This window comes from Ylistrum balloti, unplaced genomic scaffold, assembly GCF_031769215.1.
Source record: "Ylistrum balloti isolate Yb309-2 unplaced genomic scaffold, AGI_CSIRO_Ybal_v1 Utg370884, whole genome shotgun sequence".
NCBI lineage: Eukaryota > Metazoa > Mollusca > Bivalvia > Pectinida > Pectinidae > Ylistrum > Ylistrum balloti.
The window spans coordinates 45,127-117,215 of record NW_026782503.1 but is presented as its reverse complement, the minus strand read 5'-3'; the positions used below and the strand labels follow the sequence as shown (position 1 = coordinate 117,215).

The following is a 72,089-nucleotide window of genomic DNA, read 5'->3' as shown; positions in this document are numbered from 1 at the left end:
ATCAGGAAGTTTATTATTATTGTGATGTGCTTCATTAAGTAACTAGAACACGGCTTTTTTTAAAAATGAAATAGACATATTTCATATCAGAAAGTATAGGGAAATCACACTATAGGAACGTCAAGCAAAGACATTTCACTGAACTAATAATCGCATTTATTTAATCTTCATAAAGACTTTTTTACAAGCAGGTGCTGTGTCTTTTTTATGAAAAAAGTTATATTGAAATTTAAATCAGGGAAATGCGATACAACTAGATGCTAGAAACTACGAGGAAGTTAATAAAAGGGAAATAAAATAATATTCCTGATCATATTACTATATATCAGTTTCCGATATGAAAAAACAGACTAACGATCATATCTTGCCACCATTTCGTCGACTTTGAGTTTCAATCTAGGTTTATAAATATCTTAGTTTTAACCTGAGAGTTGAGATCCCCCAGTCTTATCGACAATTAGGACGACACATTTATTCTTTTCAAGCTCACCTTCATAGGCATATGCTCTTCTTGTCCAAATGTGTGGATCATTGAGGTGATGCCATACTATAATAACTCGTTATCTCGAAATTAAAAGGACCGTGAAAATATTTCGACTGATCTGAACTTCGACTCAAACGAAGTGTAAGGTTGGCGATATCAATTTCCCTTAACGTTGATTACGGTTGAACAAACAATTTGTTGTTTGAAATGGCAGCAAATAAACAAATAAAAGTATTTCTACATCCTCCTTTTATTGTTATTTTTTTCATCCGAAACAAAACATCTAATAACAACTCCAATCAAATTATTTGTACCGACGTCCATCCGTCCCGCACACATGTACAATACACTTATTGACCAAGCACATATACATCATATATTTTATGGAATGACAATAAAACGAAATTTAAATTTGCTTTTGATACGCTACAAGAAGCGATGTATGAAGCTACAGATTATATGAATATGACTTTATTATGAAAAAAATAAACATATAAAAACATGGCATTTCAAATTTTTACCGGTTACAGAAAAAAAAGTGTCCAGATACTAGACACATATCACGGACAGACATGGACTCTATCAATGAAAATAGCTTTCAGCACTTCATAGTCCAAACACTAAATCTGACAAAAAGTCCGAACTACAGCCCTGAAGTTAAAAAGCTCAAAATAAGTTTCTCTCGGAATCGTGGGGATCAGAGTTCGTCAAAAAGTACGTACTGGTTTGACGGTGTCGTTTTTATCGTTCCTCGAGATGCACGCAACCAAGCTAAATGTTTTCATGTTTTGTGTAAACGCGCTACTTTTATAACGTACAGGTAAATAACTGCTATATGATTGTAACACTAATTTAGAAGCAAACTGGTAATTAATCGCCAGAGACCAAATGTTGTGTGAACGATGGACCGATACGCTGTAATTAGCCATATATTACGCACAGGTGACTTTCTACTCTGTGAATATATTGACAGATTTCGTCAGAAGATGTGACGATATTTTGACAAAAAATAATTTCGACACAACGGATGACTTTTCCATTGCTTTACCATTGAAGAGACTGAAAAATTGCTTCGATTTAATGAAATTTGAAATAAATTACTAAGGTATAGAAGGGAAAAAATCGAAACTTGAAAATGATTTCGACTCAAACGGAATTTCTACTCAATAGATTTCGATACTACAAGTTTCAACTATATATATATGAATTGGGAAACCTCCCCATCTCAGTCCTAGGTAAAGCAATAGAAACAATAAAAATTGCATTAATAGAATCCCTCGCCTTCTTGGAGATGAGGTAGGTGTATCTCAACTTGAATGGTAAGATAATTAAGCTGACAAACAATAGGCGTGCTGAGTGCTTACAACTAAAACATTTTTTTTCATTTGGGTTGAGATTACCTTATCTCACAAATAAAAGGGTAAATTATATTTTCTCTTACTCTGCTGACTTTATGAGGTATTCGTATGTGCTTTTGGTGGTTGTCTTATTGCGTCAGAACATTGCTTGCCATCTCATAACCGTCTTGCCGTCAGAATCTTATGAACATGGAAATTATTTCCTATCCTACAATTTGCACGTATATACGGAAATTCTTTATCATTTATCGTTTAATTTATTTTTAATTACAATCATATGTTCCATAAAAATGACACATTCCCAAATAGCTCTGTCCCGTTACTGAAAACAGTAGGGCAGCCAGCTAACACAGGGAAGACCTTTCTCAACTGACACAGCATGTCCTCGCTGTTCATATGGAGATAGGAAAAACATGTAATGGGCACATTCTTTCCAAGGGCCATTGTGTGTTAGTGTATATAAGGAGACACATGTCATATATCTGCAGAGTATTACTAACCTGAAGAATAAGTGCGATCGCATGACCCATGTAAATGGTTGTTTAGAACACAACTGGTATAGATAGACCAGTAAGTGTAATACGATCAGTGATATGATTACCCAATACAGAAGGAGCTGCTCGCTGACACAAAATATCATAAATTAGCTCTAGAATAATCTGAATTATATTGATTGTCAAACGAGTTGATAAATATAAACCAAAATATTTAAGCACCGCTTGACGTATCCGATAAACGCACACTGAGGTTCTGAGTACGGGTAACATCTAAAGCCAACCTGATTAAACAGTGCGGCACCCGATCACACCTACTATTCACATGCGAGTGTCGTTTGAACGATCAGTTGGGTAACAATAAAATATATCGTTATTATATCATCATACAGGTTTGATGAGGGAATTCTGCAGGACAGGACGATTGATTACTGCGTATAGTAAGTCATTTCTGTATTATGAGTCGATATAACATTCTCTTACTGGACTATTGGATTTTTTTTTTTTTTTTTTTTGTATTTCTATACATATCGACATAACCTGATATCTTGAACTAACTTCGCTAATTGACGTTTATGGTAATCTCAAGTATTGTCACGGAATGTTAAAACAAAAGCAGACGAGTTCACACCATATACTTTCACGCACACATATGTAAATTCACAAATAATACAATAGCTTCATATTAACTGCATTGAGTTATAGATTCCTTTAATTTTGAAAAGTTCACGGCATGAAGCCAAAGAAAATTATCAAACATGTTTAAAATGTTAACTTTACTCTCTGAATGAACAGGTGCCTACAACGGAGTGGCATTTATACCTGTGTCGCTAAATGTTACCAGCCGAACTTGTTCGTTTTACCTCGCCAAAAGTACCTATGCGACTGTTAGCAATATTAAAAATGGCCATAGGATTAAACAAAGTACACGTCATTGATTGTATTGTTTATTACCAGCATAAGCCGCTGAGTGTGGCGAGGAGAGTAAACAACATTAAATGAAATATTAATGTGTTCAGGAGCATATCCACGTCTGACGTTAAGATATCAAACTAGGTATTTATTTTGTTGAATAAATGAGAATGTGGTGTGACGTGTACTTGAACTTAAACAAATTTCGTAATACACTATCAAGTTTCCCCATTACAATTCTCTGCTTACGTTTTTCATATTATGTAACAATGCATTAGGTGCAGGCAGTGGTTTTTATAGACGTGAATACGATTTAAAGGTATTCAAGTAGACCACCTTTCTTGTTACGTGTAAATTTGAGTTTCTTTTTAAATGTAAACCCAATTTTCATGAGGTAATTCTTACCATAACTTTAGTATGCAAATATGATACCTACACCCAATTTTGTATTCCCAAAACAAAAGATTAAAACATTTTCGCCCTCCTGACGATCCATGAGCTATCATAGCAGGAACATAGAGTGACCCCCCTTCCTCTAACAACTTTTATGGAGCACCATAAGGGGGCATCCAGGCAGATAAGGAAGAGGGGAGGACAGAGTGGGACTCCATATAGTTATGGTTAGTATTACCTCATGAAAATTGGTTTTACATTAATAAAAACCTCAATTTCATTTCAGTAAAAATTACCATAACTTTAGTATTCGAATTCGTCTTACACTAGTGGTGACTAGAAGCCAGACAGTCCATCCAGCACAGCCGAAGTATTAGGGAGGGGGAACAGAGTGCCCATGAGTAGGAAGAGACCTCCCCGTGTAAGAGCAGGTGTACCCATGTGCCGAAGTACGGAAAGACATGCCTTGGGGCTAACGAGGAGGCACAACCACCAGAGGTCCCAACGAATACAGGCCTTCTTAGTGGGAAGGTAGGGATCGCAGATAAAAATCTGTGAAGGTATCCCTGACCCGCCAGAAAGCTGCAGACATGACCTCCTGAAATGCTCGTAAGCATACTTAATGACCTGGCAAACCCACCTGGAAAACGACTGGGAGGAGATATCTCGTTGTCCCTTTTTGACGGGCAGAAACAGACGGGATCGAGAGCCCCGCCCCTCTGTTTTTATCGACAAAACAACTTATCTAGCTCCTCCAAGTCAGTCAAAGCCGGGATCCTATCGGGATCGAACGAGAACCCCGGGACCCGATTCTTCGCTAAAAAAGGAAGGATAAGTTAGAAGAGTTACGGCAGCGTAGCCTCTGGACCAACATAGACAAGAAGGAAACGACGACAATGCATGGACTTTACTCTTCCCACATCCAGAGGCCAAAGACAAAAGAAAGTCTGCCTTGAAAGTTACGCACTTTAACGAGGCAGACTCCAAAGGCTCATAAGGAGCCCTAGTCAGGGAGTCTAACACCAAGGCCAGATTCTGCTGTGGGGCTAGCTGCCGAACACTGGGTCTATCCAGAGCGAAGCCTCTGATTAGGGCAGAAAGAGAGGAGGACGAACCTATCTCTTTCCTGCCAAAAAAGCAAGAACACTGGCAATAGTTGTACCATAGCCAGCAATAGTGCAAGGTGCCAGATTGCGGTCCCTAAGCAGAGAGAGTAGGAAATCCGCAATCAACAGCACAGAGGCTTCGAACGGACCAACCTCCCTGACGACACATCAATCACAGAAGATCTTCCAAGGCGACTGGTAGACGGCAGAAGAGGAAGCTCTGATTGATCGCGCGATGGATCTGACACCTTTCGAGAAAAGCCTGCCTTGGTGAGTGTTCAAGAGATAGCCTCCAACCGCGAAGGTGGAGGATCTCTGGTCGAGAGTATGTCATTCTGGAACGAGGCTGGCAAAGAAGATTCGGTCTGGTGGGGAGAACCAGGGGCAGGGTATGCCTGTAAGTTGACGACTATTTACATGAAAATCGTAATAATTGTTTAGCAGTTATTTCGACCCAGGAAAGCTCTCGGGTACTCTATCGTTTTGACCTACATGTATGTTCATGAACGTCATTGTGGCTCTATTATATGTTACAAGTACAGTACATGCAATCAGATATAATACAACTTCCATTTGCAGAAATAGGACAACATCGTAGTGAATTGCTTTGTTGTAGTTATTCTCTTCATTTCCTTGTGCTACTAGTTTTACGGTATTCGATTTTGTTTTTCTTACCAATGCACTGACCGCTGTTCATGTCACAAACATTGTCTTTGCAATTGCCACTACAGGAATGATTCCATATAATCCTACATCACATTCTGAAATCAATTTAAAAAATCACCTTTGAAGGCAATTTGTATAATCTTAGTTAAATGTTATAAAATATGCCCCGTTTGATAAAAGATGACTTATATGAGTGACTTATTTGGGAAATTCAATTTTGAAATGAAAAAATAAATAAAAACACCAACCATCTTTATGCCATTAATAAGTCATAAACGATGACTGTAGAGTCAGGATAAACGATCCTGATTTTCAATGTCTTCCATTGATTCAAAACTGGACTAAAGGGCCAAATGTTATGACTGGTCAAAGGTACTGTTCTATATAATAATCGAAACATCGCTGTAACATCGATTAACGCTAAAACGTTAACAACATAAGTCAATGTGGTAAAAGAGAAACCAATCCTCTCTACATGGCTTTAACTCAAAACAGGTTAATAAACGTATAGTACTGAATCATGAGAATTATAAGTTCTAAGAAATTTCAAAAGCAGATGAACGCGAACAGCGTACTTGAAATAATGCCTAGATTGCATAAACACCTTCTTATTCTATACTAAGATAACCAATTCTTCATTTGTTAATCAAATGGGTGTATTATATTTTCAGTTTCCTGGTGTTTTGTTTCAGATCTACTACATTCAACATAACGTTTCATTCCACTTTTATTTTTATAAAAAAAAACCCTCCATGACACCGTACGTCGATAATGTATCAAATATCTTCATGTGTCTTTCGTAATAAAAGTTACCCTACATGAACAAGTTCCCGACGTTTGATAACACAAGTCAGTGCCACAACCAACAGGAAATGGCGTACAGACATGTCCGTGATATCCCTCTTTGCATTCTGAAAGAATTAAAATCAAGCTCCTTTATATACTATAATACGTAAAAATATATGCTAAACATCACATAAAAGCAAATTTAATTTGGCTGCTGTGCAATATATTTCGGAAAACGTACAAAAATGGAGGGAATTCTGAAATGTCTACAACATGATTCGTATAAGATATGATTTTTAAGTATGCATGCTTTCCAAAAACAAAACCCCAAATATATATTAACAGTTTGAGAGTAAGATAGTTTATACGTGTAAATATTCAGTTCTCGTGGTAGCAATGTCTGAATAACCATAATGGACAATTACTTTCATTGATTAGTGATAAAAAGTAGAACAGTCTCCTACCAGAATAATGTATATTTTGTAGTTGATCGGACAGCCACATTGTATACCTGCATATTCAAACCTGCAGCAGTCTAAAATAGACAATATCCGATAATAAGGATGAAGATTCTTTTTAATTGTCATATATTGCTGTCGGCTCCATCTCCATATCAATGATCGGCGCAATTGACATTCCTTACGAAAACACAATGCGTATATAGTAAAGATTTAAATTATATTATAATATGCGGAATAGTATGCATAACTCTTTTGTTTTAAAGCATATTATGCTTTAAAACAAAAGACTACAATCTGGAGCATAACTGCAATAAGCATACATCATTTGTTTTCAAATCTTGTAGGGTTCAAAAGTTTTAAAATAGAAAAAAACGTATTATAACATTATAAAATACTAAAAACTTTCACCATCAAAATGGAACTGATAATTATAAGTAAACAAAAATAATTTTTTTTCTGACTTCTAATGTTTATCTTGGTCTTTTTATCATTCACACAATTTGATGGACATGGAATACAATTTCCATCGTTCTGATAAAATTCTGGTGTGCATTTCAAATTGAGTTTTGTTTATATTGTGACCAGTATTTACAGTTGACAGTGTTGTATAGCTATACGATAAGCATGCTTTCATCAAAAAAAAAAAAAAAAAAACGTGTAAGAATATGAAATTTGTTTCAATTGTTGCTGTTTCTCAGGAAATAAAGAGCATGCTTTTTTAATAATATCTGGGCTTCATTCTTCAAGCACTGTGTCGGGCTCTGAGACTAGAAACCAAACGATTCGCTTCTCGATCCTCTGATTATTCCATGTCAATAAATGACAACACATTAATGAGTATGTTATTCTTTTGTATCTCCATTCACTAATTTCGTTTCTTTCCACATTACACCAAAGATTAAACCAGTAGATGCATGATGTTCTCTTCTTAATCCCGTATAGCCGATAGGATAACAATGAAATCATTGTTAGTTATGTAAATATAGCATTATTTTACTGGTAACTCATATATATAATTTAAAAAAAGAAAAGACAAAATGTGTGTATTGTTGCCAATATTAAACGAGAATAGTTTGAGTCACCTTTTTAGCCCCTTTGGCTTTAATAAACGCGATACCATTAGAGTTGGAAATCAAAGACAAAGCATAGTCTTCTTCATCATTCGCTGATGTCGATATTTTCCTACAGCTAAATCAAAATTGACTGCTTCCCGCCAAGCTGTATGACAGGCGTAATGGTTTCTACTTCCCTAAAGTTTATTTTACGTGATAGTTTCAACTTCCCTGGAGGTAATTTTACGTGATGGTTTGAATTTCCTTAGAGGTAATTTTACACTTCTAGATACCAATGTCTTTGCTTCCCTCACTGATGGCATGATGTGTTTGGTAGTATGATTGTTGTTTATGATGTGATATATAATTTGTAAGTGTTTGATGCTCGATGGAATATTTGGCGGTTTTGTTTTGTGAAGGATTTTTTTTCTCACTTGAGAATAAGCCCTTATTCATTTGGATTTACCTAAATTTAAATCGTCGATGATACAGACATCCTAAAACGTCATCAGAATTGAACTTGCTGAATTTCATACTGGTTATCATAGATTAACTCTCAATTCTTACCTATACCGATATTTAAGAAACAAAATGTACAACAATTACGAAACATATCATATTCATTGGCCAAGCTGGAAGGTTGCGATTAATCTTACTTTGGTAAGAAATCGGAGCACCCCCGAAAAACTGTGTAGTCGGGTAGGTGATCCAACATATTTTCACTTTCGAATCGAATCCCAGTTGCCTTTGTGAAAAGCAAGAAAGCCACCTGATCAGACGAATGTATTTAACTCTAAAAGTCAATTAAATTTCCTTACTTTCTTTCATAATTCATAAACAAAAACGACATAAAATGTGAAATACATATCACATACACCAGAGTTTAGGTGACATACGTTTCCAAGGCAGTTTGAGCAAGTCTCATTACAATTTCCTTTCCCATACTTTCCTATTGGAAAAAAATCGTTATTACAACCTGTGTGTTAGAGTGACAATACTTGATACTCATGCGTCGATTATCAAAGAAAGAGGACTGAATTAGAGACAGAAATATGAGTAGATACACACTCTATTGTGTATTATTCATATTAATCTTTCTTTCGACCTAACAATAATTACTAGTTTTTTCATACAAGACGACGAACAATTCCTCTTTTATTACTCCTCGGAGTGTAACGTGCAATTGTTTTCGTTGCGATCACATTTACGCTCAACGTGTAAAACATGCCCAGATTTATGTAAAACATTTTGATGTTTTAAACACAATCTTACATACAACAACTTGGGATGGATTTTTGTTCGCAATAATGGGCCTTCGGTGTCCATCGGGCAGGTTGTCTCGAAATTGTGACATTTTGTTTGTCCGTACTATTGCTATTACTTAATTACTATTAATTGATATATAAATGGGGGAGGGGGGTGCACTCTATAATATCGGGTTTAGGTGAATTATAAACTTTATAATATATGATTTTGATCTGTTCGATTTACGTATCTTTATATACTGAAGTAAACTATTTCAATTACTCTCATAGTATGTATGTGTACAGTAGTGTTTCTGTATGATTGGTGAACGTTTATATAGATAGAAACATTCTCTGTTGTGTGATTTTATCGGATCTTTTATCATATTTCATTAAACTTTTTATCTGTTAACTTCTCTATCATATCAATGCCATTACACTATTTAACTTAATATTTGTTAGGACACACGTGTTATATGACTTAGCTTAACCGTAATTGCTGAATATTCCAATTGTTTGCATTGTGATATCAAAGCTTCATTATGTCATATCGATGTGACGTCACCCAATTTAGATTTTGTATTTGAGATATGTCATTTTTTCAATTTCACATTAAGCAACATTTTTTGAGATAAATAATCCCAAATGATAATGAAATAATGTAATAGAATATAGTATCAAGTCCTGACATAAAAGTAACTGAATCAATATCATTATTTGCATGGGAGTCACAAGAAACCTGTTTGTATTAATCACTTACCGTAAACATACACTTCACACAATTCCAACACAGCATCATTTGAGTACCAAGCCTAGGTTCTTTCACGACGGTTATCATAAATAGTCATGTATTGAGCAGCTCCTAAAAACGATGCTAATTGTAATGCAGACATAGATCCAAGGTTAGGTGTTGTGTCCTTGTAACAACGGTCTTCCGATACCCAGCCAGTCGTGTTAAACAGGTAAATTTCATACCCGGCAAGTATATTGAGGGTTCCCTCCTCTACATTAAATTCAAAACAGTGAACTTGTATATCTTTATTGCATTACTGATATAAATGGCACGTAAAAGCCAATCGTATTTTTTTTTTAAAAACAGGAATACAACGAGAACGGTAATAAGCTCAAAATGGATTAAAATTAAATATAATGAAAAATTAAATGAACATGAAACTTCATATAGATGAAAGTGAACTGGCACTTTCTCAAATTATTACAAAGAACGCTTTATTGTCAAACTAATAAATAAAGAAATGTTTTATTTCAAACAGTAATATTAAATCTCCCGCAAGTGTTCTTAATTGCGGAATAGTACTAGTGATCTTGAGTATATGGATCATACAGAATGGAATAAAAATCTTTGGTTGAAGTATAAGGTAGCAGAACTTAACACTTTTCAATGATATTTTACCTCTGTGAATAATTTTTACGGATTCCATGACTGGTTTATGCTGTAGATCTACCTTCCACCAGGTTTCAGTCTGCCCATCCGCCCTGTGTGTACAGCAGTCCGACACCACCGTTGTGGTGTTACATCCATCTACTGCCTTGACACTGTCAAAGATTTTTGGTTGCTGGTTTCGTAACTAACTTTCTCCAATATCAATATCATCGTCTGCCACACACGATATATTATGTATGCATTGCATTATACAGCAATAGTATCGAAATTTAACTATAACCTTTCTGTCCAGACTGTTCTTCTTGTCTTATACATATCCACCGAATGGTCTTTCCTGTTTGGAATTGTGTCATGAAACATCTTGTTTATATTTGTTTTTTCATTGTTAATAACGGTTATATTAAGGACATGTAAAAGTAATCACAGTGAGACCTTCAATATAAAGATAATGACAAAAATAAAATGTCTTTTTATATTTCGAATGCGAAACTTTTCTACAACGTACATACAAATAGCCGACATTTCATTATCTACGACCTCCGTTATTCAATTTACAGGGAGATTGTTTTGAGATTGTGTATATCAAGTTAATATGTAATTGTCATAGAAATAAAATTTACAAACTAAATTGACAGAGTTGGTTCCCTCTGTATAGGTTAATCACATGCGAATCATGTCATATGGGATGTTGGAATACATGAAGCTGCTGTTGTTCCCTTAAAATATTCTGACGAATATCACACATATGAGCAGAGTGTTAGCAGTAAATATTTAAACTGACCAGGTACGTAATAAATAATATTTCCATAGCTACATCTGATAAAGTATTGCAGACGTACTCCATATGTGTTATAGTACAGATCAATGACAAGCAATTAGTGTTGTAGAAGACGTTCACTCTCCATGTACATCTGGATTTATTCTGGTTTTGTGTTTCCTAACATGCTGTTCAGCATTATATGCTTCTTGCGATACACTCATGAGATACTCTGCTTGGTTTTGAAATATGATACAGTAACAAAGCAAAACATTTTGTTGAAAAAGAACATTTATTCTTTCAGATGTCAATTTTAAAAACTACGGATAACTACGAACAGACATATGATTGTTTCTTAACATGAAAAATGTGTTTTTGCCTCTGATGACATTTTTATTTGATACAAAATTGTAACATGATCATTAGAAGTTTCGATTAGGCCTCAATCAAATGGTAGGTCTCGATTAACACTATCGTTTAACACAGACTTACGTTTAACAAAGATTTACATTTACAAAGCAACGCTTTGGATTTTTTTTATTGAAGAGCTACCTTAAAATGATCAACCACTTCCCCTTAGAAATCATGTGTCTGCTCACTTTTTGCAAATTTTACTGAATGTAATTTGTTTTCCTCGAAGCAGTAGTCATAAGTATTTTATTTTGGCTGTGGATAACGTTCGAAATATCAAGATCAAGTTGAATGTTTCGTATCCATTCAGAATTGCTCTTATAATTATTGTAACTGTCTTAATGGCTTGTCATCACATAAAAGGTCGTTAGGGTCATCAACCGGTGAAACACATCGCAATCCAATAGGGAATAAATACGTCAAACAAACTAAAAGGTAAAAGGCAAATGCGAAAAGACACTAAAGATTAAAATGGTAAGTCATAGTTTGTAATATGGACCAACATCTTTCAGATAACCTGGAATTCTATCAATCTCAGCCGCTTTGAAAAGGATCTTAAGACTTGTTACATTAAGATAAAAAAAAAAATTGTGAGTAGATAGACGGTCATTCCAGTCCAATAAAAATATTTAACGGTGGATGGCTCATCACATCCTATGCACCGAGGATTATCTTTCAACATATATTAATGTGTAAGGTATGTATGGCCCATCCGAAGAAGAGCATGAACAACTTCGTCTCGGTGGTTGTCTCTATAGAATAAAAGCAATTTACCGATGATAGGTTTTCATGCGATTTATTATTGGTATATTGATTCCATGCTCCTGCCACTGAGCTGTTAAAATTGTTTGACACATGGTTTAAAATTAGTAAAATGGAGTTTAAAAACAACAGGTGGTAGCGATAAAGCTTCCTTTGCGGCACGATCTGCTTTTTCATTGCCTGGTATTCACACGTGCCCCGGAATTCAGCAAAAGCAATACGAAAGTTCATTATTAGTATTTATGTATAACGCATGAAAATAATTTCGATATTTCTGAACTTCTTTATTATCTTAACAAAAAATTAAAACTTTCCGATCAGAAGGTTTTCATTTTTTAGATAATAGAGCAGTACTAGCATGTTGATCAGCTAAATTTATAATTTGATCAGGCCAACTAAAACAATTGGAATCTTGGACTTTGTTGTCAGTAAATATCGGCGATATTGCTCTTGGTTGGTGCGATAAAATCATATACTGACACCATCAAAATTCTATAATTGTATAGTATGCAACAACTACATCTGAACGACAAGATGAACAAAATAGGACATGAGTCCTTCTCGGTATGAAAAAAAAATCAATTTAGTTTTGTAATCATACTACTTTATGTGACTGTTGTTTATGGCGACACAATAAACAATATGCCGCAGCTGTTTTTAGATAAGAACTTGCTGCAGTCAGTATTTGATTAAACCTTCCAGGTTTCCATAATTGTACATAATATCGAGTGATATGCTACTTATCTACAATTAAAATGACATCAAAATATTAAAACTAAATATTTATCATCAGTTTCAATGTTTCAGTTTGAGTTTATGTAATTATATTATTTATCATAATTATAACAGTGTCGTGGAAGATAGGCTATCACTCCTGGGACTCCTTTTCATGTCAGAATAATTGATATAACGTGATTATACTGTACATACGTAAATTACGTAGATAACATATTTGCTATCATGGTGATATCATTACTACTATAATTAGAATACGTTTGATACAGGGAGATATAATGTACAACAAGAAATGTTACCGAATTGTATATTAAAATAGAACTGATTATAAATACATACATACAAAAAATCATCTTGGTCCTGCTGGAAAATGCCTGTTCCCGTTTTAATGAGCTTTTGTAAAATACTCTTTAATCGACAGCTTTTAAATTATCAAAATAAAGTTATAACGTTAGAATGTACATCTAATAGATTAACAATGTATTTTCATCATCTTTAAATAATACATGATATGACGAGAAGGGCCCAGAATATTGCATTTTAATCAAGGCAAAGGTGTGATAACATTTTTCAATACCAATAAACATACAGTATATAGTTCTCTCTTCCTTTGTGGGCTCGTCGGTTATTCTAAAGACCTAAAAAGTTGAAACCTTGGAGGTAACGTGGAAATGTTAAAACCCAAATTAGGAGATCCATTTATCCCAAAATTCAATAAATTTCATAGTTTCATTAAAAACATAAAGCCCAAACAAAAAAGCCCAACAGCAGTGTCTACTATCAACAAAGCTCGAAGATTGTTCGTAAAAACACAAAAAGCAAATTCAACGTTTGTTTAATACAAATTTATAATGGGTATATTAAATGCAAAAGTGAATGAAACTGCAACAAACACATGCATATGTACAAATATCACGATGATAAATTCCTATTATATCAAGAAATACTATACCTTATGATTATGATATTTCAACCCTTACTGGTATATAGCACTATCGTGTTAATACAGTCCAGAATAGTCTCGAGTGAGGATAAAATCATACTTACTATGAATGTAAATTCACTAACAGTGTTTCATATATTACACATTTATTTAAAAGGTTTCACATCGATATACATCTAGCCTTTTATGTAGTTTCGTATAGATGTGGAACGTCTTTATCTCTAGGTCCCAGTTTTTCATAACTGTCATCCGGCGATATTTTCGTGGTGATTTCTTTGCTCGCCATTGCACCTATTACTTCGTATTGTCCGTCTGAAACCAAAAGCGGATGGAAGGTACATTTATTGGCTAGGAATTTCAAAACTTTCATATATATATGAGTATCAGAAGCTACTTACTCTTGCTGATCACCTGGTCTTATTCCCCTTGTACGTGTTTGGATGATGATTATGTTGACATGCTGGTATTATCGTGTTGGTTTGTTATGTATAACATGGATGAGGTTTGATAGAAATATTTTAGTTTTACCCATCTTTGTAAGTCAATTAATAGATTAAATACGCAACGGCCTGAGTACAAGTTTTTGGTAGATGAACCGATCGGAAGATATAGATGAAAGAAATGTGTCGTATCGACTTTCCCTCCATGCCACATAATGGTAATGTGCTTGTAAAAAGATTAGAAAGCAATGTTTTGTCACCTGAATTTCCTGGCAGCTCCTGTCCGATACTCGACATGGATATGTTAGCCGTAGTGGCAGATCTGGTGGTGTCCCTATTGGTCCTTGAATGAAGTCGTCTTGCCATTACGATGATCACAATGACCAGCACAATAACAACCACTCCCGATCCGACTCCTATTCCGAATGCCTCGACTTTGAAGTCATCCTCCACAACCGGTATATAAACGACTACAATGATAGACTATGCATCAACAAATGTCTAATAAATCTATTTGCACTTTTGTTGGATTTTAGAACAAATAACATTGCTTATGAATGTCATATCCTTTATACATAACATTTTTACATTATATTTGGAATCTCGAAGCAATGTTAATTCCTGTAGGTTTAGATTTTTATCGCCAAGGTACGTCTGACGTCACATTTATCATCAGTAAGTCCATTTGCAAATGGAGACAAACAAGACCCAGTGTCCTTGTCACAATTTTCATCCTGACAGTAGCCACACATGTCTAACCATGCGTGGCCAAAGAAGCCGAATTTGCATTCTTGAAAAAAATGAAAAAAGTAATAATCATAAATAAGTAGAGATTAAAACCGAAATCAGCTATTGGATATGACTTATCACTATTATGTGAACGCACTCGCCTTTCACCAATGCGTCTGGGGTTCGATTCCTGTAACGGACGTGAAGAGATTTGGGGTCACCTTCCCGACCACGTGGATATTCCCTGGGTACTCTGGATTCCCTCCCATAGTAAAATGTTCTGGACATGGTAAAAACGTTGGTTTATATATGGGAAATATGCGACATAGACATATCCATATAGAAAGATCTTACCACAAAAGCCAGCGAATATGTTGTCAGTCACTGAACTTTTTTCCACGGACATCCCTCCTAACTTCTAAGAAGGGAAATAAATCAGATGACATGTTATTACCTGTACATCGCCCATCCACCTGTTCACATATGTGATCTCTGCAGCTGTTTGGACAAATCTTGGTACAGTTTCTACCATGGAATCCGGCCTCACATTCTAGAAGAACCAATATTCCACTAGACTGATATAGCAATGTATGTTGCTACGATTTACAAGAGTTATTGAATAAGCGAAATCAAGAAAATGTTTCATAATATTGCAGTTTGAAAATAAAAGTAAATAGATAGTACAACCATTTTAATAGTCTCTCTCCGAAAACAGTACAAAATTCAGGTACAGAATTTCAACTCATATCACATATCTTCGTTCAACTATAAATTCCGTATGTTATATCAATTGAATATGCTTAGATTTGAATTAGTCTCCCTAGATAACTGGTAGTCGTACACGAAAATACATGTTATTCGTGTCTAAAAAGACCTGTGATGTGCGGTGTCATACAGACCATCAAAATCACCACACCCGTCACCAATACCATTAACTTGTAGGTAAACGTTACTACTTTTTTATGCATGTAATGTAACAATGTAATAATGTCTGCAGTCAAGGAAAACGTCATTCGATGCTTTATCTACAGGCACAAAAAAAAAAAAAAAAAAAAGAAATAAAAATCATGGACGGTGTGCAATGAAAATCAGTTTATCAGTAAAACCGTACCTGTACTTATGTGATATTTACGTTTAATTACATTGTATGGAATATGAATATTTTTGTGATGACATAACGTTGCATCGCCGTACATAATCTAATACTGACTTGATTGAAATTGGTCAATTAACCTCATTTAAGTTATGTCATAAAAATTTCCAATGACAATGAATTCTGTCATGTGCTTGAGAGGGCATCATACACATCAGCATGCAGAGATTAGAGAAAATTCAATATATGATGTCAGGATGTTAGAATAGTAATGTGATTGTTTGATATATAAGCATTTATTAATGAAACGTACGTTTTGTGACTAACTGAGACGTCGGTATTAAATCAAAATTAACGTAAGATGTGTTTTTGTTTTCTAGTAGAATCTGTCTGAATGCAAACTACCTTTATTGGATATTTGGTTTTGTTTGATTTCAAACATATTTGATTACAAGAAGTAAATTGTACGCTTGTTTCATACCTTCACAATGTCCGTTAGACTGGATGCAGGTGTTATCTTTGCATTGTAGAGGGCAGCGGGAGTTGCATGTGTTTCCAAAAAACCCTTGTTTACACCCTGAATGTACACAGAAATACACTTGTTTCAGATTGACTTGAAATTGCAAGGCTTTATATTTTTTCATACATATCAGATATCCAAGGTTTGGTAAATGTTTCGGCCGATATATTTTTATCAATGTGTGATCGATTTTCAGTTCATCGACAAGAACTTAAAAGGGAAGAACACATAAACTGGAATAATTTCTGAAATTTGGCCATGATGTTTGAAATAAACGCTTTCCATTGAAAAAAGTGAAACACCAGTACAAACGTAGCAATATTAACCTATACAAACGCCGTTTGCTTGGACACATAGGTTGTCATTACAGTTAGATGGACATGTTTGGTCACATGTACTGCCAAAGTAGCCCAAAACACATCCTGAAAATAGTACAAAAACCAGGTGCAGACAATCAACTCATATCTTCGTTCAACTGTAAGTTTCTTATTGGATATCAATTGAATATGCTTAAATTGGAATTGGTCTCCTTAGATAAATGTTAGTCTTACACGAAAAAGCATGCTATTCGTGTCAGAAGGAAATTTCTAAAATAGAAAAAAAAAGAAAACCCGTAATGTGCGCCCATTCAACATTAACTTGTAGGTTAGCGTCGCTATTATTTTTTTATGCATTTAATGTAATAATGTAATAATGTCTGTAGACAAGGGACACGTCATTGGATGCTTTATCTACATGTACATTAACAAGTCATTTGAATATAAAATGAGAAGTTCATTTCAGGATCAGCCTGATGATAGGATCACTTGTCAGAAATCAGATGTTTCCACTTGGAAGCACTAGTAGCGGGTAGGTGGTAGTGTCTATGACCGTATAAAGTTATTTATACCGTCTACGTATATCGCTGAAATGGAAGCTTTTGTTTCAATTGAGGAGGTTATTGCCTTTTGGTGATCCTCCTCTGTTAGAGTAGACAAAGAGGTGCCCTTGCCGATAACCACAAAATGTAGGGGGGATGGGGGGGGGGGGGGGGGCGGTGGGGTGAGCTGGTAATGACCTTTGCAAATTAAACAAAGAGGAATAGCCGCGGCACCGGTTTTTCGATTCACATAATTGTACAAGAGACTAATGGTCTCATAGGTCTCTGGCGACTTGCTTACTTCTCAATGTTGTAGTCCCAAAGCTAACACTGAGCTTGACTTTAAAATGTTTAAAAGTTGTTAGTGTCTCGATGACAAAAAATGTTTAACGAGGGCAGATTGATAAATGTTTGCCTCGATTAATAATAAAATCAAATAAATAGTGAACTAAAGGTATTTTGAGTACTCACGTTTAGTCTTAAGAAGTTGATTCAACAATCAAACAGGTTCGGCAACCATTCTGATTTCCAGGTATAAAAGCATTTAGAAATATATTGCGCGATTCAGGATTATTTTCATAACTATTGTTATATCTAAAGTCATATTTACATTAAAATGAGTTATCTTTTGTCAATTAAATGGAGTCCATTATATGCACGGTCAGAGTAGGATTATAATACTCTTCTATATACATGTACATATACGTAGCTTACGGATATTCCACAAATGGGAATTGTAATACACAATAAGCTGTCCATTCCCACGTGGCTGATCTACGAGGTAATCAACCACATCACTCAGTGTTCTCAACATGCATATTTCAAGGCTATACCGAGCTTGATAAGCGTGTTACGTTACAAGTGAAATCTTGACGATATTAGCAAGTAGTGATGATAAGATACATTATCATATATACCAAGAAACTATTAAAGCCCAATATACGTAAAATTCACCAAAACGTTAGTGTAGAATCACACATAATTATTGAGATATTCTCTAAGATGTAGCTAAAATTAAGTTATTCAAACAATAGTTACCATGACTTTGTGCATAAAGTATTGATATATGAGCAGTTGAAACTCGCTATTTGTAAACACACCCCCATTTTAAACACGCCGCCATCGAAATTACGATTGTTGCCGAACCACGTCGAAAGTTCATGACCTGATCTCGCGATAGTTGAGGTTTCTACTTATAGAGGAAGCACATCCAGATATGTCCACGGTAAGTTTTTGTTTACAAACATTGTTTGCGAAGACTTGAGGTATTCCTGTGATAAACATTCAGTTTTTGGGAAATTATTAGAAGGAATAATTAGTTTAGAAACGATACGACGCACAATTATAACGTAAGAATTTAGAATTGGCCCTGATGTATGATTGGAAAAAAAGGAAGCGACTGGTGAACGTCTGTACTGTGTCTGCCATGTTTACACACGCGGAATATGCGCATGCGCAATGTCATCGCTACGATCGGTAATGTATGAATTATTGTGGGTCCCACATTGTTTATTTTCCGATTTTTTCAATTTTTATTTAAATTGAAAACAGTCAGTTTTATTTTCTTTAATTAAAGGAAAGTATCTGTTTTTTTACATACATTACGGCGAAAATAAGATAAAGATTATTTTTTTTTATAGTGATTCTTACGTATATTGGGGCTTTAATTCCCTACTTTCATTCATGTAACATCGAGAGAAAGTTTAATAACAAATAGTAAAAAGTTGGAATCGGATTTAGTTGCATAACATTATATTCGATTTCAGAAGAAATCGACATATTGAGTTATGTAATGTTACATGTATTTTTTCTCTCTAATACCAATGCCGACGTTTCAATATGTAATCATCGTAAGCTGCACATACACTTTTAAATATTTGATAATCGAAGTTCGCCATTTGAATAATGGTACTGAGTTTAGAAATCGATTGGAACTATATGACGACAGTAGTTTCATAAAGAAAAAGAGGTCAATAGGTTTCACGTGCTGTACATGCGGCTCACCCAATAGTTTTAGCTTGTTGAGTGTGTTTCTCCTACAAATTACATTGTAACTTAATAACGTTTAAGATAGCTGATATGAAGATTATATTAGGTAGTAATTACAGTTTATATATTCCAATAAAGAAGGGCTTTACTATTTTTTAACAAATTAACAAAACGATTTATTTGTGTTCATGCAAAATTTAAAAACCATGCCCTTTATCAGTTATGGAGTAATTTTGTCATAGGTTTTTGATAATACATTGCTGTATTCATCTTAATATTTGACAAATGGAAAGGAACTATCTACAATCAGGGATATTCTCTACTATCTAAGCATAGACAAAACTCTCTTCTACCTTAAAGCTTGGAAAAGATCATTCCTACCTCATCTATCTGAAACTTTCAATTTCAATATTCTTATCGTCAGCTGGCAAAACATTAACACAACTTCTTGACAATACAGAGTAAACCATCTCCGTACCAATGCATAGTCCTACGTTCTGCAGACAGGTATTATTCACACAGTGCTCAGAGCAATTCATGTCTTAATGATTCTATACCTCTTACCACTGATACATTTCTTAAAGGATCTCATACACTTGATGGAAATATAAATAAATCTATCCTTGATTTGGTTCAGAGATTCATTACTGATACCGGTCGCCAGTTTTAGCCTTAGTATACTTATATATACATTTTTTTTCTATTTTTAATTTGAATCTGTTATCTTAAGTTTGGTCCGCCTGTCAATTTTTACGGACTCGGCTCAGGATTGTGGGTATATGGACTGTTTGAACCTGCAGCCTGTGTCGTGATCAGCTGACAAACTTTGACCCCATTTTGTTATATATAATTATATTACCTATCCAATCTTACTACTCTCTAATAATCTATCGTTTTCTCTAATTTCACATTTTCTTGTCTTAGTTCTATGTTATGATGTTGGAAGTAACCCGGGTCCAGACCAGAATGTAAATTTAGTTCATTTAAATGTAAGATCTCTCAGAAACAAAACAGCCCTGATAGAAACAGAACTTGAAGATAATGATATTATTTGTATAACTGAATCCCATTTAAACCCATTAATTTCCTGAACTTGATATCCAAATCCGCTCTTTTAATTCCAATCCTCATAGAAAAGATAGAACTATAGGTCGGGGTGGTGGAATTATAGTTTCCTAAAAAGGATACTGTTGTTATGAATAGGAGAAGGGATTTGGAAAGGGATGATATTGAACTGTTATGGTCTGAAGTATTAATTCATAATCACAAATTTCTACTAGGTTGTCTATACCGACCAGAAAGTAATACTGGTTACTGGACTAAATTAGATGATACACTGACCAGAGCTACAGATACTTCAATGGATGTTGTACTGACAGGTGATATAAACATTGACATGTTACATATACCTTTAAATGGCCATTTATCAAGGCTTCTTATTAAACATAACTTATCTAGTCTTATAAATGAACCCACGAGAATAGCATCTGACAGTGCAACTTCCATTGATATTATCTTCACTAATAACCAAAATAAAGTTAAAAATACTACATTTTGTAGTGACCATTCCTCAGTACATGCTTCCATTTCTTATTCCGTATTCAAAAAAGTGAACTATAAAAAAATTTCTAAGATTCTAAAATATTCTAAGATATGAAGAAGCAGACTTTGATAGCATGAATAATGCTCTTAATAATATAAATTGGTTGAACCTGCCATTAAACCAGGACTCTAACACATTCAGTAGTACTATAGTCAATGCCATTGCAGATCAGGTCAATAGTTTCATTCCTACAAAAATAATTACTGTGCGTCCTAATGATAAACCATGGATGGATAACACTATTAGATTAAAAATGAGGCAACGTAATAGAATTCACAGAAAAGCTAAATTAGGAAATACTCCTCATTATTGGGAAAGATTTCGAACTATACGGAATGAGACTATTGACCTCATTCGTGAGGCAAAGGCAAACTACGTAAACAAATTAGAACATTCACTTCATGATAATATTACTCCAGATAAATGATGGAAGATTGCTTAATCTATTACTAATTTCTATAATAAATCTTCCGCAATTCCCCCTCTTTACTCAAACAATCAGTTAATTCATCACCCCACAGACAAAGATGAACTTCTTAATAATCACTTTACTGATATTTCTACATCATCACCTAACCTTGAGTTACCTCAGGCAGCACATCCCAATACCCCCTACTCACTTACAAATATTCATGTCACTGAACTAGATGTTTCTGACCAAATAAATATTCTTAATACTAATAAACCTTCTGGCCCTGATAGTGTTATTCCTAAAGTTGTTTAAAACCTTCAAAATGTATCGAAATGTGATAATCAGAACTGTCAGAGATAGTTTTCTAAACGGTTGTGATTATAAGTATATCTATACGTTGAACACTTGCATGTTTAACAAAAATGCCCGTTTTACGCAACATAACAGACATTTGAAAATGAAATGAAATTCATAATCAGTTATATGTCATGCAGTTTTTAATTGGTCGTACTTGCTGTGCTAACAGCATACAGGCTTCCTTTGTTACCACTTTTTGTTTGAGTTTTATTATATCTTGTCATACCTTTATGACTGTCATATTTACTCTCGTTACATATATATTTATCAAAGGAGTGTCAACATCTCTAACTGGTAACTTAATACGAAATCATCAAAGAAAATAGCGATAACAAAACGATGTTGTATGACCGTTTCAGATAACCATCTCATCTATAAAAAGCCAAGAAATAATATACACTTTCGTTTCATATGCGTTTATCAAAGCAGTCGACCGTTTGATGGATCGTTAGTCTATGTAGCACGCATTCATAAAAAAAACTAAATATGATATAGCAAACATATTGATCGGATAGTTGCGTGCTTCATGATCGGATCACACTAGCTCGGGTCGGATGATTGTTTTAAGGAAGTCGTTTTTTCTTAAATGTTGTCATACTCGGAGAAATTTTTTCGATTTTTTTACCTACTTTCCATAAGACCGTATGTCTATACAACTATCTACAAACATAACATCTAGAAATCGTGTTTGATATATACTGGAGTAAGAGCATATAATATGCTTACGTGATGAAGCACATACATTTTCTTGAAATGATTTCGGACGTTTACATTTGTTTCAAGCAAACCTACAAAAGTGTATGACCTGTATTGACACATAACCAGATATGAAATATTGATACATTACCAGATATGAAATAGTGATACATAACCGGTTATGAAATTACCCTTTTTATGTCCTTTAAAAGATCAGCCATTCATGTAAACTATGAAAAGATTAACTATGTCGCATTACGAGTCATATTGAAGTGATGCATGAAGTTTTCGAAGAAAGGTGAAACGATATCTTTCAACATACCAACATAATGAAATAAATTCCTCTATTGTACATTTTCCGTTTCTGGATAACCCCACATTCTCAACCTGGTGTCTACATGTTACAGTTGATTCAATATTCTAGGGCTTGTTCTCAGTATTACGATTTTCGTGCAAGATGTCAGTAACTGACATAATCACAGCATAGTGATTTGTTTGTGATATGAAGCTGGGCGTGTTTGTTACTTGTTACTCTACTAGATGTATCATTTATATGTGTGATGTGATCCCATTCAAGAACATGGAACCACTTACTATTCCTGCACACATTGTCTTTTCTCTGTGACATTTTGGCAGGAGAACCTATGTAAATATTCCTTTTATTCATACCTTGCCCCTATTTCATCCAACTTATACTTGAATTGTGATTCCGCTAACAAGTCGTTATTTTTTTTTTTTTTTTTTTTGTTTTTATGATGCTTTTGTTACCGAGTCTATTCAATCAACTGTGACGCACTCATTTAAACCGAATAGTCCCTAACAAAACCCTGCAATGTTCTCCAAAATTTCCCCAAAGTTGGGGTTTCCGGTAATGCTAATTTCCCATAGAGGTCGGCCAAAAGATTGTGTTACTCTTCGAGACCACTCACTGATACATTGATTTGTGTCTACGAAGTTGGTTCCCTTGGTCTTACATTTAATCCAAATTAATCGATGACGCACGTGCCTAATTAACTGAATTACTAAATTAAGAACGCCGATTGTCACAAAACAGATAACACGTTTTTAATAATTGTAACGAAATATATAGTTCGAACCATAACCAAAATACAAAATACTAAAATAATAAGTATACCACCGATATTAGTAATTATTGTGCATTTTGTGAGAACATTTTTTGTGAACAAATGACGTTTTGAATGTCTTCCATAATCAGCCCTTTCAACATTATCTATCATATAGATAGCTTTATCTCTTACCCTATCCCAGCCCAAAGATCGAAACTTTTGTGCAAAATGTTGAATTTCGGTTTGATGTGTATCACCCCAATGACTTGTTAAATGATGATGGACATGGGAGATTACCCCGTTACACTCTGAACCTTCATGTTCACGTGCGACTTTTCTAATATATAACTATGACATCCCCTAGCGCGCATACAAGTAATGTCGACAAGTCCTTGATTGATAATATCTGTCAATTATAATTTGGACGTTAGATACAATATATAATATGACCGATAGTCAATATGAAATAAACATAAAGATAAAGAGTGTCTGACCTGTGCATTCACCACTGTCTATGTTACAAATGCGACTTTTGCAGTTAACTTGACATGACTGACTACAATGAATGTTGTAGTAGCCATTATTGCATTCTAAAACGAAACAAACCAAAACATGCCAAAAAATAAGTGTATTTACGTTATATCGCACAATAAGAATAAACGTGTTTTGTCATTAGGTTAACGACAAATGTTTCATTCCGCTTTACGAATTAATCGCAAAATATAGCACATTCATGAATTAATCAATTGTAGCGTGTCAAAATCTCTATTACGTGAAAGAGGAAATGAAAAGTGTTTATGTCAAAAGAAATGTTAGAGGAGTAGATTTGATAAATTCTAGTAATATCTCTGAACAAATCATTCGCTAGTTACGATATCATTAACACTACAGTCATAAGGCATTTCAAGGTAAATTACGGAAGTTTATTCGGAATATATTTGGTGAAAATGTGTAAGTTTGAAATGAATAAAGTTTTCTTTTTAAATTAATCTTTCATTTCATAGTAAAACACGAGTGTTATACCAATTCTGCAGATGCCGTCATATATATTTTTGAAACATAAGAACTATGATCAAAATGAATAGAATGACAATATTATGTCTGTGCGTCATCGTTCAAAAGAGGTGTCTTATACCTTATGTCCCAATCCTCTGAATTTATGATGTGCAAAAACATTAACCTGAAATGTTTTGAAAACTTGTTTTGTGTCTATTATATTCTTTGATTCATTACCATTCTCGTAACGAGCAAACGTTGATTGGGAATAATTTGATGAAAAAACAATGATTTCAACTGTCTGTCCCTATGTAAAATAATCACTGCGGTTTTCATTAAATTATTCAATTTTTACATTCCACTGGCGAGACCTTAATAAATTATGCTTTAGTAGTAAACTATATCAAAAATTCTTTGAGAAAACATATCTTTTGTTTCGTGTTTAAGGAATACAAAGCATTGAACCGACCCCTACATAAGATAATTACGTGTCCTGAAGAAAAAGCAATAATCATTGAGCATATTCCTTGACGTAAGATAAATTCTTATAATGTTTGAATAGGTAACGGCATTTCAACTTTGGACTAAACATTGTATACTTATTAGAAATAATTGATTTGATAATGTATCCAAACAATATACAATTAACACCTAAGTAATTGTCATATTTCTCCTGATTGGCTGCAATTATCCAATTATCAGAACACAACAAGCAGTTCTGAAAAGGCAATAGAAGATAAAAAAAGATTTAAATGAATGATTTTAGCAGTGTAACACGATAACATAGACATAATTGACGTTTTCTATTTTCAAAATAAGAATAAACTTAAATTTCTCTTTTCTCATTTCTCACATTTGTAATAATTTTCCAAATAGATCAGGATATTCGATTCCGTATGAAAGTCTGACTCATTTGCTTGTAGACGGCAAAATATTAACAGTATTTACCTAAACAATAACCGGAAGTCTTGTTGCATGCATTATTGAGAGTATGATATCACCGACATCTGTTCTGATTACTTATCAAACGATTATTTAGGCATAAGGCACTTGAGAGAAATTAAAATAAGCCACATTTCTATTCGGCTATCTGATCATCATTGATGACAAGTTCATGCCAGGTAACATGGATATAATATCATGTACTTTAGATTGAAAAAATAGTTATAAGAAAATTCTTCTCGCAAATAATTTCAAACAATAATTTCTTATATGTGGTTATGAATTTCAATCCCAATAGACTGATTGTCTGATTCACAGTGTTATTATTAATATATTGCAATGTACAGAAAGATATGATACAGAATTTACAAATAAAAACGTCGATTAGCAGATTTTTTTCAACTAGAACATCATCGGGGGTAATATGGAGATTAGCAGCTTTCGACGGAAAGTTAAGGATGGGCAGGAAAGTACAATATTTCGATGGGGATTGTGAATATTTTGCGCTATATCATCATTTTATAAACCTTGGTGTTTTGTGTTCATTTTAATGAGAATTGGGGCTGGAAAGCAGCAATTCGAATCGCTGTTAGCTGACAGCAACACACAAGGGTTCTATTTCTTTTACTTTTGTTTTCTATCTTTCAGTTATTATCAAATCAAAAATGGCCGCCTCTTATCATTTTTTTCGATTAGTTCCAAACCCGAAAAGACACAACTCTTCGTAGGGACCTAAGGGAATCTATATATAAGAAATTGAAGGGAAGATTCGTCCCTTACTTCTAAAGAAATAACGAAAGCAAAAATTATTAACCGATTGACAGACGCAGATAGAACACTAATTTACGTCTGACAAATTTTATATGCGAATAATTGTCACTCGAATGCAATTATATATACAAGTAATATCCGATTAACACCATATTAGATATTTTCCTTTAAAATGTATTCATTCTCTAAGATGTCTTACCTATGCATTCACCACTGGTTCTGTTACACCCCATGTTATCACAGTTATTAGGACAGACCAAATCACAGCGAATGCCATAGTAACCAATATCACACTCTGAAAAAAAATCAAATTAAATCATTAATGACCATATCACTGTTCTTATTCGAGCAGATCTATTCCTAACTAGCAGATCTATACATAACTGCAGTAAATCTGTAATCATCTTTCAACAACAAGCAACAATTCAAAGCCATCAGAACTATTGCGCAAATTCACACATCTATCGATTTGCTACAGTGAAACAAGACAACGTTAATACTATTTTTTAAACGACCGTTGTATCTGAATTTCTCATCTTAATAAATCAGAGGTTTTATGTGTTTTTTTTTTATATCTAGTCAATACTTTCTTATAAATTTTGGATAAAGATTTGCCTATGTTGTCTACTGAAGGCAAGGGATACAAATGTTACTTATCAAAGAAATAACCAGACATATGGTAGTCACTCTGGACATCGACATGGTCACTGTCTTTAAAAAGTTTTTTGGCAGTTTTTCACCACCAAAACCGGATAATCACCACCAAGAAGAGAAGCAAATTGGATAACTAAATCTTTGATAAGATTTTTGTTTTTTGGGTTTTTTTTTTTTTTTCATTTTAGCAACTTGTTTTTCAAGCAACAATGGATTACAAATAGAAGGGTACATTTAATTAGTAAATAGTTCAAGCATTTATATGAAATGTTAACTATGCCGAACCATAGTTTTCGTATTCATGACGCCGAAAAGGTGTTAGTTTTTTTCCTTTTTGTAACCAGTCTTACGTTAAGATTTTTATATTAAACTCAAAAAGAAGTTCCCTTATTAAATGGAAGCAAACTTGCTTTCCTGTAATGTAATTTTCATGCTTCAAGAAACAAATGATTGTTTTATATTATTAGTTTTTTTTCAAGTAGTATTGGATCCCTAATGTCATTGCAGTTGATTATTGAAAACAATTGCTTTCGTATCAGCTTTTATCAATATGATGAACCATATCTGTCATATTTATATGACCGAAATACTTGGGGATCAAGGCTTGTATTTAAATGTACGTTTTAGGTATTTTTCTGCTTTACCTGATTTTTAACATCAATATTTGTCGTCCTTACTCAATATTTGATATGCCGAACATCACTCCTTATTCCTATTGTTGTGCTTCGTTGTTGTATATAGTGCATTTTATTTCATTGTGTTAATTGCTGCTTAACACAGACGGGTCGTGAAGGCGGTTGAGATGTTATTCTCATTAACTTTTAATATAAACTATCAATGTCATACTCTTTTAAATGCTATACTTTTTGTTATAATCTTCCCTACATGTCGTTGCTTTAAAGACAGCTTTTAACTGAACATGTTCGAATTTAATGAGGTAATTTCCCTGAAATATCATGTCGCAGGAAAATGAAACCTGTCGTACTGACAAGAGAATGGGAATGATATGTTTCATTGTCTAGACCACTTAGACATTACAATATAAAGGCTATCGACCAAGATTTGTTTTAATTTTTCAATTTAATAATACATCTTATAACTACCATATCAATGCTGTTAGGAAAATGTTTCAAATTTACATTTACAGGTTTACAACTAAAACAACAATTTATTCATCGCGAGGTTAGTTGGAATTAAAAAAGACATATACATTGATTCTTTGCAAATATCACTTAGATACGTGTATATTAATTCGTTTATCATATAATATTCGGTATGCTGAAAGCATATTTAAATGCATGACTGTTACATAGGTGTGTAGTACGTAAATCATGTTTCGGGTTGCGGGTATTCAATGCAAATTATATGATATGTACATTAATTCAAGGACACTTTATCAAACCTCTGTTAAGACAGTTTAAGTGTCTTCAATAATGCCCAGACCAACAGTTGGGAAATCAATAAGAAACATTACGAGTATGGAATTGTTCTCGAGCAGCATGAACTCTAAATATTGATTTCGTAGGTTTAATTTACTTTGGTAACGTTGGAATGAAATGTAAGCCCAGTACATTTTCATATTCTCATTTAAGGTTATGTTGTAAGTTTGCAGTGGAAATATATATTTTATCACAAACAAATAAAAGTTATGTTACCGTTACAATAATCGCCAGGGCAGGTTTGATCTCTACAGTTGGCTGGACATCTACAGTGTGTGCCGAAGAATCCAGGTTTACACGCTGAAAATATGTACAACATACATTATGTTCTTCTGAATTGATGTTTATTGTACATTAAATATTATCAAGTACGTATACAAAATTTCATCATTGAGGAATAATGTTGTTAAAATAACATGTGCAAGGGTAACAGAGGTACGCATAACTAATGCTTGCCATTGTAGTGATGTTGCAGATATTGGTATACAAGGAAACATATATAAAAGTAAATACTATAAGGCTTTTATAGGACCACAATCTTGGCAATGATATCATGCTTTAAAATATCAGAATATCCGCAAATCCAAATGCATTCCTGTAATCTTATTTTTGACCGTAAGTCATCTTATCTCTTTGACAATTGTTTGTCTTTCATGCTGATTATTAATGTACCTTTCTTTCTATTTGTTTTGGCGATTGACTGTATAATTGAAATAAAATTGTCTCATTCAGTATAAAATACATGGACATGATATATATATGTGCATTTTGACGTAAGGAATAAAGATTAAACAAGAATAGGTGTCGCAACTGATTTAAGTTGAGAAAAAGACATGGTAATAGGTACTGTCCTATTGTCAAAGTAGTATGGTGAAGCATCCCGATACACGCAGTTGCTAATGCGCAAAAATCCTAGCAACACCTCAACAGAAAAACCGTGAGGGAAATGGGTCAGCGTTTCAATTTGTATAGTGAATTAAAAAAAACATAGTTTTTAAAAACAAACTCTACAATTCTATATTGTGTTCTATTAGTTGTCCAATTACTATAGTAATTATAGACGTACTATAAATTAACAATATTCAATGTAAATGCACGGTGTTCAATACTGAAGGAATAAATATTGTCTTACCTGTGCACTGACCATTGCTTCTGGCACACACATTAGTTAAACAGTTACTCGGACAAGTCAGATTACAACGATCTCCATAGAAACTATCAAAGCATTCTAAAAGGAGGAAATCAAAAACTGTTTTCAATTAAAAAAGATTGACATAATAGCTTTAATTCTAACAGGTTTATTCGTAAGCGGTCTGCTTTGTACATCTATAATGTTAGCAAACTTGTAACATTCTTCCAAAAGTAAACAACAGACCAAAGCCGACAAAGTTACTTGCTGATTCCAATCATTGTAGGACAACAATCAGTTACCAAGTAAGCATAGTTATAGAAGATCATTAAGCGTGACCTCTGCAGGTCATATATCGAATTGCATGGTCGCTGTTACCAACATGTAATACGCACACACTGACGCAGAGATCGCATTAAATACCTTATTTTATGGTGATAAACATAAAAGGCACTTATAAAGGTATGTCACATTCAGATGACAAGATACACCCAAACAACATCCCATTAAAAACTCTTTGATACACCTTTCCCCTTTGAAAGTCATATTCACTCTCATTTAATAAATCATTGCCTAACCTGTGCACTGACCATTGCTTCTGACACACACATTACTTATACAGTTTCTCGGACAAGTCAGATTACAACGATATCCATAGTAACTATCAACGCATTCTAACCAAAAAAATGTTGGGTTTGTTTTTTAAAATTCAAAACATTTAACATAATTGCTCTTATTACAACAGGTTCATTCCGAAGCTGGTCTCTCTACTTCGACATATATAACTTCAACTCACCTGTACTATTTTACATTCTATATACGAGCCTTATGTAATGTGGCACGCAGCGGAATCTATATCAGACATTGGCTTCGATGAGAACAATGCTTGTAGACCAGATAATAATATCACTTTTACCCATATATTGTTTGGTGAAATCTCAGCGTTCCAGGATAGCGCCTTATTGAAACTCCTTTTAATGAAGGCAGCGCGTTATGTTGTCAGCGCCGCGCGCTCTCTTTCAAATGTCCGGTTGTAGTACTGAAACCCAATGAATGTACAGAGACACTTCGCATGCGCGATATAAAACATTTGTTAGACCGTGATTTGCGCTGTCTGAACTTTGAGATTTCATGGTTTTTTTTTTTTTTTTATTTTTTAATATAACATCTACTTAGAGAAGAAATAAAAAAAACTTTGATGATGATGATGTAGTACGGACACACTGACAGACGCATACCAGCAGAGACAAGAAAAACGTTTCCTTTGGCTGCGAGACTTTTACTCTATTGATAACAAATTCCAAGATTTCTTGCAGACGATATCTTTAGATTAAGACTATTTGATGCTGACATGTTACAAAAAAAAAAAAAATGGCGTGTCGTAAGTAAATGGCGCCATCTCACTCCAGCATACTATAAGTAGAATGATTGAGATTCATACACTAAAGATCAATCAGGTATCGGTAACTTAAGACCATTTAGAATGTCATGCCTCTGGACAGAATCAATCAATTGGAAAGTAAAGGATTTAACCGTGTACAGGGATTTATTAAACAAACGACAGATGAAGGTAGTAAGAACGCCTGAATATTGTTCCGTGTATCTTCGTGCCAATGATAAAGCAGACACACGTCTTAAGTTATTAATTCTTAATTTATTTTTTTTCACTATTATAATTGATTAATACACTTAACGAAAATAAATAATTATGTTAAGAAAACAATTCAATTTGACACCTTCTGTGATATAACGAAAGTTGTAGCATCAACTTACACAGGGTCTTTATGGAAAAGACAATAGGCACACATTATCTGTACTGATTACGCTTTAACAGGCGTATCGTTAAAGAGACAATACAAAAACGAACAAATAAGTAGCAAATTTCAATGCATGTAATGCTATATACACAGCATTTCCATATATTTAGAGGAACTGAACCATACATATGTTAGACATTACCAGTACAATAGCCGGTGGGTAGAGGACAGCTAGCATCTTTACAGTTGAGTGGACATCTACAGTATGTGCCGGAAAATCCAGGTGAACATTCTTAAAAGAAAGTGCAACATACTTTTAGTTTGATGAATTTTTGAAACTATGGTATTAAGGAGAATATCTTCTGCTGGGCAACGAGCGGGATAAGACAGGTGTTATTAAGGACTGTTCCAGTTGATTAAAAATGAGAAATGGTCATAACCTTCATCCAGTTAATGTTATTTTTTAGTTGTTTTGGGCAGCATGAAAAATGCGGGTGGGAATTATGGGTACTGTATTTCCTAGATTAAACAGATAAACAGAAGTACGATATGAACCCAGTTACGTCATTATTTATAGAAAGGTTCAGGGAAGCTTAATCTTCATTAGATTATGCAGTTTACATATATCATACGTAAGCATATTCTAATCCCGGAGAAATTCAACATAGTGTTTAATTCGGACAGAGTGACAAACTTGATTTTATTTCAAAGACTCGATGTAAAGAAAAAAACTGTGATTAAGATTAAACAATTAAAATTATCACAAGTGATTTTGTTTTTCTTATCGGGACTGATGTGCAGATATGTCAACGCGTTGGCGAAAACAATATTGGTCAATACGTACTGTATGTGACCTTCTGCATATAACATAACCAAGGCCCATGGAGACATTATCTCACATATAGCATTGTTTACCTAAAATTAACTAAAGAAACTAGAGAAAAAGAATTCCAAAGGTGTACATCTACATCCTCATTTCGCTCTATCCTTCTGCCTCCAGGGAGGCAGCAAGAACATTCGGACAACAATCTCCTTCACACACGAATCGTAGGTCCTCGCCCCTCCTGCCATAGAGGGTCGAAACCTACTATTCTTGTCAAATCTATTTTCCATGAACCAATGAAGCTTTGAACCAAATTGTGACATTAGCCATGCATTCCGTCTTATCATGCAACATTAATTCCCAATCACCTTAGGACTCACAGGACCAAATTGGCAAAGATTTCTTACACGTTCTGGCGCAATCACTGAAGGTCATTGGAAGAATCTATCTCACAAATTGAAATTGGTATACATTATTACACCATGACAACAATGAATCAAAATTAACACATAAACTCATGAAATCTACGGTACATTTCGCTCCTTTATGTGCAGACTATTAGTATAATAGTTGTGGTGTTTGGCAAATTAAAAGAAACGTCGGATCTATAGTCATGAATAGCAACATTGTTTTCGAGGAATATATCTATATGTGTTATCAATTTAACCTTGTCATTGCTTTGTTCAGTCATCACATCGATTTATTTACAGGAAATTCTGTTGTCGTCGGAGGGCTCAATTGTTCCCGCTATAGTTGGGGTAATACGACGTTTAATGTTTTTTCGCAAAATTTAAAATGACTACACTAGACGATCGCTACTGGAAATTATTGATTAACTACGCATCTTCACAATACATGGAATATTTTCTTTTTGTTTTCTACTTGATTCTTTTAAACGACAAAACGACGTAGACTACGATTATACCGTCGACAATGGTGAGTTAAAGTACGATACGGAATGTGATTTAGAAACAGAATGAGATTCATATACACAATGTCATGTGGTTCTTAGAAACGTAGGGACTTCATTACATTAAGAAAGCCTATTCGAATATTTTCATTTCTACTTATCTTCTTATATCACTATATAAATTATTTGATTACACAATTATTACAAAATGTTATCTAGTACTAACGAGATAGATCAGGTTATAATAAGATAATCTATCACATTATAATGAGAAAAAAATATTTATTAATAATTAGATGAAGACAAATTCAAGATGACAAATATATGCCTCGTAAACAAAGGTTTACATATTATACTCTTCAAAACTGAAATGATTCTATGACGAATCTAACTTTTTAAACTCCCGTAAGCCTAAAAAAAGAGGTCAAAGTCATTTGTATGAAAACATCTCACACCAATCAACCCAAGAGTACCGTTGGTCTTACGTAATTCGAAAACGTGAGACACATTTGGCTCCTGTTACAGGTAACTTTATAACATACCATCCGATAAACTGTCTGATCAAACATGTTTTCTCCAACTTGAAAGGAAGATCTTTCATTTTTCAAACATATTTGATACATGTGACTTTGAAAATAGGTCAAGGCCATTTATTTCAGGAAACTTTACAGCGCTCCACCCTAGATACTTGCTGACATAATATCTTGACTGTGGCTCTGAAGGAACGTAAAAAAATTTCAATCATATTCGGCTAGGCTACTACCTTGAAAATATATCAGAACAAATGTTAGTATTCTGGGTTTTCCAAAACAAGACGTTTTAAAGACATTTAACTCCTGTAACTTAAAAAATATGTCAAGGAAAGTTATCGCACTCTATTCACATACCATACTCATCTCTAAATATAAGGCTTCTTTGTCCTGTTGAACTTGAAAATTTGAATAGGTAAGATGTGTTTGACCCCTGTGACCTTCAAAATAGGTCAAGGTCAGGCATATGAGAGAACAATGGAGTACTATATTATGATCTATCGAGATCTACCATGTTTATAGATCTTTACACTTTGAGTCTAAGTTTTTTGTTTGTCTAGAAGTGTGTCGTTGGTAGATTTATTTGAAATTATTATATTAAAGATTATTGGCCTTTGTTTATTTGCGCAAACCAATATGTTTACAGATGACAAGGTTGTGGAATTACACTGTGTTCTTTAAAACCTCTATACCAAGTTATTGCCTTTCATGACTTATACAGTCAAGGACTTTTTTGCTTTTTCACAAATTGAGAAGGTTGATTAAGCATCATTCCAGTAAGCTAGATATCCAGGGTTCGAATCCAAGTGGTGACATTAAAATTAATAATGATCTCTGTTACATGTACTTTATAAAGAACCTATCTTGTCGATTATTTGGTTTTCTTGTTCGAAGTATTTTGATCTCCGCAATCAATAAGTGTCTTTAGAATTACTGTCGTACTGATCTTTATATCTGTATAAGTACATATGTCTTATCCATAAAACTTACATCACTCATATCGTTATATAAGATAATATATTGATAAATTTGTTAGAAGTAAGATATGATAATGATGGAATGTCCATTCTCTCCCCAGCTCATTAATATCTATAGTGTATTAAAGTAATACACTGCTTTCAGTGGCGCTCTTCATTGAATTTACCCTTATACTGTTGGCAATCCTATGTCTATGAATGCCAGATAAAACCAGTTCAATGTGTCTATATATAAATTTGAATTTTGATATGATACGGTTACATGGTAGGAATGTCTACCCACGGTAAATATTTTGGAATGAATATAACGGAACTCATTAGGATAAATAAGTCAACAACATAAGATACATTATACAAATATTGGCAACAGTTAAGTTCAGCATTATGATATTATTATGTACTTACCGTAAACGTTCACTTCACACAGGTCCAAAACGGCATCATCCGAATACCACGACTTCGACTTCATCCGACGATCGTTGTAGATGGTTACATAGCGAGCGACTCCTGAACATGAAACGTTTTGTGTCGCTGACATGGACTGCAGATTATCAGTATAATCCTTATAACACCGGACTCCTTTTCTCCAGTCAGATGTGTAAGACAGGTATATCTCAAACCCAGCAAGTCTGTAAAGTGTGCCCTCATCTATAATAAACGGTTATTATTTCTATAATTCATGTGTCCTAATAAAATAATGCCCAGACAAGTTGATATTTATCATGACGTACATGTTCAACAGTATTTGAATGTGTTTTATTTTCGGATACCAGGATAAAATTATTTTATTCATTATCAAGATTGGGAAACAGCCAGTTTCAATTTGTGAGATAGATTCTTCCAATGACCTTCAGTGATGTGAGCATGGTGTCCGGATTACGAGGTTTATATACAAAATAATGTATATAATTCGCTGTGAAATGTCCATACCAATTCAAGGAGATGATCTCTCTCCTTTTTGAAAATATTTTCTTATAGAAATGCTTCTGATCATATCGGCATGTGAAATAAATGCTAAGTATCAAAAAGTATTCGCAGTGGATAATAACATATAATGGACATAAGTAATGACAACAAAATCAAATATTTTTCATCAAATACAATTTTTTTTTTTTTTTTTTTTTGAAAATGTGCGAGTTGCCGGAAAATGTGTTTAGTCTAACAAAGCAAAAAAAAAAAAAAAAAAAAGATGATGTGTCAAAAGATATTTTCTCTTTAGTAACCAACAACCACATCAATGCGAAATAAACGAACTGTGGATTAAGAAGGGTGTTTTGTTAACAAACATATCAAGTCATACTGATGTAATTCACAGTATCTAAAAAACAGAGTCACATATTTATGTGTAAAGAAAATGTAAACCGTCCCATGTTTAAAACCTGTTTAATGGACACAAAAAGTTGTAGTCATAGATAAGGATCTATTGCAAATTATTATATGAAATTTGTGCAATGATATTTTACATCGTCTTTTATCCAACGAAATATCAGTTGTAATATTTACAAAATCAGTTTTAAATATTTTGCCCAGAGAAAAATGGAAACTGTCTTCAGAATAAACGCAAGAGTGATGCCAGTTTTTAAGAAGTCATCTATCTAAATAAGCCGCTCACATGGCGTTGATAAAATTATGCAGGAGTGCTTGGTGAATGTCCTGCCATATATCTGATGTAATGCGTCGAACGTCGCATGAGCGTTTGGCTCCTGACGCCGACATCGCTTCATTTCATCCCACCCACACTCGATTATAGACAAATCTGATGACGGGAAAAGGTTACATGGTGACGTTCTGCTGTTGTAGATATGCCCCGAAAATGCGTACAGTATGCGTCCGTCATTGTCTGACTCAAATTAATGCTAAGCTAGCTGAGACGGAAAAATAAAATACCGTGTTAACATATAATGTTGCCAAGGTAGCGTACACTGGTCAGGTTGCCTTCCACTACAAAGTATAATAAAATGGATCCTTCTTTGCATTGTAATGCTTCCTAGGGCCATAATGTTCCCGGCCTCTCGCAATATGTTTCTTACGATTCTGAAACTGATCCGTCTATAGAAGAGAACGGGAACCAATTACACAAATACGACGTCCACATATCACACGTGGACGTCCTGTTCGTCAATGATCCTGTACCGTGTTTGTCTAATGAAAACTACTCCACAAAGCATTTCTAACATGCCAATAGCAAGTAAACTTTTCATTTCCGCTCATACTTGGCATTGTCCTGACCAAAATTCTTTTCGGCGAAACAATACTTTTCTGAACATTGCATAGAATAAACGTTAGAAATTTTCATTGTTCTCTTATAATCTCTTGCCTAAAATATTGGAAACCCGATAAAAAAAATAGCTGAGCATTGAAGCGTAACGAAAGCAAGGTTCCAACTGTTCAATTCAAACAATTTGAACAAGTTTTCAAAAATTTTAAATATATTTACAAAATGTTCTAAAAGAAAATTTATTCTGATTATTTTTTCTTAGATTTTCAAGTGCATGCCAGTTCTTTTTCTGTTTTCTTTTAATATATTTCCAATACTTTGTACAGCAAATATGATGACATTAATAGCAACCGATCTATAACACACGTGCGTACATAAAATTTAGATAAGTGGATTATCCTTCAGGCTTCAATTGATTCCGTCATAATCAACAAGACACATCACATAGGCACTTTCGAGTACTTTTCTTGAAAAGCTCTTAAAACAATTTTATTTCGAAATTAATACAGGCCAGAGTCGCTACCGTTTGACCAGAACGTCGCTGATTGGTAAATTCTTCTTTACAAAACCAACGAGCGTGTGCGAAATGACGTGTTGGAGAGAGTGCTCGCCATAGTTAATGTATTGAAAATAATTTTAAGACTGTTTCCACACACAAGCCCCAGTTTTCGTCGCGGACGTACTGTTGAAAATAAAGTACACGTCAAGCGTATGTTTAGATATATAATGCGGTTTACGTAATTGATACCTGTACCGTAGATAAATGAGTTTCCGAACGATTTTTTTTAATACACAGCTGCCGTAGCATGTTGCATTCTCTCAACTGAATTTAGGCTACAACTAGATAATTTCCGAAACCTCTTCTTTTCACTTATATCATTTCATCTCAATCCCTCTCATTTTATTTCTTCAATTTTCAGGATCATACACGCCCACATGCACTTATTTCTTCTTACTGTCTGATGCCGTATCGGATGTGCGACAGAAATGCAGACAACATTTTGCAGGTGTAAAAAATTGTTTCTGGGTTTTATTCAAATATGAACGTGCTCATATTGTATAATGTATACAGAGTACGTAAATCTGTTCAAATTAATAAAATTACATTTATATCAAAATTGTGTACACAAACAACCGAGTGTCATTATCTTTATGTAAATAAGTAAATGGTAAGTTATTTGCCTACGTGCGTGATATACTATGATAGACCATGTTATATATGTTACTTACCATCAAAACTGCATGATATAATGCAATGGCGAAAGTTCATTGGGAATACACTTTTCACAGAAGAAAATGGATCTCTAATGTATTTAATAAATATTACCAAAATAATGTTTGATCGGTTATTCTATTGTCAACAAGCAATCATAAGCATTTGGCCATATTGATACAAACTGAAACTTACTTCTGTATATTATATAGACGGATTCTATGACAGACTGTTGTTGTAGATCTACCTGCCACCAGACCTCGGTCACGCCGATCTCAGTGTGTGTACAGCAATCGGAAGCTATAGTTTGCGTGGAACATCCATCTACGGCTTTAGAGCTGTCCCACCTTGCGTTGAAATCAGAACTTTGACTTGTGGGTTTACCCAGTGCAAGGTTTACTGAAAAAAGTAGTTTAATTAAATAAAAAAAGAACGGTTTATTAGATTTAATGACAAATTTTTTGTCTAAAAGTTCCTTGTGTATAACATTTTGTATGTAAAAGTTATTATTGGTGTGTATGTTTTCTACAAAGGAATAAGTGCTGAACACTTCAAATTACATCGAATACAGTTACAAACCTACATGTACATAAAGAACATTACAGTTTATCAGCACAGTACACAAACAGTACAAAACCCGTGATTCCTTTTGAACCTGAAAGTATTAATTTGTATTCTTCAGCCTCGGGTGGCGAATTCCGCTTCACAATGAACTCATATTCGTATGTCGATATCACAATAAAACAAGATATGTTCATATTATATTTTATTGTATCCCACAGTCCCATAACCAGAAAAGTAATACTTTATAGAGTAAAGAATTCATAATATTTACAAAGTAATGATGTCCTGACAGACTAAACAAAATTGGCTACTCAATTGTCAAGATTATGATTGTGGCTATTTTGGAACAACATGTGTATTTCACTCAAGGTATTGGGTTTAATAGCTTAAGATCAGTTATGGAATTACAAAGATACAAACATGTTTATTTTCACTAGAACAATAGTACATTAATGATTAATGACACATTGCAGTACATCTGTATCGTCCGTACGGGATATATTCTTTGGTCCATCATTTAATGATATATTGGGTACATTATATGTACATGTAATGATCAGGGCATATACAAGTTCAACCTGTGACTTATGTTTCATCTGTCTTGCTATTGATATATGTTGGCAATGACATAACGTTTTATGACATCGATAAAGAATTGTTAAATCTTATTCAAATCATATCTTCCTCGTCCTAATTGTTCCTTCGTAGTTTAGTTTAAAACGAAAGAATATCATAACTGGGTAAAAAAAAACCTTGAAAACATTTATGCCTTTGGAATTTTTGCTTCATTTAAAATCGGGCTTATCTCATGCCTACACCTAGTATTTTGATTCAGTTGTTCTTTGGCATGTTAACATCATGTCCGGTTTTTAAACCAACAAGGACGTGAGATACACGCGTGATCTTTAAAGTATTTATGAATCATCGACTGACTGTGAAACTGTTCTTCCGTCATTATTCCTTTCTGTTCTGTCTTATTTTAACTTATATATATATACAATGTAACTAAAAGTAAAGCGGCGTTAAAAATAACTGATGAAATATATGCTGGAACACATAGATGTATATATGTGAATGATTTTATTGTTATAAACTATTAATGAAAACACCTTAACTATGTTGTATGGTGCTATGATGAAATGAAGGGTTTCAATGAAGTTACACACATTATAGGGATGGTGATATGATAATGGTGTGTGTATGGGTTTGTGTGAGGCTGTGTTGAGGTGGATGTGGACAGGAGTGGGGGTGAGGGTGTGGGGGATGTGGAAGAAAGAGGGGGTGAGGGTGTGGGGGATGTGGAAGGAAGAGGGGGTGATGGTGAGGGTGCGGGAGATGTGGAAGGAAATGGGGTGAGGGCGTAGGGGATGTGGAAGGAAGTGGGGGAGATGGTGTGGGGGATGTGGAAGGAAGTGGGGGTGAGGGTGTGGGGGATGTGGCATGAAGTGGGGTGAAGGTGTGGGGGATGAGGAAGGAAGTGGGGGTGAGGGTGTCGGGGATGTGGAAGGAAGTGGGGGTGAGGGTGTCGGGGATGTGGAAGGAAGTGGGGGTGAGGATGTGGGGGATGTGGAAGGAAGTGGGGTTGATGGTGTGGGGGATGTGGAAGGAAGTTGGGGTGAGGGTGTGGGGGATGTAGCATGAAGTGAGGTGAAGGTGTGGGGATAAGGCAGGAAGTTAGGGGTTAGGGTGTTAAGGATGTGGAAGGAAGTGGGGTAAGGTTGTGGGGGTTGTGGAAGGAAGAGGGGAAGAGGGTGTGGAGGATGTGGAAGTAAGTGGGAGTGAGGGTGTGGGGGATGTGGAAGGAAGAGGGGGTGAGAGTGTAGGGGATGTGGAAGGAAGTAGGAGAGAGGGTGTGGGGATGTTGAAGGAAGTGAGAGAGAGGGTGTGGGGGATGTGGTAGGAAGTGGGGGTGAGGGTGTCGGTGATGTGGAAGGAAGTGGGAATGAAGGTGGGGGTGTGGGGGGGATGTGGAAGGAAGTGGGGGTGCGGGGGATGTGGAAGGAAATGGGGTTGAGGGGAAGGGGGATGTGGAAGGAAGTGGAGTTGAGGGTGTGGGGGATGAGGAAAGAAGTGGGGGTGATGGTGTGGGGGATGTGGAAGGAAGTGGGGGTAATGGTGTGGGGGATGTGGAAGGAAGTAGGGGTGAGGGTGTGGGGGATGTGGCAGGAAGTGGGGTGAAAGTGTGGGGGATGTGGAAGGAAGTGGGGGTGAGGGGGATGTGGACGGAACTGGGGGCTGAGGGTGTGGGTGATGTGGAAGGAAATGGGGTGAGGGCGTAGGGGATGTGGAAGGAAGTGGGGGTGATGGTGTGGGGGATGTGGAAGGAAGTGGGGGTAATGGTGTGGGGGATGTGGAAGGAAGTGGGGGTGATGGTGCGGGGGATGTGGAATGAAGTGGGAATGTGGGTGAGGGTGTGGGGGGATGTGGAAGGAAGTGGGGTTGGGGGGATGTGGAAGGAAGTGGGGGTGAGGGTGTGGGGGATGTGGTAGAATGTGGGGGTGAGGGTGTGGGGGATGTGGAAGGAAGTGGGAATGAGGGTGAGGGTGTGTGGGATGTGGAAGGAAGTGGAGGTGCGGGGGATTGGAAGGAAGGGAGTGAGGGTGTGGGGGATGTGGAAGGAAGTGAGAGAGAGGGTGTGGGGGATGTGGAAGGAAGTGGGGGTGAGGGTGTGGGGGATGTGGAAGGAAGTGGGAATGAGGGTGAGGGTGTGGGGGATGTGGAAGGAAGTGGGGATGAGGGGAAGGGGGATGTGGAAGGAAGTGGAGTTGAGAGAGGGTGTGGGTGAGGGTGTGGGGGATGAGGAAGGAAGTGGGGGTGATGTTGTGGGGGATGTGGAAGGAAGTGGGGGTGCGGGGTATGTGGAAAGAAGTGGGGTTGAGGGTGTGGGGGATGTGGAAGGAAGTGGAAGGAAGTGAGAGAGAGGGTGTGGGGGATGTGGAAGGAAGTGGGGGTGAGTGTGTGGGGGATGTGGAAAGAAGTGGGAATGTGGGTGAGGGTGTGGGGGGATGTGGAAGGAAGTGGGGTTGCGGGGGATGTGGAAGGAAGTGGGGGTGAGAGTGTGGAGGATGTGGAAGGAAGTAGGAGTGAGGGTGTGGGGGATGTGGAAGGAAGTGAGAGTTGAGGATGTGGGTGATGTAGAAGGAGGTGGGGGTGAGGGTGTGGGGGATGTGGAAGGAAGTGGGAATGAGGGTGAGGGTGTGGGGGATGTGGAAGGAAGTGGGGTTGAGGGGAAGGGGGATGTGGAAGGAGGTGGAGTTGAGGATGTGGGGGATGAGGAAAGAAGTGGTGGAGATGGTGTGGGGGAGGTGGAAGGAAGTGGGGGTAATGGTGTGGGGGATGTGGAAGAAAGTAGGGGTGAGGTTGTGGGAGATGTGGAAGGAAGTGGGAATGAGGGTGAGGGTGTTGGGGATGTGGAAGGAAGTGGTGTTGAGGGGGGGGGGAGGGTGGGATGAGGAAGGAAGTGGGGGTAGGGGTGTGAGGGATGTGGAAGGAATGGGGTTGAGGGGGTATGGGATGAGGAAGGAAGTGGGAGTGAGGGTGTGGGGGATGTGGAAGGAAGTGGGAGTGAGTGTGAGGGTGTGGGGGATGTAGAGGGAAGTGAGGGTGCAGGGGATTAATGTGTGGAAGGAAGTGGGGTGAAGATGTGGGGGATGTGGCAGGAATTGGGGGTGATGGTGTGGGTGATATGGAAGGAAGTGGAGTTGAGGGGGTGTATGTGGGATGTTGGGAGGGTGTGTATGGCATGTTGGGTGTGGAGTGAGGGTATGTATGGGATGTTGGGAGGGGGTGAGTGTGTGTGTGGGATGTTGGGAGGGTGTGTTGATGTTGGGAGGGTGTGTTGGGGTGAGGGTGTGTGTGGGATGTTGGGAGGGTGTGTGGAGGTGAGGGTGTGTTTGCGTGAATATGATCAACACGTTTTCTGTAATTAACATTACGGCTGTTCCTGTCATGCTTAACTCAACTATTTCAGATTGTCACTGTACAACACAAAACAAATCATCGAAGCGTCACATCAAACAAGCAGACCGTGTGTAAAAACACACTGAATTCTGTAACAATGTTTACTCACATTATTGTATCCTAATATTCATGAAAATATTATTACATGTGTATCTGATAAAATTAAAAAAACCCAGTGACATAGAAAGTAAATCACAAGAATGGTTACGTCGCACACATAATGACTAGTTATTGTAGTATTTCTAATGTAAAAATGCTGATTGTTTTGTGGTCGTATACACATATATAGTCTATGTTCACTAACCTGATGTCTCCACCACGAGCGGGGTGGATATTGACCAGATCAACACCAACAACTGGCTAAACTTCATGTCGTTTTTAGCATAAAACGCCCCGTCCGTGATACATTTTACCAACCAGGAAGTTCATATAGGGTTATTGCCATGCTCATACCGGAATTCACTGCTGTTTACACACATATATGTAGGATAGACGCTGTCTCCATTAAAAAAATTCTGTATACACAATCTGCTGTGACAGTCTTAACCCAGCTTTAGGTTAACAATTCATCCACCTTACTGAACACCTACCAAAACAGTGAAGTTAACAATACTTCTACAATACTGAACACCTACCAAAATAGTGAAGTTATCAATACTTCTACAATACTGAACACCTACCACAACAGTGAAGTTAACAATACTTCTACAATGCTTAACACCTACCACGACACTGAAGTTAACAATACTTCTACAATGCTGAACACCTACTTCAACAGTGAAGTTAACAATACTTCTACATTACTGGAGACCTACCACAACAGTGAAGTTAACAATACTTCTACAATACTGAACATATACCACTACAGTGAATTTAACAATACTTCTACAATACTGAACACCTACCACAACAGTAAAGTTAACAATACTTCTACAATACTGAACACCTACCACAACAGTGAAGTTAACAAAACTTCTACGATACTGAACACCTACCACAACAGTAAAGTTAACAATACTTCTACAGTACTAAACACCTACCTCAACAGTAAAGTTAACAATACTTCTACAATACTAAACACCTACCACAACAGTGAAGTTAACAATACTTCTACAATACTGAACACCTACCACAACAGTAAAGTTAGCAATACTTCTACAATACTGAACTTCTATCACTACAGTAAGTTAACAATACTTCTACAATACTGAACTTCTACCACTACAGTGAAGTTAACAATTCGTTCTTTTTGTTGAATTCGTAGGTTGAAATATATTAAACTTAAAATGTGCACGCGTCAATGAACTCCTCATTTCATCAGAAACGATATAAATTCTGTAAATGAATATGTAACTCACTTCATTTTAATACGCACTATATGCATTACTAGAGATATATCGTAAAGTGTTGACCGTACTCAAGTTTGACCTAAATTCCCTTGCTACATTAAAACATCTTATATCCAAAACTGACAAATTGATTCTGACATGATTTCGATATAAAATCGACGAATATTTGCTAATACCTTTCTTTGCCATACTTGTACAACTGAGTACGTACATTGTACCTCTCCATTTAAATGATGTGTTTTTCATAAGTGTAGGTCCTGTCTACAATGTAAATATACACATGTTCAGAGCGCCCAACATACATGTAAAACACATGATCCAATGTCGACAGGCAAACAAATGCATTGATCTCTATAAAAAAAATATCAAATGTATATGATTCATTTAAGTACAAATAGCTGTGACGCTTTCCGCATACATATTTCACGTGAAATGTCATTCTCACCTAAGAGTATAACAAAGTCGAAGATGCTGTTTTCAAGCCTTAACAACCTCGACACGTAAACAACTCCAGTTACTCTGCCGAGGTTTAACTTCAGTCTTTCTATTATTCATGCCTTAATGACATACTAGGTGTAACTAACCTCTTCGTCAGTGTCGATACAAGTGAGCGAACGGACACCATCTGGATGTAATCCAATACTACGCTCAATGGTCTCCTTACTTTTGAACATGATTCCACAATAACCATGTATGGTGTAGACGTCTGGTAAAATATATACCTGTAAACTTATTGAAATTAGTCGATGGAATATCATTTTTTCCAAGTTTATAGAGTAGTAAAAATGACTAGCATTGGTCGACACTGGCTGTTCGAAAAGTTTATCAACGAGAAGTTTGAGTGTTTGTATTTAAATTTCCCATTACTAGAGTTGGAATAGACAATATCGGGTTCGTTTTGTAGCCGAATCGTCAGCTGACAAGACAAAAAGCATCCTCAATATTCCAGGAGTTGCAATCTCTTTCGCTCTCTGTACCTCTGGAACATGTCAAGGCAAAATTAAAGGTTCCATGTGCGGCAACTTGTGGACAAGACTGGTTTGATCCTTAGATGTACATCAAACGAATCACGAAGCATAACGTATATTGTAATGGCTTTGAAGTTGAGTGTCGCTCATTTGTAATCTTTACAAGGAGCGTATCAGCCATCAACATAATCACTGTTGAATGTTTTTGTGTAAAAAAAAGTGACAAAGTTAAAGATCTTCGTTCAATAAAGTAAACAATTGATTCCTTCACAGTCATTTGCAGTATATTGTTTTATTCGAATGCGACATATAGATATGATATACGTGTATATACTCAACAAAAAAAGGAAGGTTAACATGTTTCCTTGGCGAATACCTGTAAATGAGTGAAAACAAAATGACGTTTGTGCAATATTACAAAATGGTAATGTTTTACATTACAAAATCCAAGGGGGTTACCAAAATCATTCAAGCGTGAAAGTCTGTATTAGCGAAAGAGCTGCACGAGGTTTTCTGCGACTAACTTGTATCTTCGTTTGAATTTCATAAACATTCAAACTGACAACTGTTCCTTAGATCCTTGCTATCTATCAACTTTATCATTATGCCCCGGCTGTCACAAGTACAGAGAGAAAGGGCTGCAGGCATGATCCAGGCTGGGGAGTCTCGCCGTCGAGTTGCACAGCATTTTGGTTGCAGTGTTAAGACAATTTGCCAGTTGGTAAGTCGTTTAAACCAAACTGGGTCAACATCCGATCGTCCCCGAAGAGGCCGACCCTGTAAAACGACAGTCAGGGATGACCGTCATATACGATTGATACACTTGCGCAATCGATTCGTTACCGCAGTAGAGACTACAAGGACATTGTTTGGGCGTCGTGTGTCTACCCAAACAGTCCGCAACAGGTTGAGGACCTACCAATTGAAAGCGCGGCGTCCCTACACTGGACCCACTTTGTTGCGACGTCTCCGTAATAACCGGCGTAACTGGACCAGTGTTCACCGTCGTTGGGCCTTACGACAATGGAACAATGTTCTATTTTCAGATGAGTCCAGGTTTTGTCTGCAACACGGTGACGGAAGGCGCAGAGTGTGGAGGCGACGAGGGGAGCGTTTTGCGAACTGCTGCGTCGCAGAACGGGACTGCTTTGGCGGCGGAAGTGTAATGGTTTGGGGTGGTAATTGTGAGGGGACTCGTACCAGGCTTGTTGTGTTAAATGCCAATTTAACCGGCATTCGATATCGGGACGAAATTTTAAAGACCAGTGGTTCTGCCATTCTTAAGACGCCATGGTGTTGGCGCCATTTTTCAACAGGATAACGCACCAGCGCATACCAGTCGCGTCAGCAGAACTTTCTTGGAGCAGAATAACGTACAGGTGTTAGATTGGCCATCTGAATCACCTGATTTGTCACCGATTGAGCATGTCTGGGACGTTCTTGGGCGACGCGTGAGAGAACGTCAAAATCAGCCGTCAAACTTGCAGGAGCTGGCCCAAGCCTTGATCGCTGAATGGCACAACATCTCTCCTCAAATTATCAGCCGGTTTACGATTTCCATGCGACGACGCTGCAATGCTGTTTACTTCGCAAACGGTGGCCATACCCGTTACTAATGGTGTTACCTTTGAAATTGACCCAACGTCCTTTCAGTCGAATAAAATCAACTGAACGCAAAGTTTTATAATGAACCATGACTGCAGTTTTATCAGAATTGGTCAATTACGTTATTCGTACATAATTGGTAAGGATTTATGAAGGGGTTAATTAATAAATAATAAATAAAGTAGTGTTACCTTTCTTTTTTTTTGTTTAGTATGTTTCCATCATTGCACTAGACAAAACCGAATAAAGATACACTCATCAAGTCATATCTAACCAGTCACAATGTATACTTACAAGATAATGTCTTAAAACTGGGGTAAATATTTATCAATAAAGGTAAAGGTTAGTTTCAACAGTAAGACATCAGCGCAGACTTCTCGACTCTGCTTTCGAAAATAGGCTTTCTTTCATGCATCATATAAAAGTTATCTCCCTTGGTACGTGTAAAAATTTTGTATGATTCCCTCGTCGTGTTTTTTTTTTTTTTTTTTTCACAAAAAGATAAGAAATAATGAAATTGGTACATTACACAAGGCAGCATTTCAGCAACTTTTTGTCAGAAAAGATATCATTTATGATTTAATTGTGAAAATTATACGTCATCCGAGTTTCCCCTTTATTAAGATATGTAACTAGGTTACGTAATGTATAAGGGATTTAAACAATTATAAAATGTAAATATTTGAAATCTTCATACCCATAATATTACCTAAAAGACCAAGATTTACCGAAATAGAAGGTATTTTTCCATTACACTGTTGATCACATTTATAATTAACATATAGATCGAATCAGATCGTGACACATCATATCACTTTACACGGAGACTCATAAAAAAGTCCCCAGTAAAATACTAGAGAAATAGAAAGTTCACAATAAGAAAACTCAAATCATCACGCCTATTATGCAGCTCGACAGAAAGTTTTGTTGTAGGAAAAGACCTGTCGTGTCTTTTATTACCAGTTTTGCTGAGTATATTCGATGGGCAAGGTCAACAATAAATTTCTTGCTGTTCATAGACAGAACATGTTCAATACATCTGAAAGTGAGTTTATTGACTTGGCGGGTCTTTTTTATTTGTTTGGATAAGCTCTTTTAACGATAAACGTTTTATTGAAAAAGACAAAGACACAGCAATACAAACTCCACACACATCTTTCACACCACAACCTTAATCGGCAAATATACATATCCTACTTACATGAGCTAAAAGAATAATTAGCTCTAAAACGTCATCCATTTTAGATAAAGATTACAAGCATTTACCGAAAATGACTTGGTTGCGCAGAAACAATATATATGTTGTAAGGAAGACCACTCATTTTTCCCAAAAAATCAAAAATCAATTAGATACTTACAATAATTACAAGTTATCCATAGTTATCTTTACCAAACCTCTGTTTTTATGAGCTTTTGTTGTCAATGAAGCAGAAGATGCTTACCGTTTCGGTACACCCAGTACTATCTTCCGTGTATTTTTTTCTCCAGAGTTAATATGTAATTTTTTTGCGTTTGTAATTATTTGTCTTAGTTTCATTTAAGGATTGAATCTTGCTTATGTCGATTTCATGGGATGATGAATTGAGTTGGTCTTGAAACAAATTTAATGAACTGTGAAGCAGTTCATCTTGAATTTGTCTCAAGACCGTTATTGTTTTTTAAAAAAATATTGTAAACAGAAGTGCACGTTTTTCAGCAATTCTGTTTTTGCGCCAATGGATTTATGACCTCATAAACTAAACTATATGAATCCTTCAATTGATCAATTAATTTTTAATAAATGTTCAAAGTTTCAATAATATTTCAATGTTGATAGTTATCATTTCCTCAATTGTTTTAGGTTGTAACCAAAAATATTTTCTACGTCATCCCCAGTATTTTTAAACCCAGAAGACTGTATGTTATAATTTTTTAACTAATGTTAACTGTGACAAGTGTTTATAGAGTTATTCTCTTATGAGTAACTACTTAAATGTCGTAGAAATAATTATAATAACTTCCACAATTGATTATCATTGTTTTTTACTGAGCATTGAAATTCAATTAAACAAGGAATTAAGATTGTGATATAATAGAAAGCCTTTGGTTTCGTGATAGAGATGTGTCTCATATCTGTCAGGAGATATGGGGAAATGGGGTAGAAATACATTATACAAGAAAGAAATTATTAGGAATGTCTGGTAATCGGAGTTACCTCCCATCAGATGAAACACTTTAGACAAATATGTCAGACGTTTGCATACACAAAGGAACATATAAAGTCAATCTACAGAGAAAGAACATTATGTGCCAATAAGTCACTAACATTCCCCAAAACGAAATGTCACAAGCTGGCCGGAAAAATCGACGGTCTGTCGGACATGGACAACATGGCAGATTTCAGAGAGACAAAACATGTCGTTATTGAGATTACATATCACATAAATGGACGGAGACCTGTTCCGCCAAGAAAATGGTGTTCTCTCTGTAAGGAATGGAATCAGTTCATAAAGGCGGGTCGTACGGAGAAAGCCCGGATCTACAACGTCAGCGAAGTAAAAACCTGAGAAGGACAACAAGGATTAGGATCTCAACTTCGACGAATTTTATGCGAACAACATAAAGTATGGTGTGCATGGAGTCAAGCTTTCACTACCCTCGAAATAGGTCTTATCCAAGCTAAAATCAAGTTAAAACTCGATAGTATGTCACAGGTAAAATATAATACCCTCAAATACATACCGAAGGCCACAACATACCCTCAGCTAGGAACACAAAGAATTTGTCTGTATTTAGCGGTGACACATCAAAAAATCTTACTAGAATCTTTATTATCAAAACTGCTTCTCTGCCTTTATTTTTTAAGATTTTTAGGTATGAGGTAATAGCTTGAACTCCAACTATTTAAGCTGGAATATTCCAGTAGCGCGGACACCTCTGCGGAAATCCGTGACCTGTCTGTTAGACGTGCCGTAAAGGAAAGTTTTCACGCTCTTTATCAGAGCTCGGTATAATATAGAACACAAATCAAGACAAAAATAAACAAAATGTATCGAAATGTGATAATCAGAACTGTCAGAGATAGTTTTCTAAACGGTTGTGATTATAAGTATATCTGTACGTTGAACACTTGCATGTTTAACAAAAATGCCTGTTTTAAGTAACATAACAGACATTTGAAAATGAGATGAAATTCATAATCAGTTATATGTCATGCAGTTTTTAATTGGTCGTACTTGCTGTGCTAACAGCATACAGGCTTCCTTTGTTACCACTTTTTGTTCGAGTTTTATTATATCTGGTCATACCTTTATGACTGTCATATTTACTCTCGTTACATATATATTTATCAAAGGAGTGTTAACATCTCGAACTGGTAAGTTAATGCGAAATCATCAAAGAAAATAGCGATAACAAAACGATGTTGTATGACCGTTTCCGATAAGCATCTCATTTATAAAAAGCCAAGAAATCATATACACTTTCGTTTCATATGCTTTTATCAAAGCAGTCGACCGTTTGATGGATCGTTAGTCTATGTAGCACGCATTCATAAAAAACAACTAAATATGATATAGCAAACATATTGATCGGATAGTTGCGCGCTTCATGATCGGATCACACTAGCTCGCGTCGGATGGTTGTTTTAAGGAAGTCGTTTTTTCCTTATATGTTGTCATGCCCGGAGAAATTTTGTCGATTTATTTACCTACTTTCTATCAGACCGTATGTCTATACAACTATCTACAAACATAACATCTAGAAATCGTGTTTGATATATACTGACGTATGAGCATATGATATGCTTACATGATGAAGCACAAACATTTTCTTGAAATGATTTCTGACGTTTGCATTTGTTTCAAGCAAAACTACAAAATTTTATGACCTGTATTGATACATAACCAGACATGAAATACATAACCAGATATGAAATTTTGATACATAACCAGATATGAAATATTGATACATAACCAGATATTAAATATTGATACATAACCAGATATGAAATTTTGATACATAACCAGATATGAAATTTTGATACATAGCCAGATATGAAATTACCGTTTTTATGTCCTTTAAACGCTCGGCCATTAATGTAAACTATGAAAAGATTAACTATGTCGCATTTCGAGTCATTGCAGTGATGCATGAAGTTTTCGAAGAAAGGTGAAATGATATCTTTCAACATACTATTAGAATACTTAGGAGAACAAACTGTATCCCTCTCTTGGTTGTCTTGTTTCTGTTTTCATCGAAGAACTTTTCTATACAGGTCAAAAAGACTTTGCGAAGTATTTAAATTTCACTTACTGATACATTGATGACAACTTGTTTTTCAGATGTTAGGGTACTTATTAACCAAGTATATACACAACCGAATCTCTATATCAGATTCTTACTTTGATATTTTCCTACAAAAAAAACAACAGGGACACATTTCCATCTAGCTGCACGATAAACATAATGAAATCAATTCCCCTTTTGTACATTTTTCATTTCTGGATAACCCCACATTCTCAACCTGGTGTCTACATGGTACAGTTGATTCAATATTCTAGGGGCTTGTTCTCAATATCACGATGTTCGTGCAAGATGTCAGCAACTGACAGAATCACAACATAGTGATTTGTTTGTGATATGAAGCTGGGCGTGTTTGTTACTCGTTACTCTACTAGATGTATCATTTATATGTGTGATGTGATCCCATTTAAGAACATGGAACCACTTACTGTTCCTGCATACATTGTCTTTTCTCTGTGTTGTTTTGGCAGGAGGACCTATGTAAATATTCCTTTATTCATACTTTGCCCCTATTTCATCCAACTTGTGTTTGAATTGTGATTCCGCTTACATGTTGTTGTTTTTTTTAGTTTGTTGGTTTTGTTTTGTTATTGTGATGCTTTTGTTACCGAGTCTATTCAATCAACTGTGACGCACTTATTTAAACCGAATAGACCCTAACAAAGCATTGCAGTGTTCTCAAAAATATCCGCAAAGGTGGGGTTTCCGGCAATGCTCATTTCCCATAGAGGTCGGCCTAAAGATGTGTTACTTTTCGAGACCACTCACCGATACACTGCTTTGTGCCATCACAATTGGTTCCCTTGGTCTTATATTTAATCCAAATTAATCGATGACGCACGTGCCTAATTAACTGAATCACTAAATTAAGAACGCCGATTGTCACAAAACAGATAACACGTTTTTAATCATTGTAACGAAATATGAAATTCAAACCATAAACTAAATACAAAATACTAAAATAGTAAGCTTTATCTCTTACCCTATCCCAGCCCAAAGATCGAAACTTCACCATTTGTGCAAAATGTTGAATGTTGGCTTTGATGTGTATCGTCCCAATGACTTGTTAAACTATAGAGGACATAGGAGATCACCCTGTTACACTCTGAAGCTTCATGTTCACGTGCGCCTTTTCTAATATATAACTATGACATCCCCTAGCGCGCATACAAGTAATGTCGGCATGTCCTTGATTGATAATATCTGTCAATTAAGATTTGGACGTTAGATACAAAGTATGATATGACCGATAGTTAATATAAGAAAATCTTCCAACAATATATTTTAGACACTATATTCCTCTATATCACCAATTGTTCTTTTGACATTAATTCCTAAATTTTCTACCTTTCTCACAATGAGAGGTATATGTGTTGTAAATTTGTCTTTAGGAGAGACATCAGAACTATAATCTCATAGCGAAAGACCTTAACTGTAACGATGAAATTCTCTCTGATGAAAGAAAAATGTTGATTTTTCAGTTAACTTTCAGATCAAAGGAAATCATCAATGATTTTTTGGAGATATCACATATGCTATCAAAGCAGGAGTCTTCTTTTACTCTGCCTTTTTCCCGTCTGGATGATGTAGATTGTAAAGACTGGTTGGACAAGAACCCAGTTTCTAAAATTCTTTTTTTATTGTTCATCCTCTACTGGCACTGGCAATTACACTCTTGACCATGAGGATGCACCACTGTCGTTCTGGGTAAAAATGAAGACGAGCACATCTTCAAAACAGTTCAACTCCTTTTTAGCATGTCAGTTTCCAGTATATCGAAAACAATTCATTCAATACTAAAAGACATTAGAACTAGTCATTGTTCCTTTGTTCCTTGGACGTGAACGTCTTATAATAGAAAATATTCTGGAGCAAAACACTGTGTTCTTGGAAGCAATTCTTCGGCCACTGTCGTATTGACGGTATATGCATCTTGATTCCTAAGAGTTCTTATCACAAGTTTCAGAAAATCTACTGTGCCAACAGAAGCGGAACTATTTACAGTTCACGGGCAAAGCCCTGTCTGATGGTTACATTCTGGACACAGCAGGACATTTTCATGGAAGCGATTATGGAGCTAAGATTACAAAAGCTTGCGTGGATAGTTTCTCCTGGCTCGAGAATGATGAGAACGTCGTTGTTAATCGAGGGTTTGGGATGTTTTCCCAGATTCGAAATCACGTGGTTTGACAAAAAATATCCGTCTTACCTAAAAGCTGGAAGACTCAAAATGACGGCCTACAAGCTAATCTTGATAGATCCGTAACGAAGTTAAGATGGGTAGTGGATTCACATCACGGACGATTCAAGCAATGGCTGTTTTATTTTCAAAATACAACTTTCCTCGAAATATTTCATTGACGTCATCGAAGCATTCCTTAGAAAAGAAAAACTTGTCTCAATGATATCGATGGACCCATATTGTTAGAACACAAGAGCGAGACGCATAGGACAGGGCGCTAACCGACAAAATGAAAGCGCGCCTTAGTGTTCACAACAACATAGCTCAGCGTGTGAAAAATAAGCCAGATCTTATCAGACGGGCAAAGTGACTATTTGTCAAACTAGTAGCTACTGCGAATAATTGCGACTTTCAAAAGTTAAATATGAAAAACTTGTTGAAAAATCGTGTGACACATACAAAATATAATTTACAGCTGGCTATATATGTGAGCAGTTCAGTGATGATGGTGACTACGAGATCTGGATCTATCGGCACTCACGATACTTTAAGATACTACTTGTGGAAACCAGTATGTTTTTGCATTCAAAAGTCACAAGGTTTAAACTAATAAATATAGTAATATATATTTCGCTACCAATCGTCATCTTCAAGGCATTAGGTATTGGTCGACCTGAAAAATAATAACTATATTACTGCACGATGTAGACCAACACTTACATGGTTAATCAGATTCTAGGACGAAGATGCCTGATTGGATTCCTGATTAGATGGTTTAATGTGTAAATCAACTTAAATTATCATTCAGTATTCATGTTACACTATTGATTCAGTAGTTGTAAGAACATTTACTTTTTTGTGGTTATCAGGGAATATGACAGCCATTTTGAAAGCTGAAATTTCACTTTACTAGTTTATTAGTGTAGGTGACATTCCCTTTGTACTAATTTAACAAGTGTAACATTTTGTTTCAGTACTCTTTACAATACTTCAATCCAAAACTCGTGCTCGTTTTTCCTTAAACATTACACAGCAATATTGTCAATCATTTTTAATTACTTCGCACAAAACCCCTCATTACTATTTTTGGACAATTTTGATACTGTTTGAAGATTTTTAGCACATAATTAAGAACAGACTCCAATTGGAAGTTGTATTTTTGACCTTTAGAAAATTTCGCTTAATGTAAAAAGAGCATGTTCTTTCTCAAAATTCGTCGCCAGTTTCCGATGTATTAAAAATTGTAACTTCCTGCTTTTCATATATGTTTAGTTTGCGTTTGTATATGTTTGGACTTTGTAAACTTGCGACTACCGAGGCTAAAATTGCACATACAAGCTGTTGTATTTGCTTTTTAGTTCATTTTGAAACCCCATCTTTTGTTTTTTTAGTGCCGTTTCAACTTTGCGGTTGACTGGTGTCAAACGGATACGCTTTGATAAAACAATATTGCAGTGACTGGATTACCTTGTATACTAATATCTACCACTTCCATCTGTGGTTTGCTCAAAGAGTAAATTAAACTTAATACCAAAGACTGCTGGAATTATTATAATAAAGTTCTTATGAATAACATACAGTTTTACATTGTCGATGGAGTTTTCTCCCTCTTTGTGTCAAGATGGTTGTTATGCTTATGTAAAGAACTCCCACGTAAAAAAAGTCAAATATGTTTAATTTTTAGAATAGTATTTCCCTCTGTGATAATTGAGGTAAGTAGGACATATCAGGCCATGGAGTCGATTTCTAAAATATAACATCAGGTCTCGAGGTCTCTCATCACCCATGCTATAATTGAAACATAGGATCTGACAACATCTGATATGGTGACATATTCCGGTAACCTTTGGACTCTCTGTACTTCACACAAGCCAAATGGTCTTATAGACTATTTCATCTACAAAAAGTGATTTCGTTATATTATTTTGATCAATAAGACTGAAATTCATATCCTTATTTTCGCTGTTACTGTCCGCTTGGGAGTTAGAAAAGAGATCAATACTTTTATCAGATTGACCAATCTGCTCTAGCTTTTTTTACATATTGTGACTAAATGGCATTATACACAAAAAGGCTTATGCAAGCTATTTTGCCCACCTTCATTCACTTTAAATACTAAATAAGCATTAATTTTATTGGCTAATGCAAAAAAATCACCAGAACATGACCCCTTACAGGATGTTGTCAGATCTTATGTGGAGAGTCACGGAGCGAGAATTGGGATCTGCAAATTGTATTTTATCTCACATTATCTACTTCCACTCATTGCTTAAACACTTCTTCTAATTATCCTATCTTCTCTCGGCTGCTGAAAGGCCGTTATAGTGGATGTAAATCTCAATAAAGAAGTGATGAAAAGATTTGATATTGTGGGATGTCGGGGGGCTGAAATGACAGTGAATTACAGTGGAAATATAAGAAATTATTTAACAGAAATAATGGAATATAACACCATATGAATATTGAAAAAAAAATACAAATAATTCCCAACGTTAAGAACACTACAGTGTACACGGCGGACTTATATTGCAGTGGTGGACTTACAAGGCGAGTACTTTCGTTACTTATATTCTTTTGGACCTCATGGACGTACTGAGTCAATAAGGAAATCTGGTTATACTTTTCTAACAAATTTGAAAATCGAAACTCAAAGAAACATCCAGTGCATTTTGAATGCATGAATAAAACATAATCTTCACAACACTATCAATATGATCCTTTCAACCGATCACTTAGGTAGCTTGCCCTATTCTGTAAGCGTGGGCGGTTAATCATTACTAATGAATGTTCTCAAGTGTGTAGCTCCGATAGCATAACTCATGAAAATATGACACGAAAAATATTATGCTTGATGAATTTTGCTTAAACATCAAAGCTAGTTTAATTATCAGCCAGCGTGATGGTCAATTAAATCGCCGTTATCATTATATTAATGATGCTGGTTCAAACCTGGTAATACAAAAGGCAATAAACACAACCTGAAGCCTAGGTCGCCGATAAAAGGTCTCAGTGCACTAGTGGTTGTTGCATTTGGTGCGGTTCATGTCTTTGGATATTTTACAAAGTTGTTTAAGGTTAAAAAACACACCCACCCTCACACATACTACACAAAGGCACGTTAAATGAATAAATACCTCGTGGTGTATTATATTAACATTTATTTCTGGTATGTATGTGGTAGGATTAGAGGGGGACTGGTTTCATCCTATGTAAGACGGATATTAATTAAGTGTATATTGTATTCATTTTATTTTGTTTTAATAAATCAACGTTCCTCCACCATCAATAACAATTCCGTTACCGACCAAACGTATTGTAAATTCTTACTGACCAGCATGACTCGGATAACATTTTATTCAAGTGAACCTGTGACCTTGGTCAGAACTAGGCTACAATAGAGGTCACAACTTCAAACTCTATTTATTTCACTGCAGATCGATTCCCGCTGGATTCTATAGTTCCAGTAGTTATTTCTGTACCTATGTAGACTGCCATCAAATACGTAAAGTACGTGACCGCATGACAGACGTACTGTTCATGATGTAAGGAAAATTCAGTTAGTGTCATCATAGTACACATCCTTTGTGTGAATACTCCTATGTAACTCAATTTCACCCTTTGTAACGTATTGGTAAATGTTAAATCTAATGGACCATTATGTACAGTAACGATGTAAGAGATGACTCTAGCCAAGTTGGCAAGAAACGTGTTCAAAGAAATGCGTTCTATAGTACCGTAGTTATACATACAAATATTAAGATGGAGTTACCGAAACATCAATGTCCATTACTAAAGCTAGAGTGAATGTAATGGTCAGGTATTGTCTTCTGTAAAATCCCTCTCAACATCCTTTATCACGCGATACTTTTCATAACTCTTACGTTCGAAAATGTTTCAAAATTTCAAAATTATGAGTTTCTATTTATGAATTTTGATTTCAATGGCTGTTATCGATCTTCCCGTTTCTGACAGTCCGGTGTTGTGTACGATCTGAACACACGCTAACTAGCAATACTATGAACATCATCAAAATGAACATATACACACATATATATATATATATATTTATAGATATATATATGTAAACTATATAATGAAGGAGGGAACTATACCAATGACAGCATTGTGTAGAATATACCAGGCTACTTTGTTACTACAGCTTCATCAGCATTTATTTCTATTTTTTATCATTTGTCGAACAGGCAGAAGACAACATATTGAGAGCTGTGTATATAAGACGAATACTTTTTACATTGGGACCGTTTACGTTGTCGCTGTTCTACCAATGCACATATAATTAAGTCGCCCATATTCTGTTATGATAACTGTGTATGACTAACAAGCAGCTACATGACCCGACTTCTACCACGATGCTTTGAACACCGCCTTCAATATACTACCACGACATAATACATAACAACATTCTAATTTAAGGTTAAATTATAAAATACTATAACTATAGCAAAAAGAAAAGAAAGATTTGCACGGAGACCTAAGAAAAAGTGCAAGTATAATGAGACCGGGTATTCAAGAAAAGCATGCGTAACTGCTTCCTGGACGACACCCGCCATGTGGATCTTGTTCAAAAGTTTGCTAATATGACATACAATCGTAAAGTATGTAAAAGAAAACCTCACGAATTGTCGAGATGCATTGGTCTTCTTTATTTCTTTTTACTGTTTGGCACACCCTTGCGATGCTTACAGTCACAATTCTTAAGTTAACAGTAAGTGGTCGATTCCACATTGTTAGATGTCACGATTGTTTTAAATAATAGACAAACCGTGTTTATGCGTTGGATATTTCGATATGAAAATCGCAAATTGAGGTCAAAGCTTGTCTCCTAAATTGTACTGAACGATATACAAAATATTACCTTATTATCATTGATATTTTATATGTATTTCTAAAGCAGAAGAACGTTGCGTCTGCAGTCGAAGAAGTCAATATATTCTTCAGCAACAAGATGCATGTTCATTCCAGTAGTCACCAGACACGAACATAATAGCTTTCAATGGAGTTCGCCAAGACGTCCAGGCATTGTGCTCAGGGGTCACCGAACGCCATCTTCTCATAAATCACTTAGCGGAATGTGACACTTAGCGTGCATTCCGGAAACGAGAGATCAGAGGGCGTCCCATTTGTACAACAAACGCTAAGACATCCCCAAATCAGCGGTGTCCCTCAAATGACAAGTGCGTGCGTTATAACCTATTGGATAGACTTTTTTTACTTTGTGTATGCCTCAATAGTTGAACATCATTACAAGTTCGTGAAGTAGAATATCTTTGAAATGATTCTGTTGTTTCCGGAAACTTCCGCCATTGCCATTTATTACTGACCGTCTTGCGTATGATGTGATCTCTGTTTCGAGCGCTTTCCTGTACCTTACTCATTTCGTGACATTTGCATGACCTCAGCGTATTCAGATATAACTATCCCGCTGGAATGTTTGTCACATTTCACTCTGATGGAGAATTCCAATACCCATTCTGTAAAAATTAGTGGTTCTTGATATGATGATATGGTCTATCACTTTGCTGTAAAAATAGCTGACCCCGAATATCACTTTGTGGTCGATTTCGTCGCTATTACGTCCGTGTAACCGTCTCGCCGCCTCCTCAAATGTTCTATTCGTTTTGATTGCTTACATTTTTGAGGATTCACAAGGGGGCAATATTACAGAAGCAGACCCATATTTGGCTGTCCAGCAAAAGGTTATTGATTTTTCATATCTTTTACAATTATTACAAGATGAATAGCTATGATGCGGACATACATACTATTCTCGGAACACATGGACGCATTTATCGTAATGACATACTCAAGCCTTTGTAGTTGAACCATCCTCAACCCTAAACGGATTTTCAGTCTCCTTGAGAATTTCTGTCTCGAAATATTACAAAGAAAAGATGTATTAAGAATAGATCTGCCATCTTAGGATTATGTGCCATTTTGGAATTATGTATTCCTACAGACAACAGCATGTATTCATGAGGATGGTTCTGCTATTACCAAATCAATTCCCTCCTTGACGACCATATACAGACCAGACATATGATTGACATGAAACAGATATGCTTCTCTATATTGCACCTTAAGATACTAATTAAGAATTGAATGTAGTTGCGCAAAATAATAAACTAAACTTCATTATTCAGCTGTCGCATGTGTCGAGGGCCCTTCTGTGATGCCATGGGTTTACAAAGTTGAAACCTGGGGTGCGACCGATGAAATTGAAATTTGCCAAAGGAATTTCAAAAATGAAGATAGGGAGAGGTTGGGATTGGGGCAACACTAACCTTGTGATTTAACAAACTTAAGACTTTCTGAATTTATTTCATGGGCAACTTGTGCTTTATCACGTTTTTGTGAAAGATGTCGGCAACTGACAGGCAAACTCAAAACACAGGGTTTCGAGAGAGGCAGATGGAAGATGATAGGGATGATTTATGGTCGTCATAGCGACCTCATTGAGAAATGTTTTATTTCTTTGTGTGATATTACGCTGGACGTGTTTGCTGCTAGTTAGTTTTGTCTGTCGGTACCGTTGTTGTATACCTTGCTCTCATTATTGAATGTGATGTTACTTATTTGGACTGACCAATACATACTATTCCGGAACACCTGGTCTTATTATCATTGTATTTTTTTCATTTTTTCATTAGTCGACGTATACATATTTCTTTTCTTCATGTTTTGCCCTACTTTTACTGAATTTGAATATCGAATATCCCATTGTTGACATGTTTGTATTTACTTGTTGTATAAGTACACTGTAATCCCTCACACTTTTCTCTAAAAATGCTTTGTTATAAAATTTGTTCAAATCAAATACGGTTGTCAATTTATGTCAGTGTAGTATAGATTGCATAGCCTATACAATGGTATTAGTGCATGTATTGGAGGATGGTATGAATACTTATGGCGAGGCAGTGCTAATTCCACACCCTCCACAGAGGAATGTTAAATTCTTGCAACAACATAGAATTATAAAACAATGTTGTTATGTTGTACATTTATCTACTGGACACAAAGAAAACAATGTCTCGTGGTAGATCATTGATTCAAAGTCATGCCTATTGCTCTGAACTTACGGAAGCCGTGAGGGGACATATTGACTTTCAACTTTTGACTTTTGACTTTTGACTTTCGACTTTTAACTTTTGACATTTGAGGAAACAACGCGGGAAAGGAAGCCATTTTCGGTGGGACGCCTACACTGAAGAATAAGGTAATTATTTATAATTACTTTTAGAAGTCTGATAATTTTGGACGAGTTTCATAAATCATTTATTAAGTGGAAGCAAATTAAGAATCGTTTTATCTCATCATCAATAACTCCAGCAAATATTGCCGAAAACGGACATTTCAACGTTAATATGGAGGTATTTCGGTTTTGATATATTATGCATATCCGTGTAATATTTTGGTATATTGCACATGTGTAATAGAGTTTATTGTAATGTAATTTTAGATAAAGAATCGATGTTACTCTAACATTAATTGCATTGTGGTGTAACCAAGAAGACTAAAGATATTTAACCAGTATGACTTTACGTTTACTCGAAATGCCCGTTTTTTACAATATTTGCATGAGTAATTGATCATGTGATAAAAAGTATCTGAATTTGTTTTCCATGTGATGTGTGGATTTATCGGAAACTCGACAAGATTTCTTCAGAGCTCGTCAAAAGCTCGCTGAAATGAAAAAAAATCATTGACTCGTTTTACAAATTTCATAGATCAAATGGAAACTCATGTAAGTTAAACATGATAAGATCCTATACGTTTGTATGTCTTGTACTGTTTGTTATGTAGGTATGTAGGCACGTATGCTTTGCATATATATATATATGTCACTTTTTCTAGTTTCAAAGACAAATTTTGGACAGCTATCTATGTACTAAACAAATTACTATGATCGAAATACATGTTGCCTTTTCAGGTATGCAAGATGATCAAATGGCCAGTCTATTTCCAATGTGTCGTTTTGGCACTGTGGCTACTACTTATTTGTCTGAGTGAGGCTGTTGTTCCAAACTATTTTCCTTCAAGTAGAGCGTTATCCCGACTCGAGATCATTAAGCATTACTTCAAACAAGGATTTTTGTATCGAGATATTGTATGCCTGCTTCTTATACGACATGGTTTTATAATAAGCTTGAGGCAATTGAAACGAATTCTAAAGCGTAACAATCTACGTCGACGTCATGAAACATGTACGCAAATGGAGGAAATTACACAAGCAATTCGTGGAGAACTTGAAAACAGTGGCGAGTGCATAGGGTACCGATCAATGTGGCGTCGTCTCATTTTAGATCACGGTGTACGCGTGAAGAGAGATACTGTTCTGCGGACAATGAGATTACTCGATCCTGAAGGAGTGGCATTGAGAAAAGCTAAACGTTTACGCAGGAGAAAGTATTATGCGCTTGGTCCAAACTATGTTTGGCATGTAGATGGGTACGATAAATTAAAACCTTTTGGTTTCTGCATCCATGCTGCAATCGATGGATATAGTCGACGTGTACTTTGGTTGGAAGTGTCATCCAGCAATAACAATTCTAACCTTATCGCCACATACTTCTTGGAAACTTTGAACCAAATTGGTTGTGCCCCCAGACTTCTCAGGAGTGATTTAGGGACAGAAAACGCAATGCTTAGCTTGTTGCAACCTTACTTTCGTTATTCTGGAAGGGATTCGATGGCCGGAATAAAGAGTTTTATGTACGGTAAGAGTACATCTAACCAGCGTATCGAAGCATTTTGGGGATTACTGCGTCGTCAGGGGATTGGATGGTGGATTAATTTGTTTAAAGATTTACGAGATATAAATCACTTTGACGACAGTGATCCGCTTCATGTCGAATGCTTGAAATTTTGTTTTATGAGTGTCATCCAAGCAGAACTCGACAGAATAGCATTCCACTGGAATCTACATGATGTTAGATCCCAAAGACTTGCTGAAGCACCCCATGGTAAGCCTGATGTTCTTTTCTTCATTCCAGAAACCCTTGGTGCGCGTGACTATGGAACAAACGTCGACAAAGACGACGTAAAACTTTGTATGGAGTTATATGGAACTGCGCGAAACGTTTGTTGTCAGGAGTTTAACGAGTTAATAAGATTGTTGAAGCCGGATTTACAGATTCCTGTTGATGCAAACTCTGCCTTGGAATTGTATTTTGAACTTACTCAAATACTAAGTCAATACTAAAGTCAGCATTCACGTACACAGGACTAGACAGCTGTAATAACCTTTCGTTGTGAATAAGATTACAACTTTATTTTTGTTTACTATAGCATATACCGATTATTGAATGATGTATCTTTTAAAACTTTTTTTGTTACCGTCAACAAGAATATGCTAGGAAAAATAATGTTTTAAGCTTAAATAGTGCAGGTAGGGATTTTTCATCGTATTGTATAATTTTCCGTTGGTGCTACTAATTTGGCCCGACTAAAAAGAAACAGTGACAAATAAATCCTACTATTTAGCTAACATTCAGGATTACATTTTTTGTTATCAAATTATAAAACAAACTGGAATATAAACTAATTAAACCAAGAAGCCGTTTGTATCATGATTACAGTTTTGTGTGTTAAGGGTCGACAACATAAAGAAAATAATTCAAAAATAATCCAGTAACAAACTGCAATAATTACGTTGTTGTACAAGCAAAATGGCACTGCAATAATTACAAGCAAAAGTGGCATTGCGAAACAAAAACCCAGACGGGTCTAAATTGCTAACTTGCACTGCAGCTTGAAGACTTGGTACACTAACTAAATTTCAAACTTCAAAACACACTTCCAGTGCATGCTGACATAAAAATACAATAGTCAAGGGATGATCATCATTCAACCATGCTACAGGTCAATGTCAGTGCCATTTGAGTTTTGATTATTACGAAGAAATCATTAGGCGATTTGAACTCTTTTGACCGTGAGACTCTGAAAGTGGTTCATAATATTTTATATGAACACACTTGGTAGTTCTGCATTAGTACTAGGATATGTCTGATATGGATAAGTCCTTGGAAAACAAAAAGACGACCGACAGAAGGACGAACGTCCGTGTATTTGTGGGTTTAGTGGTTTGTTCTAAAACTTGTGGTGTGCAACACATGACCAATCATAAAACTGAATTTCAGTCCCCCAATTTCCATTCATTCCGTCGCTGAAACGCGCATGCACACCGATATCCATTGATATATGATCGGAAAGACTTGAAAAAAATCATTTATATTTCATCGCTTATATGAGACGATTTTTTACGGAATGAATTACAAATTTCGACCGGAGTATGATAGTGTGACAGTATGGGGATATTTTGTAAATAAATATCTTTAATTTAGATCTGGAAATCAATATCACAGTAATCTACTGGCAATGTAAAACATATCAGAATTTGGTAATGAAGCTGTACAGCAACTTTCTTGTGAGATATCTTGAACACTTGAAAAACTATTGTCCTAACAATAAATTATTGAAAGTTCATCTTTAGGTAATCTGACCCGAATGGTCAGGATGATCTATAGTCACGATGTTCCGTCCGTCCTCGTGCAGAAACTTTTCACAATTTGAACTCAGAGTCTTCTCACGTTCTACACGTGCGATTGAGCTGAAACTTGCCTGAAATGATCCTACCGTGGCAGCCATCTTGAAAGACATTTGAAAGTTCTCAAGTTTCATCAGTAGAATCGAGTTGAAATCATAAGATGGTTCTGACCAAGTTTCGCTAAAAACACTACCGTTCTACCTGCTCAACATCTTTTGAAGTCATGATCAGATGACCGTTTAGGCCCATGGGCCTCTTGTGTACTTTGAGCTTTAAGATCACAGTCATCCAACAGCAGTGCATTGCACATGGGTTTAATGTGTACAGCAGCATCAGCCGTTTAACAAGAGATCCCAGAGGGAGCTTGGCGCCCACCATCAAAGGATATTTGTTAGTCCTATGATAGACTGTTCCTTTTCCCTTCTTTTCTCTTCTTTTCCCTGCTCCAAATCTCCATCACGGTGAGATGTCAAGGCTATTCAATAGCTATAAAAACACAGGACTATAAACAAGGGGAACATCCACATGAGATTTGGAAAAGATCCACCCAGCAGGTTTTGAGAAATTGCGGTAACAATCTTTTGCCAGCTAAATTCAAGATGGCCGTCTGAATGCCATGTTAGATTTCAAATCAATCTAAAAATTGTACAATGCTCAAGTACGGCTCAAAGGGAACCTACAGATGAAATTTGGAAACAATCCATCCAGTAGTTCTTGAGAAATAGTGATAACAAACTTTCCCGCCAAAATCGAAGATTCAGTCTGTCGGCCATGTTGTTTATGGAATCAACCCAAAAAGGTACAGTGCACAACTAGGGACCAAGAGGAACCAGCATATGAAGTTTAAGAATGATCTAATTAGTAGTTCTTGAGAATAGCGATAACAATAATTGTTTACAGACGGACCTCGGAAGACAGTTCACGGATCACAGACGAAAGGTGATGATGGTGGGCTAAAAATTAATGCGGCCTCAGGATCCTTTTCCGTAGAAATAATTATAGTAAAAATGAAAATAAAATGTACAACAACTTCAGGAACATAAGTTTATTCTTGATGATGATGAAAATGGAAATTAAATCAAGAAACACAACAAAACAGAACATTATATTCTACTCCTTGTGAATACCTTGTGAATACCTTGTGCATGTCAGGTTACATAAAATAATCTATTAAAAGGAATTGTCGTTAAATAAAACACTATATTAGAAATCAGATAGACAATAGTAATGCAACAAAAGTGTTCACAATAAAATAATTACAATGGCATCTTATGACCTAAGGATGCTCTTCTGTGATTACCCTGTGATGAGAGTTTAAACATTTATATATTATGTACCAAGTTAGCTCAGAATTAATTGGGTTGTAAGAACATCAACCACATCAGTTTACAGCAATGGGCAGTACCTGAATCAGACAGAAAGCATTGCTTTGCATATTTTGTCTCGATGGATGATGCTGTTAAAAACAACTGACAAACTGGCAGAGAATGCATTTAAAAATGAATAAACATGGGGGCAATTTCTTTATTGGATTAAATCACATTCATATTTAAAACTGTCGCTCAACATTTAGAAGCAGATTACAAAATTATTTCTCTGGAAAACCAAAAGTTCAACTAAGTATTTGAATACAATGTTAAATTCACAATTGCAAGTGCCTTTATAGAGAAAAGAATAAAAAATGGCATTTTGGTTTAATCTTTGATAAATTTTATCTCTTTTTGTAACTACAGAAAATAACTGCTCACCGAATTAAATATATACACATAGCGATTCAGATTATCATGAGACATTTGGTATACTTTCATTTGGGATTGGATTACGATTATTTTCAAATTTTCTTCAATGAAAATATTCATAATCTATACAAAATATTTAGTACCGAACACTGATCATAAACAAGTACTAGAGAATAGAAAAATATGCCTCAATCCCATGTCAAAAAGAGATACATGTACATAATATTATTGTACTATAATGAATACAAGAAAAATAGTGGAATAGAAATTAAAATGCGAAGGGGAGTTATCAAATTCATTTGAATATAACATAATAAAGCCTACCAAATTTTGATGAAATTGGTTAAACACTGTAGGAAGAGAATCTACAGACACAATGAACTGTAGGTGATTAAGTATGAAGACAATAATTCTTTCAATATACAACAGCGAAAAGCATTACTGTATGATTTGCTGAAAATGCATGCCAAGCTTTAAAGATATCAGTCTAAATCTGGAAAAAAATGGAACAAGATAAGGTTTGTTCTCAAATATCTTGCCCCAAGGGGAAGTCATTTATGCAGGCTAAGCCATCATAAAGGAGCATCATGTTGAGTGCATAAATAAACAAGTTGTGTTTTTGTGAAACACTATGCTCCCAAAGGAAAGTCATTTATGAAAGTGCATCCATTTTTAATGTTAAATACTCTGGATATGAGGACTGATACTGATGAATGATAAAGAAATATACCAAATTTGCTTGAAATCTTATGGATGCATCTTAAGTTATTCGGTGGAAATGAAGAAATTCACCATTTAAGGACCATAACTCCAGAAAATGCAGAGAGAATTTGACCAACATTGAACTGGTCTAACATTTTATCGAAATGAAACAATGAACAAAATCTGACTTAAATTTGATAGAAGTTATTTGAGGAGATGAAGAAAAATGTCATTGTAAGTTCCATAACTCTGGAAAATATCTAAAATCTCATCATTAAAACAACAAAAGTTATTTTGATCCATTGTTGGAGATATCTGAAGTTATTTGACCAAAACCATGCACAGAGGGTTTAAAAACAAAGAACTATAACTCTCCCAAGTACTTGTGAATTAAACTGCCATTATTTTCATGTCATTTAATTGAAGCCTATGAAGTCTCAACGAAATTGGTTTGAAATAAAAAAGAGATATCTGGACATAATTAAAATGACAAAAAGGCACAATAAAAAAGTAAAAGACCATAACTCACCAAAAGTTCTTGATGTAAGTGCCACTCAAGGCAACTTTTATATCATATATATAAAATCTATCAAGTATAAAAAGGAATGGTTTGAAAACTGAAAGAAGATATCTCCGGACAAAATTGATACTATGCAACAAACAAGAAAAGTAACTCCTCAAAATATGGTAGCTAGTTCAGCAGAACACCATGTCTTGGTAATTCTGCCCACCAAGTTGAACTGGATAAGTTGAAAACTAGGAGACATGTGGACAAATAAAAGTTCACACAAGGCAGATGGACAACACCATACTAAAATACATACCATTCACATTTTTAGCGAAAGTAAAGAAATAAGAAAAACTGCATCAGTTATATCACAGTTATTTAACTATGTTAACAATGCAACATTTACATGATCAATTACTGTCCATCCTGTTTATATGAAAGCTATAGGTAAATCAACTGTTTTTCGTAAATAAACATGAAACTTAAATCAACATTATAAATTTCATGTTACCACTAATGTAAGGTCGTGTGGCGTGTGCACATATTGATGTTGATTACATCACTTTAGATCTAACAGCAGTACATCCAACTAAAACAACCAACGAAAGATGCATTACTTTTAGTTGTCATACTGATGCATGTATAAAGAACAGTATTCAATACACAAGAAATAAAGGTTAATAAACAGTTCTCCCATGATGTCAACAATTAAATGTTGTTCTTGTGTTGTCAAACCTTACTACAATCATGATTTCTGGCCATTTCCGAATTTCTAATATTTAGCAACATCCTGGTTAATCTCCCTAAACTTTGATTGTGATCACTTCAACTTCCAGAATTTGCAGTGAATTACATTTGTTTCCTTTACATATAATTACAAAAACATTGTTAATCATTTAAGAAACAGGACTGCAAATTCGTTCAAAATAATCTGACATAAACTATTAAAGCAAATGGCACCAATAATATGTTAGTATTGACTTTGAAGATGATGTTTACCTTTAATCAAAGTGACATAATCAAGCAAGTAAAGAATATTTTTTGGAAAGACAAAGTACAAATATATACAGTCCCACAAGCTTCAAGCATTGCCTGATTTGAAACCTAAAACAATTCTGTATACACTTTATACAGTCCCTTGGTTGGTTCAGAAGAAAATTGTGTTATTGATCCTTTTAATCTACACAAGAACATTTTATGGCAATACATTATATGACTATAATGATGATAATTTTTTTCAACAGAAACTATACCAAACTTATCCATGACAAGTCAGGAATTATTTACAAACTTTTGAAAACCTGTAGCATGTCTAATGCAGATGGCCTTTCATCTTTCTCATAATCGAGGCCTTTGCTGATGATCTGAACAATTGATCTTGGAATATCTTCTCTGTTTTTAAGTTCTGTAAGACCATCTGGGTTCAGCTTTTGCTTCATACGTGATTTTACACATGCCACTTCGTCATCATCTTCTGATTCAGAATCTAAATTCCACACTTGGTCTTCCAGGAAAAGTTCAAGGATGGTACAAGACAGACTCCAAATATCTGATTTACATGTGGCACTCTTTCTTTCCAGGATAAGCTCTGGTGCTTGATAGGCTGGTGTACCTGGCTGGACAGCTTGGTTGCCAGCTAAGGTGGTGATTAAGGTGGTCATTGTCTTTAACTTACTCAGTCCCATATCACACAACTTCACAACATTCAGGTCTGTGGAAATGAGAACATTTTCTGGCTTTATGTCTCTGTGCACTACTACTGGGTTGATGTTGTGTAAATAGCATACAGCTTTCAAAAGTTCTTTAGATATTGAGCACTTCAGCACTATATCAAGATCTGGAACTTCATTTTCTTTCCCGAATACAATTTCCTCAAGGTTATGTCCTTTAATGTATTCCGAAATCAAATACAACGAATTTTTCTCAGTTGCGTAAGCCATGAGCTGTACAATATTAGGATGACGTATTCTACTGTGTATTTGTAATTCACGATGAAGAGATTTTTCAAATACTTTCATACGTCTTACTACGATTTTTTTCACCGCAACTGGTGTTGAAAGCCATTCACCCTTAAAAACTATTCCAAATGCTCCCTGACCAATTTGACTTGCAATTGTAATATCTCTGGATTCGATTCTCGGAACTGAACAAAAATTTTCATTTATTGTTCTTTCTCCAATAGATGGACTTACAACTGATGCCTTTTTTGAGGAGTGTGGTGAATCACTTTGGTCTTCTGAAGCACGTTTGTTCACTGACACTATTCTTTCAGACTGGTGACTTTGTTTCCTCTTTGGCATTGCTGTTGTATTTTGTATGTTGTGAGATGTAATGCCAAGCAGTGGTAAGTTGGTGCAAGCATCAGCAGAAGTACAAGAAATATTTGACAACCTTGTAGGCATAATTTCATTTTCATGTATAGAAACCTTATTCTCCAAGTTTGGTGTCTGCAAAATATCCAGGTCAATCGAAGGTGGTGATTGTACTAACACTGTTGCAGGCTCTGGTGCTGCAAGGCTTGCTACGACATGAAAGCTTGCCAATGAAGGAGACTGTACAGGTGTTGTCTTTACATGGTCTTGCACAACATTTACTGGGGGGTCTGACAAGTATAATATGTCTCCGATCTCTACTGCAGCAGCATATGTTCCAGGCTGTGTGATACTTATGATGCTCATGTTGATTCCACTGGCAATTTCTTCCCCATCTTTGTACCAGTAATACTGGACAGAATGGTTGTGATGTGTGGAAATGATCCCTAAAATTAGATTGTTTTCCTGATCATTGCCAAAAATTTCAGAAGGGCCATGGACAATGATGGTGTCCTGTGAAATATCATGTCTATACATTGGGAATTTAAAAACATCGTCATCTTTCATGAGATATTTTTTCCCATCAATTGCTATTGAATTCACTGTGTAACCATCTTCAATGGCATTATATTCATCTTCTGATTCCTGTGGCAATCCAGCAAGCATAAGGCATTCTTTTAATGGCTAACAGTTTATACTTATTTCATTACTGCTATACAATGATGCTTTCGTTTTTGAATACTTCAATGCAATTTTCTTTGTAACTTCACCATTACAAAGAAAGGACTTGACAGGACTTTCAGCATCCTGCTCATCGGCTTTTGAGTGTGGAGAATCCTCTGACAACATGTTGGATTTGAGACAAGTTCTAAGATATACATTGAATTGTGATGAGTAAATGCCATGTGCTTTTAAGTATTCCTGAAAGCTGCAATCATTACCATCAAGATCTTGAAACTCAGTAATTGGATCACCTTTATAATTTGCTAAATTAAATGTGAACTCTTGCAGTTGGCCAAGGGTACTTTCACCATTTGGAAAGAACAACTTCTTTCCTAAGTCCATTTAACTTTTTACAGGTTGTGGTTCATCTTTGCTGTATTCAATCATTCGAACGCCTCCACCTGTCTTGGCTGTGACCAGGTGGTATCCCCCTTTTGAGTAGTTTTGCCATCCAATCCGAATTTTGTACTTAGTGTGGCGTCCTGTGCCTTTACCTTTGGCCTAAAAGAAATAATAAAAATAAGTGAATACATGTATGGTGCCATAACAAATGTACTACATATACCGAGACATATACAGAGCAATATAAAACCATCCTAATGACAAAATGAAAACATATCAACTTATCCCAAATACACATGATAATTGTCTGATGTTGAACTAAATATATCAACAAGAGCACCGCATGTGGAGGCATGATATGCCCGTCAAACCCTTTCAGATATCTAATGAGATTAAAGCAGACATTGTTAAATTTAAACGCAGAACAGATGAAATGATATTCTAAACTGTAGGAGTTGGGCACAAAAAGACAAAAACTTTGTAGTGCCTCTAACTGGCAATTAAAAATGAACATAACACAAACCCCATAATATATGTTAAACACTATTGCTTAGTGAAGAAACAAACCAGATTGGAGAGGAATTGAAGGAAATGCAAAAATTTTGTGTTTTTTTTTCTTTTTACAAAAAACCTTGAATTGTATCAGATACAAAAATATCAAAGGGCCGTAACTCTAATAAATTTGATGAAATCAAACTGTCCATCAGGAAAATGCAACTTCATGTCATGGTGATGAAGCCTGCTAAGTTTGAAAAATTTCTGCGAAAAAAATGTAGGAGATCTCTGGACAATCAAACGATTATTACAAAAAAGCATCTTCTGTACATGTACAAGAGGCCTGTATCGCTCACCTGGCTGTTTATGCCAAGCTATGGTTACAGAGATGGAATCATAATTTTTATTCTCTCTTTATGCTTACTAAAAGTACATATTTTTAGAGAGGTGGGTATCTTCCATTTCAACTAACATGACAGTCCCAAGATATTTCATTACAAGGAATCGCTATCAATATTATAACCTAATTACCCAAATACCATTTTGAATCTCCACTGCCTAACATTGTTTTATGTTAAATATGGCTGATTTCCATCCCTTTGTTTCAAAAACAAAATAGTTTTAACAATATGACAACATTACCCATTTTAGGCCCGCCCCTCTGCCCTCAGTGGGTCGAGCCCCTTTGTTTGTATAATTTTGATTCTCCAACACATTACTATGCTTCATGCCAAACATGGCTGATATGCATCACTTAGTTTCAGAGAGAAGTTGTTTAAAGCAATATGTCCAAATTACCCCTCTTTGGCCACGCCCCTCAGCCCCCAGGGGGTCGAGCCGCTTTATTTGTACAATTTTGAATCCCCACCACCTATGGATGCTTTCACCAAAATTTCGGCAAATTCCCATAAGAAGTTATGAAGAGGAAGTCGTTTAAAGAAATTGTTGACGGACGGACGGACGGATGTTAAGACAACCGAAGGGCCGGACGCCGCGGGCCAGGTGAACTAATAACTACATTTGGCAAATATGTAATTCTGTTACACAAAAAGTGTAAATGTGACCAAAAAACCCATAAGATATGTTAAATATTATTGTTTAGTGAAGAAAAATACCAAATTTGAGAGGAATTGAAGAAAAAAACAAAAAAAAGTTCTGGCATTTTCTATAATACCCTTAATTGTATAATTTTCAAAGTCCCAAAGGGTCACAACTGTAGTAAATATGATTGAATCAAATTGGTTTTCAGGAAATCACAAGTTCATGTCATGGTGATTATATGTACCAAGTTTGAAAGAATTCAGTTGAAAACTGTAGGAGGAGATCTCCACATAATCAAAAGTTTAGGACGGACGGAACGACGGATGGACGAACAACGCCATACCATAATATGTCCCGTCAATTTTGACGGGCGTATAATTATATACCAATTTTGAAGAGTATATCTTTTGAATGGAAATCTTAATGCTATCCTTACACTTGCTGATATTTTCGAAGTGGAAGGGCCATACCACTGTAACAACCTAAGGCATGAATCTCAAAATCTCTAAATCGACTAAGCTTCAGATCTTGATGCATACATTTGTTTGAAGATTCATTGATATCCTTTAAATAGTTCTCCAGGATGTCATTGAAAAACCTAATGTTGAAGGACAAAACAATGAATAAAAGCCATCCCAATATTCACCCATCCTGTGGGTGG

At 35.6% G+C, this 72,089-nt stretch overlaps 1 protein-coding gene across 1 annotated transcript; it reads right to left on the bottom strand.

Moving 5' to 3' along the window:
• Positions 1–15,035: 15,035 nt before the first annotated feature.
• On the bottom strand, positions 15,036–42,985 carry LOC132559288 (protein draper-like). Its single transcript, XM_060223901.1, has 11 exons — positions 42,919–42,985; positions 38,286–38,489; positions 35,065–35,307; positions 31,622–31,711; positions 29,666–29,761; positions 28,750–28,833; positions 26,640–26,735; positions 17,075–17,170; positions 16,710–16,805; positions 15,590–15,685; positions 15,036–15,196 (listed from the first exon to the last, which is right to left on the bottom strand). The coding sequence occupies exons 1-11, from the start codon at positions 42,983–42,985 to the stop codon at positions 15,036–15,038; spliced, it is 1,329 nt and encodes a 442-aa protein (XP_060079884.1).
• Between the last annotated feature and the right edge of the window lie 29,104 nt (positions 42,986–72,089).

Bases quoted from the DNA above. Each gene is read 5' to 3' on its own strand.
- LOC132559288 (XM_060223901.1), bottom strand. From the start codon at position 42,985: ATGAAGTTTAGCCAGTTGTTGGTGTTGATCTGGTCAATATCCACCCCG. The intron at 38,490-42,918 runs GTTAGTGAACAT...TACTTTTTTCAG, and splicing joins GCTCGTGGTGGAGACATCAG to TAAACCTTGCACTGGGTAAA. The intron at 16,806-17,074 runs GTTAATATTGCT...GTGTACATTCAG, and splicing joins AGCAAACGGCGTTTGTATAG to GGTGTAAACAAGGGTTTTTT.